At 45.0% G+C, this 52890-nt stretch overlaps 1 protein-coding gene across 1 annotated transcript; it reads right to left on the minus strand.

The window, feature by feature from the left end:
• Window positions 1-789: 789 nt before the first annotated feature.
• Window positions 790-40085, minus strand: FBLN7 (fibulin 7). The gene is made up of 8 exons (XM_006876457.1): window positions 40080-40085; window positions 35405-35564; window positions 30569-30739; window positions 10788-10913; window positions 7591-7731; window positions 5896-6033; window positions 3003-3141; window positions 790-1247 (listed from the first exon to the last, which is right to left on the minus strand). The coding sequence occupies exons 1-8, from the start codon at window positions 40083-40085 to the stop codon at window positions 875-877; spliced, it is 1254 nt and encodes a 417-aa protein (XP_006876519.1). The 3' UTR covers window positions 790-874.
• Between the last annotated feature and the right edge of the window lie 12805 nt (window positions 40086-52890).

The raw sequence follows: 52890 nt of genomic DNA on the forward strand, positions 1-52890 counted from the left end.
CCAAAGGAAATAGAAGCAAATACTGTTGAATGATGATGCATGGAGGGGACTGTAATCATTGCAATGAAATGAAATACAATAGGATGAGTGTAAAACTGATGTTCTCCCATGTAAACGATCACTCAGTTCACAATAAAAACTTAAAAACAAAAAACAAAGAGAAAGAAAGAAATAGGACTATGTGGCGCTCAAGGAGAGATCAGGTGGGCACAGGGAAGAAGAAACAAGTTTATTTCTCTCGTTATAACACCTGGCTATGTTTTGAGACATGATTTCCTAAAAGGGAAGTGAATCAGGCAGAATCTACACTTTAGTGTTGGTTCCTCAGTCTGGAAGAATCTGTGTGGGGCTCCAGGCCCTGACACGATTCTCTGAGGAGAAAGGAAATGCAAACAAGAACATGCTAGGTCCTGGGAGGAGATTCCACACACAGCACCACGTGTAAAGGGGAATCATGTGAACCTCAGCATACCCAGAACCTTTTTATAACAAAGCTTGATTATAACAATGCTTTGCAGAATGACTGACAATCATCTCAAAACCTACCATGAGTCCAAACCCAAAAAGCCATTCTCACAGCATTTTGAGAAGCTGTCCGTCCCCTGAGAAAAAGACTTGAGACAGTTGGAGCGTAATCTAAAGCAAGGGCTTTAAAGCAGAACAGTGTGATGGCAGCACTTGGGGGTTGTGGCCATCTCTCTGTGCCAGTCCTTGGGACAATGAGCAGCATGCCCCTGAGGACTGGGTATCAGGCAGGTAGGCAGGGGCAAGACTGAGAGAAGAGAGATGTCCACTGCAGTCAGTGCCCATGGCAGAGTCTTTGGGGAAGAGAAATGAACATGGATCTCTAGCTCCCTGTGCTTCCATGGCCCCCTTAGAAGTCATAGGGAGACACAAAGATGGTGACCTTGGACACATGGTTTGCCTGGAAGGAGCGGTCCAGGTATTCTGACATGTCGACGTCCACCTCCAGCGTCTGAGGCCCCCCCAGGGTCTGGATGAGGATCAGCTCGCCTGTCTGTCGGTCTGAGCGCTGCATCACAAAGTGGCCGCGGCTGTTTCCACCCACGATCCCAAACCGCAGGCTGTTGGGCCCAGGTCGGCCTGGTGCAGAGGCTGTGGCCATGCGGAAGAGCGTGATGGGCGTCTTGAGATTGGAGGGCAGAGACAGGTAATGGAAGGAGATGGTCTTGGGCATATGGCGGCAGGGTCTGCTGTCCATGGGGCAGGGGTTTCTCTCACACTGGCTGAAGCAGAGAAGCAAAATAGAAGGAGTAGGCCTTGGGGAAACCTGGCAGGTCTGTCCCACTTGTCCCCACAGAGCCACCAGATGGCCTTCCCCAGCCATAAGGGTCCCTCGCCGTAAGAGCTTCAGAGCTGGCAGCAAGTGAGGGGGTGGCATCAGACATGGCCAGGGAAGGGCTACTGCCTGTATTTCTCTTCCTGGGTACTGCTCCTCTCACCTGCATGGCCCCAATATTTTCAGGTACTTGAGGGAGATTTATGAAAATACAGGTATGTATGTGTGTGTGTCTATGTATGCATGTTTTTACTATAGTCTTTACAGAGTCCTGGTGTGATGCTATAAGGTAAACACTGGCTTGCTAACCACAAGGTTGGCATTTCAAACCCAACAGCTCCTTGGGTTGCTATGAGTCAGAACCGACTTGATGGTACTTAACAACAACAACATAGTCTTTATGGAAAAATCAAGTCTAGAGAGATTAGGTAACAGTGGTGATGCTGGCATTCAGGGCAGAGTCCCTGCCTATGTGTATTGAGACCTGGTTCAATAACTGTGGGAACCCAGCAGTGTCTGGTGACAGCCAGGAACACAATACTCCACATGGTAAACTTTGAAATAACCAGCTATCCTAAAACAGAAAATCCAGTCTTCCTTAACCCATTTGGAATTGAGGACCTTGTGAAAATGCTTTATTCAGGTGAGACAGCACATTTGACTGTTAGTCAGGGATGTACTCCAAGGTTTGATGGACATTATGCCCCTGAGCCACTTAGTGAGGGAGGTTCCGGTGTCTTCCCTTTCACTAGTAACTGCCACTCCTCGGGTACCGTGGACCATCTTGCTGCTGCTAAACTGCTAGAATCCAAAAACCAATTCAAATAACTACGCTTGTAAAGTCAATTCTCTGAATTCTAAGGACAGTGCTTAGGCTCCTGTGATCTCCTTTCCAGAAGAAAATGCATGTACTTTGTGGTAATTATAGTAATGCCTTTAGAGTCCCACCTCCTACTTACAATGGAAGTAGAGTTTTGATTTTTTTTTTTTTTTTTAAGTACTAAAGCTATGACAAGTTGAACCTTCTAGTATCACTGGAAAAGCAAAGTGTTATTAATGCAAGTGTACGGGATATGCAATCTGACTGGAGCTTCCTAGTTACTAATCATGTGTGCTTGAGGAAATGATCCTCTCTCAAATCGGTGTTAACCTGTTTCCAGGGCTGTTGGTACCTAGGGAATGTCCTCAACAGCTTTCTTCCCTTCAGTAGCCCTCTCTGAAAGTGTTGTACTTGGGTGGCTCCAATTCCATCATCATCTACATCAGCTGGGGACACTTCATGCAGTCCTGTGTTCTTATCACGTACTGTGTTAACATAATGTATTAAATAAGGAGCTCTGGTAGTGTTGTGGTTACGAATTGGGCTGTGAACCACAAGGTCAGCAGTTTCAAACTACCAGCTGTTCTGCGAGAGAAAGATAAGGCTTTCTGCTCCTGTAAATATTTACAGCTTCGGAAACCCCGTACAGGGTTGCTATGAGTCAGAACCGGCTCCACAACACATAACCACCACCAATGTATTACATGCAACCATGAGAGCGGAATGGAAGCTCAGAGAAGCCAGACTTCCAGCTCCCTGCCATTTATCTTTCCTAGGAAATAACGATCCCTTCTCCTAAGAACGTCCAGGAAGAATCTGGTCTGGCCCACAGGGAGGCCTGGGTCAGCGATGACCCACCATGCACAGCCCAGCAATACTCACAATGGGGATGTCTTCACATAGCTCACATTGCCACTGCCCTCGGGACATTCTGGGTTGACACACTCAAAGGCTCCACCGGTGTTGACGCACATAGTCCCCCCTGGGCACATACGTTGTGAAGTCGCACACTCATCGATGTCTGAAACATAGGACATGAAACATGTGTAACAGTCCTCCCAAGTTTCCCTGTATCACACACCAGAGGCTTCAACAGACACTGGTCTATCTCGTCCTTGCAGATCCCACATAGGTACTTCCCTCCTGGCATCCTGTCCTCCCTGGAGTATGAAGAGCAGAAGTTGTGGAGAGGACGAAATGGGTGCTACAAGTCTGAGTTTACAGCCTCGGAAACCCTATACAGTGGGGGTGGGGGGTGTCCGGCCCTGCCAAGGCAACCACCTGTTCTAGCCGTAACATTAGTGGTGGTGGGGGTATGCCGTGGAGTCAGTTCCGACCCATAGCGACCCTGCATAGGGTTTCTGAGACTGTAAATCCTTACAGGAGCAGAAAGCCTCATCTTTCTCCTGTGGAACAGTTGGTAGTTTCCAACTGCTGACCTTGAGTTTAGCAGCCCAACTCATAACCTCTATACTACCTGAGCCATCACATTAGGAGTGAGTTAATTAAATGTTTGACCAAATATAGCAGGCTAATTTTCAAGTTGATAATTGTGTATGGCCCGCAAATGATGTTATAAATTTTGGCAGCAAAAAAGGGTCCCACTGACTGTGAGGGTTGGAAATGTAGAGGTAGATGATTTTTGACAAAAAGAGGGGAGTGATTGATTTTGCAGCCCAGGAGTGGAGGTACCTGGGACCATAAAGTGAGAAGAGCGGAGAGCATGACTCTACCCAAAGAGGCAGTGATACCAGGCATGGAGATAGAGATGAGGACATGGACAGATGGAGTGGCTGGGGACATGGGACTCAAGGAGGAAGAGGGGCTGTGTGCTGACAGCCAGCGAGGTGGGCCTGTGGGGTGTATCCTTTGGTTGTTTGAAGATGCATAGAGGGGAATGTAATAATTGCAATGAAATGAAATACGATAGGATGAATGTAAAACTGATGTTCTCTCATGTAAACCTACATAATTCACAATAAAAACTTAAAAAAAAAAAGGCTCCCAGCCCTGCTATACAGGGTCACTATGAGCCTGTCACCACCACCAGCCTGAGAATGCTCTGAGGCCATGTCACGTTCAATTTCTCTTCCAGAACACCTTCCTACTTCACAAAGATGTGTTTCCCCGAAGACCAGCTGTAGCAGTGGGTTTCCAGGGCTTGTTTTGGGATCAGCAATAGGAGACTCCACTTGGTGGTCTTCAAGAAGAGATGTATTTTCTGACTCCGAACATTATGTGGAGGTTCAGAGTATTGGGGTAATGGAAGGCCTCCACAGGCCAATACACCAGAACTCAAACCCATTGTTGGCAAGTCAATTCCAACTCATAAGTTACCCATGGGCTAAAAGTCATCATGAAAGTACAAATCAAGGCACTGGTGGAAAAGGTCGCAAACGCCCCATGCTTTCCTGAGTGGGTGATTTTAATGGAGGCGGTTTTAGTCTTGCTAAGGTGATTAGACAGGGACTTATTAGCATGTCCAGTGGTGGGTCCATTGCAGAATGACCCTTTTCCATGGAGCAGACCGGGTTCTACTCCTGGTCGGTGCACATCAAGCATGGCCAACACCCATCTGTCACTGAAGGCTTGCATAGTGCAATGACACTGAACAGGTTCCACTGGAACTTACAGACTTGGATGGACTAGGAAAAAAAGACTTTTGTTTCCTTGTGCATGGGGCCAACAGTAGCTAACAACATTAACATGCCCACTGTCCCTGGGACTTGTCTGCTGAGGGTGACTGCTGGGAGTGTCCTGCGACGTCAGCCTCTCCTTTCTACCAAGTTGTAAACCTCCCCCAACCTTCTCTTGGCTCTGCTCTTTTTCTAGGGAGATGAAGTGTTCTGGACTCCCCAGCTCCCGGTCCTGCTCCTCTTGGCTTTCAACTGGGTTTGGCCAATGGAAGTTCTGAAGGGCTGGGATATTTCTTCCCTGCACCACCCTTGCCTGGATGTGGTTCTGAGGGTGTCTGCATCCTCCAAAGCCTGTCTTTCAGACAGCCCCCTCCCTTCCCTCACCCCTTAAACCCAGGGGTACTGATGACTTCCCATTCTCACATTCTCATGGTGCACGGGTGCTTGTCTTTCTTGTGTCAACTTTCCAACTTTCCAACAGGACCAGTGCTGGGGGGGCAGGCCATACCAAGCACAAAGGCCTGAAGATGCTATCTCTTTCCCAGGTACGAGTATCCTCTTGGGAGCATGGATAGACTTTCAGGTACCCTCACAGGGCTATGGGAAGATGTACTGTGCCAAAGGAGCTTTATGGCTGCCCCCAGATCCCACCACATGGGTCAGTGACTGCTCTGCCGTGGGGTCCAGCCCTAGTTGAAGGCTTTGCTGAGTGGCAGGATATGACCTGACAGTGCACACTGTTACACACTTAAGGTCAAAAGAGACTACTTACCAGGATGGTTAAGGAACGTATTTCCTATTTATGCAGACCACCTTGGAGTCCTGGTGTAGCACTGTAGGAAAAGCACTGGATTGCTAACCACAAGGCTGGCAGTTCAAATCCACCAGTCACTCTTTGGAAACCCTATACAGGGTTGCTGTGAGTCAGAATTAATTTGACAGCACACAACACCCACCTTAGAGCCTGATTTTTTAGAAATTTCTTTTATTGGTTTTAAAAAATACTATAATGCATATCTAGACCTTGGCCTATCCAACCCCATTCTGAGGTCCTGGCAGGTCAAGGCAGCAGCAGTGAGCACCTGGGTTCTGAGATGCTTCCCCCGCTCCCACTGCTACCCCTGCTGCGGTTCACTCACCCTCACAGCTCTTCCCATCGGCCATAATGCGGTATCCGCTGGGGCAGGCACAGCGGTAGGAGCCCGGAGTGTTCACACAGGCATGCATGCAGAGCCGGGGGCGTCCATCCTGCCTGTAGAGCTCACACTCGTTCACATCTGGGGACAGAAGTACCTGCTGTTAACTCCAGGAGCCACACAGCAGGTAGGTACACACCAACCTATGAGCAAGGACAGCCGCACTTCGATGTCTGGAGGCTACGACAATGTGCCCAAATGTCTGGGCCAGACGAGGCTGCTGAGCCCTTTCACCAGGAGAATGCAGGGGAGAACGCAAGGTGCTCCCCCTTTTCCCAAGTCATGATCCCAAAGAGTTGAAAGTAGAAGTAAGGGGGGAGGGGCAGATGTCACAGGACTGAAAGACCATAGCTGGGCTCCATTGTCTAAGGCTGAAGACTAATTGAGGAGACCACGCAGAGACTGGCAAACGGGCAGCCCAAAGAGCAGACTGAAGAGCCTCCTACCCCATCAGCAGCCCCATCTTAACCTCCTCTTCTTTGGCAGTGGTTGGCATGGAGTTAGTGGGTCTCATTTCTTCTGCTGTAATATGAGGCTATTACGACCCCTGTTGTACATAGGGTTTTGAAGGCACCTAATAAATAACAGGGAGTCCTGGTGTGGCGCTGTGGGTTAATGCGCCAGACTGCAAAGCTGTTTGAACTGCAAGGTCGGTAGTTCAAGCTCACCAGCTGCTCCTTGGAAACCCTATACAGAGTCGCTATGGGTTGAAATCGACTCGACGGCACTTGACAACAACAACAACAAAAAATAACGGAGCTCTGGTAGCGTAGTGGTTGCGACTCGGGCTAACCTGAAGGTCGGCAGTTCGAAACTACCAGGGAGAAAGATGAGGCTTTCTGCTCCCGTAAAGCTTTACAGCCTCAGAAACCCTGTACAGGGTCACTATGAGTCAGACCTGACAGTACTTAACAACAAAGTCCTGCTGTGGTGCTGTGGGTTAATGCGCCAGACTGTAAAGGCGTTTGAACTGCAAGGTCGGCAGTTCAAGCTCACCAGCTGCTTCTCCGAAACCCTATACAGGGTCCACAGGGTCGCTATGGGTCAGAACCGATACGATGGCACTTAACAGCAGTAACAATAAATAACAGTAGCACCAAATGACCGAAACCCAGATTTTGAAGGCTCTTCACTTGAGTTGTAAAAAAGAACTTTGGTCTGTGGAGCCAAACCGCAAGGGGACTAGGGAGTGAGCACAGCCCCAAGGCCTGGTCTACCTTTAATGTGATTTAAGCCCCTCCTGCCCTCCTGCCCTCCTGCCCCCCTGCAGACATGGGAGAGCCAGGAAGGATTGCTGAGAGCCATCAAGACTCTTCTGCCAGGAGAAGCTGAGGTGGCTGAGGCCAGAGCATATTCTGACATTCGGGAGAGCTTGGGACCCTGTGGCAATTTTATCTACAGTCTTACTTTACCATGGGCCCTAAAGTCTGAGCACTGTAACAACCACAGGTGACCACTTACCTCAAAAAAAATCACATCAAGTGGCCGGGGCTTTCAGAGACTGAGCTCTGGAAGCCACTCCATCCTCCCACTGCACCCTCTTCTCTGACCCGGAGCGTGCCCGGCAGGAGGGCGGTAGAGTGGGAATCCCAGACCCCGCCCCTCGCCCCTATCCCCGCCGCTGGCGCCTCCGCCTACCCTGGCAGACGCTGTCGGCGGAGGCGGAGCCGCTCAGGTGGAATCCGGCTTCGCAGCTGCAATGCTGCGCCCGCTCCACCTGCGCACAGCGCGGTGCTCGGCTGAAGGCAGAATCGCTGGCTATGGGGCCCTCGGGGTCGGCTGCGGGGAGAAGACACTCTCAGTGCCGGCCCTTGGGGAGGGGTCGGGAGGAGAGCTAAAATGGGAGCACAGCTCTTTCTCAAAGAGCTTAATCTGGAGTAAGGAAAGGACAGACAAGTTAACCATAAAGTGAGCAGAGCGGTCCAGGGCCCAACATGCGGGAGTAGACGGGGAGCGCACCCGAATACCAGCGGGGCTTCAAAATATTCGTGGAGGTATTTCAATATCTCTCAATTCTATTTTACCACGAACTTTTGAACAACCCCCCCAACCCCTTGTATAATGTCAAATGAAAAAGCCGGCCACACAACTACAGAGAAAAGGACTGCCCTAATGTAAGCCGTTTGAACTGCAAGGTTGGCAGTTCAAGCTCACCAGCTGCTCCTTGGAAACCCTGTATAGGGTCGCAATCGACTCGACAGCATTTAACAACAACAATGTTAAGGAGTCCTGGTGTGGCGCTGTTGGAAAATGCGTTATACTGCAAAATTGTTTCAACTGCAAGGTCGGTGGTTCAAGCTCACCAGTGGCTCCTTAGAAACTCTATACAGGGTCGCTATGGGTCGGAATCGACTCAGCAGCACTTAACTACAACAACAAAGTTAAGCTAAGCCCTGGAGTCTTGGTGTGGCGCTGTAAGATAACCACTGGACAGCAGTTCAAACTCACCAACCGCTCTTCCAAAGCCCTGTACAGGGTTGTTATGAGTCGGAAACGATTTGACAGCACTTAACAACATTAGGCCCACAATTTCAGTTAGACAGTTAAAAAGCATCAAAATACTAACTTGCCACTGGAATTCTGAACTATAGGGCCACTACCTTTTCCTGTTCTTTTTTTCCCTCACTACTTTTCCAATGTAAAGAAAACAAAATTCCTCACCACTGGACCAATAAACAACATTCTTTATCAATGGAGAAAAGATTGAGGTTGTCAAGGACTTCATTCTTCTTGGATCAACTATCACCACTCACTGAGAGACTACTGCCTTAGGCAAATCTGCTTCACGAGACCTTTTTAAAGTGTTGAAGAACAAAGATGTCAGCTTGAGGACTAAGGTGTGCCAGACCCAAGCCATGGTATTTTCAATAACCTCATATACATGTGAAAGCTGGACAGTGAATAAAGAAGACCGTAGACTAACTGATGCTTTTGAGTTATGGTGTTGGAGGAGAATACTAAAAGTGCCATGGACTGCCAAAAAAACCAATAGATCTGTTTTGGAAGAAGTGCAGCCAGTGTGCCCCCTTGGAGGCCAAGATGGCCAAATTTTGTCTCTCATACTTCAGACATATTGTCAGGAGGGACCAGTCTCTGGAGAAGAACATCATGTTTCGTAAGGTGGAGGGTCAGAGAAGGAGAGGAAGACCCCCCAAGGAGATGGATTGGGCAAGTGGCAGCATTGATGGACTCAAGCGCAGCAACAGTAGTGAGGTTGGTCCAGGATGGGGCAGTGTTTTGTTCTGGTGTGCAAAAGGTCGCTATAGGATGGTACCGACTTGATGGCACCTAACAACAACAACAACAACAACAACAAAAACTTTTCCAAAATGTTTACATTTGAGGTTTTTTTGCTAATTTGTTATATCGGGGGAAAAGTTAATTTTTTTTAAAGATTTCAAAGTATTTAAAGATCTCATGTGTTTGGGAGAGACTGAAGAATCTGTGGGAAATCTAGTTGGAGCATGATGGGAAGGAAGGTTTCAGGCTGAAAGTCCAGGGCCTAGGTGAGCCTAATGGTTGATGGACACGGTGAGGGCATGATCAGGCTTCAGATACACCTATTTATTCCTCCTTCCCTATGCTGGACAAGATTGCTGCCATGGGATCTTTTGTACATGCTCCCTGCTCCTGAGGAACAAATGCCTGATGCTCCTGGAATCTAACTAGTCAGTGTCCAGGACCAATACATTTGGGTTCAAAGGAGGCCCATGTCTTTTCCCCAGGGATATGAACCGGTTCATACAAGTTGGACCCTCTGCTGAGAAATTGCATTTCAACCCCAGATATAAATTAATGCAGTTTTTTAGCAGAGGGTCCAAATAGGGAGTAGAGGTAGTAGGGTTGCCAAGAGGGCCCTGCCTTGGTTATCTGTCTTCACAAAGAAAAGCCCTAGGACTCCTCTCAGGGACAGGAGCCTAAAAGGGGGGAAGGGGAGACTCTGGTCTCCACTGGAGGACAGCCTGCATCAGAGAAAGCTGCCCGAGGCCCAGCAAGAACCCTGAAGTTTACTCAGCTGAACTGAATCAAGACTCAGTACACAGCAAGCTTCTACAAGCAACATTTAAAACTGACCTTGGGCTGCGTTCTGTGCCTAGGTATCAGAAAGTGAAGCCAATCAAATCAAATCAATATTGATAGAGCTCCTACTCTCTGTATACATCTACAAGCACCCCCTCCTCCCATAGATATTCCCATAGGGAACTGAAGACAACCAAACAGGGCAGGAGTTTTATTTTGTACTTGACAAAAGAATAGGGCATCTTTGGATTTAACTTTTTTATATATAGAGAGAAAATTTTTTAGTTGCAACATAGTGTGCAAACCCATCTGTCCATAGATTCCCTATCACTGGGCACTCTTGCTGTATACAAAACCAGCCACTGTGTGGCTTCTTACACCTTCCTTCCAGCTAAGGTTATGTTGGGACTTGATATGTTTATAAAAGCAATCTAATGCCGTGTTATCCAGCTCTTGAAATACTCTGGCCTGCATCAATAACAACTAATTTTGCAGGAAGTGATGGAAACATCTGAGAAGAGAAGCTGTCCTGATGGAGGAAGAAAAAAAGACTGACCAAGCCACGGCAGTACCATTCTCAGGCCAAACTCCTAACCTGACGAGGTCTCATGCTGCGAGCCAGTCCTTCTACTCGTTTTTTCTTCTGTAAGGAGTATCAAAACTCTGGTTACACAAAAGAACTAAGTTCTGTTCCAAATACCACCTCAAGGAACCAGCGTGAGGAAGTGAACCTCCTACCTGTCTACATTATGGTGATCTAGGACTAGGTTCCCCCTCTCTCTGTGGTGTAATGTCTTCATCTAGCAGCTACGTACCAGTCTGGGCTTGCTGCTGACAGCGGCTCCCAGTCCTTCCTGGTGGGCAGATACATTTGTATTGGCTGACTCCTTCTACACATGTCCCTCCATTTTGACAAGGCTGGCTGGAGCATTCGCTGATATCTAAGAAAAGAAATACTTTTCAAATTCAAGTATATGAGCTCTAGTTCTACAAACATCAACAATAATTATGGGTTAACTTGGTTCCATAGAGTGACTCTTGGTTTGCACCTCTCCATACCGTCCTGTCTAGTTTCTCCATCAACAAAACCCTCAGCCTGCAGGGACTACCAACAGCCCAGCCCCATGTGTGGGAAGACCTGAAACACAACCCTCCCTCTACTAGCCTGCCAAGTATGCTGGCACAACTGCACCCACCTGGAGCTCTGCTGGCCTACCTCCCAGCCATGTTCACCTAGAGAGACCATTTTCTAATTTGCAAAGGTGCTTAAGCTGAGCAGAGACTGCTAGCCGTGATATCCACCCACTGGGCCTTTGATTTTGGGTCTCCTTCCTGCCAGCACCCATGTGGGGCACATTTTGAACAGGAACACAATCCAGGGAAGCTATAAGAAGGAAGTCTGGCCCACTGGAATGGCGAGGGGTGGGAAAAATTAAAGCTCCAGATTCCCATCCAGAAGCCGTCCTATTCCTTAAAGTTGTATGTGCAATCAGGTAATAGTTTCTCTTGACCCTTAGTGCTAGAAAAGGGACATGTTCAACTGCTAATAACCAACAGTCCTATGGAAAATCTATATATAGAGAGAGACATATTTTTTAAGCTTAATAAGGTTTTTCTCTGAATGGTGGGAGTCCAGGTGATTTTCCTTTGCTTATTTATGCTTTCTAAAACATTCTTCCAGTTGTCCACAGTGAAGTTATAGAAATATTTCAACTAGAAAGCAAGATGATGTTTTAGAACTCTGTAGCCATCCTTTTTTGTTCAGAAGTCCCTAGGCACAAGTTTAGTGTGCAAAGCATTTCTACTAAAGAGATTAGGTTTATCAGTCCACGGCATCTTGTGAAAGAAAATTGAAAACATCTTGTTGACATAAGAACATCTTTTCTTGCTGTCTCCCAACAGGAAGAAAAGGGTACTTTACTCCTAAGGAGAATGCCAGCCTTGTTTGGGGTGGGTTGGCAGGGACTTCAATTTCCCTTAAGGCTTCTCATGATTGGGATGTTCTATAGAATATTCTGTGGTTCCTATTAATCGTGAAAGGACCCAAACGATCCAACTGCTTCTTAGGCCTTGGAAAGGAGCCATGTTGGTTTCATGCAACCTCAGCCTCTTTTCAGTCTCCCCTAAAAAGTATGTTCTCAGATGACCAGTTTCCAGGAATGTGTCTGAAACAACACTGTACACAAATGTCACAGAGCTTGGAATTCCAGATTCTACCTAGAGTCCAGCCTCACATTTCTAAGCAGTATAGTATGAAAGTGGGCAAACCAGTAGGCCGTGAAGTTGTAGGCAGAAAGCCAAAGACAGTGAACACTAACATCTTTCAGCATGACCCCAATGGGCCCTCAACTCTCCCCTTGTGGGCCTCGAGGGAAAGGTCCTGAGCCTGGGCTGTGAGGGTAGGAGGTGGGGGAGTCATCAGCTCAACCGAGAAATGCACGGGGCCTGTGCTTTCTCTCTGTGTCTGGATCTTCTTGCCAAAGATGGTTATTTCTAGACAGGCTCTATAAAGGCTTTATTTCTCATCTGGATAAGCGGCCAGGCGGGACTCACTGGCTTGGTACCCTCTGTTGTTGTTGTTTAGTGCTGTCGAGTCAGGTCCGACACATAGTGACTCTGTATAGAGTTTTCAAGGAGCGGTTGGTGGACTTGAATCACCAACCTTGCAGTTCAAGCCGACTTTTCAGTTCAGCACATTAATCCACAGTGCCACACCAGAACTCCTGATACAAGTACAGGAGCGATTAGGATTCCAATACATCTTTTTGCTGGGGAGGTAGAATTTAATCCATACTGATACCCTCTATTATGGACTAAATTGTGTCTCCCACAGCAAAAGATGTATTGGAATCCTAATCCCTCTTATACCTGTGGATGCAATAGTGCTTGAGAATAGGGATTTCTTTGTTACATTCATTAGGTCAAGCCCAGGTAGGGTGGGTTCTAAATCTAATCACTTCTCTTAGTATAAACACAGACACACACAGGGGACAGACAGAAGCCATGTGAGGTTCATCCACAAGCCAAGGAACCAAGGAACACTCAGGGCTAAGGACAAGGAAAGGATCAGCATGTTCCAAACTTTCAACCTCCAGAATTGTAAGAAAATGCATTTGCATTTTTAGAAGTCACCCATTGTGATTACTTTTGTTAAAACAGTACTCAGAAACTAAGACACCTGGCCACCTGTCATTCTCTTTAGGACCACCCTGGCTCTGGCTTTTCTCAGTCAGCAGTGACAAAACGACTTCTGTATGCTGTGTTCCACCCCACCCCTGCCCAAAAGCCCACTCCTAGCTGTCCATCTGAGTCCCCACTGAAGTGCAGGTGTCATCCCATCACACCTGTGCCAGCTGGGTCATTTCATGAAGTGCAGAACAGCTACAGAGTTGTAGTGTAGGTACTGGCTGAGGTTTCAGGAGAGGCTGGCAAGTCAGAAGATGGGGGGCAATTACGTGTGCACCTGCCATTTACTGAGCACCTCCTATTTCTGGGAAACCTGGCTCAGTGTTTTACAAACAGGATCTGGTTTTGTTTATTTTTTTGTGTTTATTTCTAATTCTTTCCTGACAGGAGGGTTTGTCAGTTTGTTGTATTGTGGTGGCTTGTGTGTTGCTGTGATGCTAGAAGCTATGCTACCGATATGTTAAATACTATCACCCATGGTAGACAGGTTTCAGCAGAGCTTCCAGACTAAGACAGACTAGGAAGGAGAAGCAGACTATTTCTGAATGGTAAGCCCCTGAAAACCTTATGAATAGCAGCAAAATAATGTCAGATATACTGCCAGAAGATGAGCTCCTCAGGTTGGAAGGTACTCAACATATGACTGGGGAAGAGTTGACCTTGATGACACGAATGAACTAAAGGGTTGAGGACTTTCATTTGCTGATGGGGCACAACTCAAAATGAGAAACAGCTGCAAATATCCATTAATAATAAGAGTATGGTATGCATGAAGTATGAATCTAGGAAAATTGGACTTTGTCAAAATGAAATGGAACATATAAGACTGATATCCTAAGCATTAGTGAGCTGAAATGGACTGGTATTAACCACTTAAAATCTGATGATCATAAGGTTTATTATGCCAGGAACAACATGTTCAAGAGTATTGGCGTAGCATTTATCGTCAAAAAGAACATTTTAAGATCTGTTGGAGTACAACGCTGTCTATGACAGGATAATATCCATATGACTCTATTGAACTGCAAGGTCGGAAGCCCTATGCAACGGCACTTAACAACAACAATGATACAAGGAAGACCAGTTAATACCAATACTATTCAAATTTATGCACCAACCACTAAAGCTAGTGATGATGAAATTGAAGGATTCTACCAACTTCTTCAGTTTGAAATTGATCAAACATGTAATCAATACATATAGATAATTACTGGTCATTGGAATTCAAAGGCTGGAAACAAAGAGGAAAGATCAGTAGTTTGAAAATATGGCCTTAGTGATAGAAACCATGCTGGAGATCACATTATAGAATTTTGCAAGACCAATGACTTACTCATTGCAAATACCTTTTTAAACAACATAAAAAGTAACTGTACATATGGACTTCACCAGATAGAATACACACGATTCAATACACAGGAATCTGTGGAAGGGCTCAATATCATCAGCCAAACCAGAGCAGGGCCCACTGTAGAACAGATCATCAATTGCTCATATACAAGTTCAGGATGAAGCTGAAGAAAATGAAAACAAGTCTACATGAGTCAAACTATGACTATGAACATATCCCACCTGAATTCAGAGACAATCTCAAGAACAGATTTGATGCATTAGACTCTAATGACTGAAGACCCGAAAAGTTGTGGAATGGCATCGAGAACATCATCCAGGTACAAAACAAAAGGTCATTAAAAAGACAAGGAGGAAAGAAAAGACCAAAGTTGATGTCAAAAGAGACTCTGAAACTTTCTCTCTAGCATAGAAATGCAAAATCAAATGGAAGAAATAAGGAAGTAAAAGAGCTGAAGAGAACATTTTAAAGGGCAGCTTGAGAAGACAAAGCCAAGTATTACAATGAAATTTGCAAAACCTGGAGTCACAAAACCAAAAGGAAAGAACATGCTCGACATTTCTCAGGCAGAAAGAACTGAAGAAAAAATACAAGCCTCAACTTGCAATATTGAAGGATTCTATGGGCAAAAAAAGGAGCTCTGGTAGCGTATTGGTTACGAATTGGGCTGCTAATCTCACGATCAGCAGTTCGAAACTACCAGCTGTTCCGTGGGAGAAAGATGAGGCTTTCTGTTCCCGTAAAGATTTACAGCCTCAGAAACCCCGGACATGGTCACTAGGAGTCGGAACCGACTCCATGGCACATAACAACAACAACAATGGGCAAAATTGGAGTCCTAGTGTGGTGCTGTAGGACAAGCACTGGAATGTTAACCTCAAGGTCGGTGGTTCAAACCCACCAACTGATGGTACTTGATAATGACATAGACAAAACTGTCACAGTGGCACCAGCAATGGGCGCAGGCCTAACAATAATTGTGAACATGGCCCATAACCTCGCAGTGTTTCATTCTGTTGGGCATACGGTCGCTTTGAGTCAGAACCGAGTCATTGGCAACTAACAACAACAACGTGGGCAAAATATTGAATGATGCAGAAAGAATCAAAAGAAGATAGAAGCTATACACAGAGTAAATATATCAAAAAGGAATGGCTGATAAGACCACAGGTAGAATCCAGTACCCCATCCAGAATCGTCTGAGGTAGGAAATTTCCACTGGAAAGGACGAGTAGGTCAGCCTACTAGAGTGGCCAGAAGAGCAGAAGATACTAAGTGAAATAAAGACTAGCAGGAAAATTCCAAAACAATAATGGCAGTCTGGATTGATTACTACAACAACAAGTAAGCTGTTCACCCGGGAGCCATCAAGGCAATGGTCAGAACCCCTCAAGAGTGAGACTCCCTTCCAAGAGTGAGACTCAAGAGGAATACATGAACAGGTTGGTGGTCTGGCTGGTGACCACGTTGATCACTGATAAGGGAAAGAGGGGGAAAAACAGCAATGAAGTTGCGAGCTAAGTCTGACCACATTCAATAGATGCCTGTGAACCTGGATGGAGACCTGGATGGCCAGCAGTACGGCAAGACCCAGGGATTCCTGGGCCCAGAGGCAGTGACATGGCCACAGAACACTCGAGTGGAGAGTGAAGTGTCCAGCTGATATGAAGTGAAGGGAGATGTACAAGAACACCATACTTGCAGATAGTACCCACTTGACCTGGCTTTGATGGCTGGATGACAGAACTCGACTAGAAGAAAGAAGGGGGGTGGGGGAAGAGTAACCTGCTATAATTTGATGAACTTTACCTATACTTATGGATGTAATAGCTCAAAAAAGGGAGCAAATCTTTACAGTAAGGATCACTCCCACCCCTCAGTACACAGGGTTGACAGGGATGGGCAACTTAGACATTGGCTACCCAAAATGAGGGGGCCTATAAAGGCAAGAAGTGGCTAGCTTTTAAGCGGGAACCTAGTTCCAGATGGGGTGGGGGAAGGTAGAATCTCTACTGAATGATTTCCAATCTGTTGGGACCGGCCTGGCAAAAGGAAATGGGTATAAGACTCTTGTGGTACAATAGTGAATATTTACCATCAGGACTGACTATGAGGGTAGGAAATATAGAGGTAGATGTTTTTTGACAAAAGGATTGATTTTGCAGCCCAGAAGCGGAGGTTCCTGGCACCATCAAGTGAGAAGAGTGGAGAGCGTGACCCTACCCAGAGAGGCAGTGATGCCAGGGATGGAAACAGAGATGATGACATGGACAGATGGAGCGGCTGGGGACACGGGACTCAGGGAGGGACAGGGGCTGTGTGCTGATGGCTGGGGGGCAGGCCTGTGGGGTGTACCCTTTGGTTATTTGATGATGCATGGAGGGGGTTGTAATCATTGCAATGAAACGAAATATGATAGGATGAATGTAAAACTGATATTCTTCCATGTAAACCTCACAGTAAAAACTTATTTAAAAAATAAAAAGGTAGCATTTGATCAAGAACTGATGGTTCTGAAGGAAAAAGTCCAAGCTGCACTGAAGGCATGAGCCAAAAACTAGGCTCCAGGAATTGATGGAATACAAACTGAAATCTGCACTAGAAGCACTCACTCATCTAGTCTACATTTGGAAGACCTGGCCAACAGATTGGAAGAGATCCATATTTGTGCCCATTCCAAAGAGAGTTGACCCAATGGAATGAGAAAATCATTGATAATCACATGCAAGTAAATTTTTGCTGAAGATAATTTGAAAATGACTGCAACAGAACATCGACAGAAAACTACCAGAAATTCAAGCCAGATTCAGAAGAGGATGTGGAACAAGGGATATTGCTGATGTCAGATGGGTCTTGGCTGAAAGCAGACAATACCATAAAGATGTTTACTTGTGCTTTACTGACTATGAAAAGGCTGTTAACTGTGTGGATCATGACAAACTATGGATAACATTGCAAAGAATGAGTATTCCAGAACACTTCATTGTACTCATGAGGAACTTTTACGTAGATGGAGAGGCTACAGAACAAGGTCACACTGAATGGTTTAAAATCAAGAAAGGTGTGTACTAGGGGTGTATCCTTTCAGCATATATATGCTGAGCAAATAATTTGAGAATCTGGATTAGATGAAGAATGTTGCATCAGGATTGGAGGAAGACACATTAACAAACCAGTATGCAAAAGAACCACGTTGCTTGCTGAAAGCCAAGAGGACTTAAAATACTTACTGATGAAGAACAAAGACCACAGCCTTCAGTATGGATTGCACCTCAACGTAAAGAAAACAAAAATCCTTACAACTGGACCAATGAATAACATCATGATAAATGGAGAAAATATTTTATTTTGCTTGGATCCACAATCAACACTTATAGAAGCATCAGTCAAGAAATTAAACAATGTATTGCTTCAGCAAACCTGCTGCACAAGACCTCCTTAAAGTGTTCAAGAGCTAAGAGATCAATTTGAGGGCTAAGGTGTATCTGACCCAAGTCACAGTATTTTCAATAGCCTCTTATACATGTAAAAGTTGGACAGCGACTAAGACCATAAAAGAATTGATGCATTTGAGTTACAGTATTGGAAGAGAATATTGGAAGTCCCATGTACTGCCAGAAGAACTAATAAATCAGTGTTGTTAAAAGTACAATCTGAATACCCCTTAGAAGTCAAGCTGACAAGACTTTGTCTCTCATATTTCAGACATATTATCAGGAAGGACCAATCTCTGGAGAAGGACATCATGCTTAAAGTGGAGGGTCAGCAAAAAAAAAGGAAGACCCTTCTTTTGATGGATTGGCATAGTAACAGCAGCAATGGGCTCAAACTTAACAACAATTGTTAGGATGGCTCAGGACTGGGCAGTGCATAGGGTCACTATGCGTCGGAAATGACTGGTTGGCACCTAACAACAACAAATTCTTTCCTGTGCATTGTCATGTCATTTCAAACTTTCCATATCTCAAATCACCTAATTTCTGGGTTTTTCTAATTTCCATTTATGCTGTTCTTTCATAATCTTTGTCTTGTTTTATCTTTGGTTTTTGTTAAAATACAAAGGGACTTTCAAAAACTTAGTGGAAACATTCCATTATCCTTTTTTTTTAAGTTTTTATTGTAAATTGAGTAATAGTTTACATGGGAGAACATGGGTGTTACACTCATCATTTCTTTGGAATGATTACAATCCCCTCCATGCATCACCATCCAACAGTATTTACTTATATTCCTTGTTTCCACAAACTTTTTGAGGCCCCCTCATACTAGGTTACACTTGCCATCTGTTTTATCAGCATTTCTTCATTGCCATTTCTTTATTCTCATTTTTCTTATAAGGAGTTTTTACAATAGACAAGTTACTTATGTCTGTGTGAAATGTTCTTGTCTTTGTTGTTAGTGCTGTTGAGTTGGTTTCGACTCATAGCGACCCTGCTATGAACAGAATTCATTTCCAAAGAGTGGCTGGTGAGTTTGAACCACCAATCTTCAAATAAGTTTCCCTAAGTATTTAGGAAGGGAAAGTTGGTCAGGATAGCTTTTCTAACTGTGTGACTCTAAGTCTCCTATTTCTCTTGTGTTTTCAATGTGATTTTTAAAACAGAACCTCCTTAGTCACCCATCAAGGAGCTTTGGTAGTGTAGTTGGTTACTCATTGGGCTGCTAAGCATAAAGTCAGCAGTTCAAATCCACCAGGCACTCTGTGGGAGAACTATGAGGCCTTCTGCTCCCATAAAGATACACAGCCCCTGAAACCCTCTATGAGGTCATTATGAGAGGGAACTGACTTGACAACACACAACCACAACTACCACAAGTCACCCTTCCTGTCTGGAACTGAACTCACCCCCGTGGCTCAATTTTCACCCAAACAATAGCAGGTCTATCAGGGGAACAATAACACTAGTGAGATACCCATACCTTAAAAGAATCCACTATTTGAGATCTAAAGGACAAAGTTCAGAAGGGTTAGGGAAGAAGGAGGAACACAAACAGGAAACACAGGGAGGGAATGGGATATGTGATGTTACACTGAGGAGATTGCAATTAATTCGATGAAACAAAATGCATATGAATTGTTGAATGGAAAACTGATGATCTGCTCTGTAAACCTTCATGAAATTCACAATAAAAAGTAAAAAAAAACAAATGAGGGCCTCAGAGTCTCTGGGCTCAGCCTCTTTTGTTCCCTTCTGGCACTGTTCTCTGGCATTTCTCTCATTTGCACCTATTTGTCTTGGACTCAACTTGGATTCACCTGCCATCGGTGCCCCCTTTCCAATTTCAAGGCTTTGTCCTGGAAAGAAGTGAGAGCCTAAGCTAAGGCTGGTGTGGCACTGTAGGGTAAGCACTGGACTGCTAACCTGCAAGGACTGCTAACCCACCAGCTACTCCTTGGAAATCCCATACAGGTTTGTTATGAGTTGGAACCGACTTGATGGCACTTAACAACAACAAGAAGCTCAGGCTACACCAGCACCAGAAACTTCATGTTGAGAAGGTGTACCACACACCTAAGAACACAGATCCAGAAAGGTCTCATTGCTTCATCAACCCTAGGGACCAAAGAGATGGAAAGTACAGGAAGATACTTAGGAAGAGAAAAAGTACCAACAGTTTACATAGAAAACACAAAGTAACAGATGTAAAGTCCTAGGGAAAGAAAATGGGAGACAGTATTTAATATCCAGTCAAATGGGTGTCAGTGGTAAAGGCTGCAAACACAATTTGTGAGGTTGTCAATACTTGAGGAATTGCTGCCTTCTAATGGAATCCACTGGAACATCATGATGGTAGCAATACTACCCAAGGCCACATCCCACAAGAAAAGAGGTGACTAACAGGAAGGACTTTCTGTTAATACTGCTGTCTTGTCAAAACACTAACCTGAATCTGATCAAATCTCTGGAGGTAATTACCAGATTATAAGAAATAGGCCATGATGCAAACTGATGCCGAAGTTCATATTATTAGCAAACACCATTCTAGATTAACAATGAAATTAGTGAGTCACTCAACTTCTCTTGGGAAGAAAAGTTTATATGATATGAAATATATAAACTAAAATTCATTACCATCAAGTAAAGGAGAATTATGTGAGGCTCTGAAATATTAAGCTTCCCTGGGTAGTGCAAAGGATTAAGGCACTTGGCTGTTAACTGAAAGATTGGTAGTTCATATCTACCCAGAAGCAATTCAAAGGAAAGGCCTGGTCATCTACTTTTGAAAAATCAGCCATTAAAAACCCTAGGAGGACAATACTTCTCTGATTCACATGAGATTGCCATGCATTAAGGTCAACTAGACAGCAACTGGTGGTATGTAGTTGTTGTTGCTGTTGTTGTTAAGTGCTGTGAAGTCAGTTCTGACCCATAGTGACCTTGTATAGGGTTTCCAAGAAGCATCTGGTGAGTTTGAACAGCCAACCTTGTGATTCAAATTGACTTTGCAATCCAGCGCATTAACCGACAGCGGCACACCAAAGGAACTGAATGAGGAATCAGAAGATCTCAGTTCTACCCTGTAGTAGTTATGTGGTCTTGGATTTATCATTACTAGCCTAAGGCTCCATTTCCTCACTTACCAAAAGGAATAATAATTAAAAAAAAAAAAAAAGAAAGAAATAGGCCAACAAAATGGCGGATTGGGTGGAAGTGCAGTAAGGAGTTTCGTCAGCAACAATACAGAATACAGGACAAAGCAGGCTCAGGGGTTGGTCCCAGAACTCTGAACCATATATAAAGGAATACTCAGAAGGTTGGAAGGCTTACAGCTAGAAACAGAAGCATGAAATCCATTGCTTTCTAATTCAAGACGCTCAGCTGCTCCAGGAGCCGCCATCTTGGGTGAGAACAAGCAGGGGAAGGATCAGAGCAGCCACGGACACAGAACCGCGGAGATAAAGGTGTGGACATTCTTTTCTTTTGGTAGCTGTACACTGGTCCCTTGCTGTCTTGTGTACCTCCATTCTGGTGACTATAGGGGTGCCTGAGCTAGTGGACACCCCAGCCCCACCCTCAGAGGGTTCTACTACGCATGTGCACAGATGTCCTCAGAATTTAAAGAGACAGTTTCCACTTAATACCAAACGGCCACAGCCAGCCCTGAACTGTTTATAACTAGAAAAAAGGCCTGAACGGGAATTGCGGAGCGGGACAGGCAGGCAAAAACGGAAATAGGCCAAAAATTAAATCCTAAATTACGTCACAACAACCAACAGTGGCATCTTGAAATTTCTCAAGAAGAGTGAAAAGGGAAGCCCATTTCCTGATCACATCTACCTGGAGCAATCAGAAAGCATAAAAAATACCAAAATACACACCCATCTAAGTATTAAGGCCACAGATAACCCCTGAATATGCCCAAAAAACAGAAGCAGATGACCATATCTGCACATGTCCAGAAATAAGATAAAGTGACTGAGGCAAATGAGCTGGAAGTATACCTATACTCCATACTGGAAGATGGGCAGGCTTTGGAAATGCCTGAGAAGGAATTCAGAAACATGATTATAAAATGTATCAAAACACTATATAATGGAGTTGAGAAAAATAAGGAAGAAGTCAGGAAAGCACTACAGGAACAATCAAATAAGATAAATACAGCATTGGAAACAATTCAAAATACTGAGACACTGAAACAGGTTTGAATGGCCTAGTGGGACAGAGGTAAATAGTGATGCATATTCAGCCTTGGAACAACAGGGCTCTGGGATACAGGGATCTAGGTGTAGCTTGAAGAGGATAAATAATACTAAAATCCTTGACTGCCTTATGAATATTAGTTTCCCTTGCCTACTATTGTAAAATAGACACTTGGGTGGGATAGAAAGGAATGTTGGGAAACATGATTAGAGAAAACTTGTAAGCTCGTCTTCAGCCTATAATTGATTGGAATACCTAAAAGGGGTTCTACAACTTGTCCAGTGAAATAGGCCTCGTGCAAAGCCTTTACAGAATATAGGATGTTAGGTGGAATCCTGAGTCCCATCCAGAAACTCATGAGGTGGGACATTCCCCCTAGAAAGGACAAGCAGACCAGCCTAGAACAGCTACAGTGACAGAAGATACATCTTCAAAGAAAGATCATCAGGAAAAACCCAAAACAAAAATGTCAGTATGACTGGCTACTACAAGAATAAGCAAGCTGTTCGCCAGGAAGACATCAAGGCTAGCAATCAAGTGCCTTCAGGACAAACTCCCCTCTAAGGCTGAAACTCAAAGGGAATACACAAACAAGCATGTAAGCTTGCTGGCGACCACATTGGTCTACTGGAGAGTGGAAGAGGTGGAAAGGCATCAGTGAAGAAACGGGCTGAGTTCAACCCCACTCCATTGAATCCTGTTGATCTGCAGATGAGAGCAAGAAGAGGAAGGGCTGGTTGGTCCAGCCTGAGGACACTTGAGCCCATGGACAAGGATATAGCCACAGACGGCTAGAGCTGACAGTGAAGCATCCAGCTGATATGAAATGAGGGGAGATGCACAAGAACACCCAAACTTGCATACAGTACCCTTTTGACCGAGCCTCGATGGCTTGATAATCAGAACTCGACTAAAGGATGACAGAAAAAAAAATGTAAAAAAAAAAAATTTTTTTTTTTTTGATAAAGGAAACATGGGTAAATTGCTTCAATTTGATGAACCTGACCTATACTCAAAGCGGTAGTTACTCTAAATACCAACAGAGAGGGAAAGAGTCTTCACATCAAGTATCAATGCCCTCTGTACACAGGGCAGATAGGGATGGGCAACTTAGACATTGAGGGGGCAATAAAGGCACAAAGTGACTGGCTTACAAGGTTTCAAGAGGGAGTTTAGTTTATGAGTATGGGAGGGAAAGAAAGAGTCCCCACTGAATAGCTGTCATCTTGTCTAGATGGGTCTGGTGAAAAGAGATGGGGATAAGATTGGTAAGATTCAATAGTGAATAATTGTTATCATGACTAAGTACGACTGTCATAATTGTAAAGGTAGAACTTTTGTAACAAAAACAGGAGAGTGGTTAATCTTACAGTCTGGAAACGGAGGACCCTTAGACCATCAAGAGAGGAATGCACACGTAGAATGCAGGACCTTATCCAGAGAAGCAGCAGCACCAGAGATGGGAGAATGGAAAGGGGGAGTGGCTGAGGACTCTAGATTCATGAACTAAGAAGAGATGGGCTAAGAGCTGGTGGCCAGGAGGCAGACTTGCAGAATATGCCCTTTGGAGATGTAAATTAGTATATATACCTGAGTGGTTTTTGTTTGTTTGTTTGTTTTTTAAAAAGCTAAAGTGGATAGAGAGAAATACTGGTAACGGATGGTACATGGAGGGAATTATAATCATTGTAATGAAACAAGGTGTATGATTTGTTGAATGCAAAGCTGATGATATGCCCTGTAAACTTTCACTCAATCCACAATAAAACCTTAAAAAAAAAAAAAACACGAAATAGGCCAGAGGTCATGTTAAATGACTCCACAGGTATGAAGTTAGCAAAATCAAGATTGTGGGGAAAATATCCACAGGATGAACAACCGTTTTCTTCAAGTAAGCTGGAAAGGAAAGACAGAGTGAGAGAGAGATGGAAAAGACTTGTTAGATACCATCCAATGCATTTCAACTCATAGTGTCCCTATGTAACAGAGTAGGACTGTCCAATAGAGTTTTCTTGGCTGTAATCTTTATGGGAGCCGATTACCAGGTCTTTCTCCCACAGAGACACTGGATGAGTTCAAACCACCAACCTTTTCGTTAGCAGCCAAGCTTAATCATAGTGCCACCAGGTCCCCGCCCACCCCCACCCGGTAGTGGTTATGTGCCATGGAGAAGGATGTTATTGTTAAGCACCGTCAAGTTGGTTCCGACTTATAGCAACACTGTATAGGGTTTCCAAGGAAACACAGCAGCTTGTAGGTTTGCACTGCAGACCTCGTGGTGAATACTCCAATGCTTTTTCCTACAGGACTCATATACACCTATTGTAATGCGTGCCACTTGTTTTGTTTAAAAAAACAAAAATGAGGCAAATAAAGAAATATTTACCGAGTCGTTTGAATCGCAAGGTCGGCGGTTCAAGCTCAACAGTCACTCCTTGGAAACCCTAGATAGGGTCGCTATGGGTCGGAACTGACTCGATGGCACTTAACAACAATGAAAATATTTTATGATATTAAGGTATTTGCTGTTGATATTGACTGAATCTGGGTTGTGGGTACTTGGGTCATTGTACTCCCTACTGTCTCGACTTTAGTGTGTTTGAAATTTTCCATGTAATATTTATGGAAAATAGATATTTCCCAATAAGAAAAAAATGTTTTAAGATGCTTGTCTCAGAATATTCCGACCCATAGTGACCCTATAGAACACAGCAGAACTGCTCCACAAGGTTGACAAGGTTGGAAAGTTTTATGGAAGCAAATTGTCACATCTTTGTCCTGTGGAATGGCTGGTGGGTTCAAACAACCGGCTTTTCTGTGAAAAGTCTAATGCTTAACCTACTATGTCACCAGAGCTCCTTCTATAAAGGATTTACTGTTGTTAAGTGCCTTCGAGTTGGTTCCGACTCACAGTGACCCTGTGTAGGGTTTTGAAAAAGTGCCTTATTAATAAGTATGCACAGATATCCACCACTTGCCTGTCAATTTGTCATACTGTGGTGACTAGTGTCTTTCTGTGATGCTGGAAGTGATGCCACTGGGTCACCAGGTGGACAGGTTTCAATGGAGCTTCCAGACTAAGACAGACTAGGAAGAAGGAGAGGTAGACCGCTTCTAAAAGGTTAGCTATTGAAAGCCTTATGAGTAGCAGCACAGATGATAATTAATATAAACAATATTTCCATATACATACGTGTTTAGATAAAAGACTGGAAGGAAATCCATGCCGTTTTTTAAAAGTGTTATCTCTGATAGTAAAATTTTAGTGGGTGTCTTATTTTCTCCTCTATAGAAAACTGTGTTTTCCAAATGCTCCATCATGAGCATATGTTGTTGTTGTTGTTGTTAAGTGCCATCGAGTCGGTTCCAACCCATAGCAACCCTTCATAGGGTTTCTGAGGAGCAGCTGGTGGGTTTGAACTGCCGACCTTGTAGTTCAAACTGACCTCATAGTTCAGCGCATTATCCTCCAGTGCCACACACATATCAGTTTTTAATTCAGAGAAAAAATTTAGGATTGTGAGACATTCTCTTGTCCTGCCGACTTGCTTTTAACTCTGCACACCAATTCAGAATCACTGAAATAGGCTTTTAAAAAATAATACATATTCCCTCATTCATTTATCCATTCAATCACTTGGTAATCCGACAACCCGACAGCTCTTTCTCTTCATGCCCTTCCCTCTGATAGAAGGCCTGTGATTCAGAAGGTGAAATGATTTGCAGCTGGTGAGAACGCTGCTTGCTCCCTTTTCACTGCAAGACAACCTTCCTAATGCTTAGTGAAACCTCACTCACTGGGCTCTTCAGCAGCCTTGTTCACTTACATTTAAACTCTTCCTCTGTCTGTGCATCCCTCTACCCCCTCCAATCGCCCTTTTAATGCGAAGGCTCCTCGTGTTTCAGTCATGAGTCTCTTCTCTCTACCTGCTCATCTCATTACTGTGTATGGATAGAATGCTATCTCTATGCGAATAACTCCTGAATGTGTATCTCCACCCCTCCTTCCTTCTCTCTTGAGCTCCAGATTTTATACCCAGCTGTCTACCTGACACCGCCCTCCATAAGTTGAATTCATGGGTCTCCACTAGAAGGTGGCACATTTTAACTTAACATGTCCTAGGAGTCCTGGTGTGGTGCTGCGGATTAATGCACTGGACTGCAAAGTTGGTTTGAACCACAAGATTGACTGTTCAAGCTCACCAGCCGCTCTTTGGAAATGCTATACAGGGTCACTATGATTCAGAACCGACTTGACAACACTTAGCAACAAACAACTGGAATTCTGATCACTGGAACCTCTCTTCCTCCCCAAACCCCTCAACCTATGTTGTTGTTGTTGTTTAGTGCTGTTGAGTCGATTGCAACCCTGTATAAGGTTTCCAAGGAGCAGCTGGTGAGCTTGAACCACTGACACTGCAGTTCTGGACGTGTATATACACACACACAAACACACACACAAAAACACATCTGTTGCTCAGCCTTCATCCTATGTGGACATGACAGCACTCATTCACTCCTGTAAACCCAAGTCTAAGAATCTGCTTTGGCTATCCTTCCTTACAAGCCACACAGGCTGTGGCACTGAGAGCCATCCTCTCTGTCTCTACATAGACCTGGGACTGAAATATACCTGAGGGCATTGCCATTATACCTCCTCTGGACTTCTCCAACAGCCATGTAACTGCTTTCCCAGCTCCCATCCTCATCCCCTCCAATGTATTCGCTGCACAAATCTCATCACAGTCCTCCTCATCTTAAACTAGTGTACTGACCACAGAGCCACAGTCTCATGTCTGCACAGCTGGCCTGTCTGTCTCTGCCTTGTCCTGTGCATGCTCAGTTGACACAAAGCGCCAACTACAAGGTTCTGTAGTTTATTTTTTCAATTTCTCAAACATGCCAAATTCTCAGTTTCCTCAAGTCTGCATATGCAACTCCCACTTTATAGAAAGGTGTCTTCTCCATGGCCCTACAGCCACTCTGCATATGGCAGGCTCCTTCTCATCCTTTCTGTCTCAGTGCCAATGGCACCTCCTCAGAGAGGCCCTCAGGGTTACAGATTTTGTTGTTGTTGTTTACTCTCACAGTCTGTTGTTTGACTCTGCAGGGCAGTCAAATTTCTCCATTCTGTGATGTGTTGTATATCCTAGCCTCTATGCCTGTCATTATGGACCCATTTTGAAATGAGTTGCTAAGGCGTAAAGATTAAGGTGAGGCACTGCAGGTTAATGCGCTAGACTGCATGGTCGGTTTGAAACACAAGGTCAGCAGCTCAAACTTACAAGCTGCTTCTTGGAAACCCTTACACAGGGTCGCTATGAGTCAGAACTGACTTGATGGCACTTAACGACAACAACAAGGAATAAAGATTACAGTGGCTTTAAGTCCTGGTGTGGTGCCACAGGATAAGCACTCAATCTCGAGGTTGGTTTGAATAGCAATGTTGGTGGTTCAAACCCTATACAGGGTCGCTATGAGTTAGAGCCAACCCAACAGCACTTTAACAACACAACAACAAGTATTAAGAATGCCCCCACCTTAGTAGAGGGTGTGACTCGTCACCACCCTTAGTTTCCCTTGGGACATGGTCTGACTCCAGTTTATAAGATTGCTTTGGAAAACCTTGTTCTCTTGCCCTGCATCTTGCATCTGGCTCATTATGTCCGACCTCAAATTTATGGGACTTTTTACCAATCACCTGACCTGACTCACCAGCTCCCACAGCTTTCCCCATCAACAGGATTCTATGGAGGAGCCTGTAGTGTGACCTGGCAACTGGTGTTGCTCAGCTGCCGAGACTACAGAAGTGACAAGATTCCTCCAGACTGATCTCTGAACTACGGAACTGGGACTCACCAGCCTCCACAATTGTGTGAGCCATTGCTTTTGACAACTGTGATTTTTGTGAGACATTACATAGTGTTGCAGAATCCTGGGACTTGAGGGAAGGGAGGAGCAGTGATTGATATCAAGGACTATGGAGGGGCGTAACATGTCAGAAACGTGGAAGAGTTGGAATATCTTTAACCTCCATCTCCTAGGGGCCAGCCTTGTGTTGTTTTATACAAAAGAAATTATTCATGCAGACTCCCTCAAAATACGTACAACAAACATCTGTTCATTTACACTTGTGCTCAGTCACTTGTTTTGCTTTGCCTCCCACTAGGTTGGGCAGTGCCTCTTAGATTTCACATTGACTCCCCAACACTTGGCATGAAGGTACTTGATGAAAATTGAACGGATGAATGAACTACTTTGTTTTGTTTTAAAGAGGAAAATGGGGATGACCACCAAAGACGTAAGGGCCAGAGGTATTTCTCTCAAATTTTTTTCTTTAGTTACTCATCTTCTTAAAGGGACAAGACCTGTGGCCATGGCTTAGCTGATTCAAATGCTTCACAGCTTAAAAACATACCCTTCAGACAAAGAAGGAAACAAATCCAGGAAGCTAAATGGCTGCTTTCCATTCTGGAGGGCTGGAGCCTACCTCTGCCTGAGGACCCGTTTAATCAAGTCATTGTGAGTAATTTCCTACTGTGCCAAGTTGGGTTCATCACCTTTTTCCAGAGCCATTGACTGGGGATGGGGTGGAGGCCAGTTCCTGAAGTGCTACCCAGGTTTTCATTGACACTGACATTTTGAGTCTTGAAATGACTCCCCTGTAATTATCCCCCTGTCCCCACCATAGTCACTACACACCAGTGATGCCCAGGCTGCTGATACAGAAAATGAAATGGATGTCCTCACAGGATGCTGCTAAAATTCTAGGACCAGACTTGGAGGAGAGCGGGGGACACTGAGTTGTGGAAATTCCAGCCTATGCCCTTCCCACCTCACTAATCCTGTCATAATTGGCCAGCAAAGCCTGATTTCTCCCTCTTGGCAGATTTGGCTGGCACAACTTTGTGGCTCTTACTGAAGACAGACTCTTGCTGAGAGCAGAGGGCTAAGGTAGGCATAGTCTGCTATCGTGGTGAGAGGTCATATACAACAGTTGGTTGGGCATCTTGAATGTGACATTCTTGTTCAGTCACTACCACTGTGTGAACTTCATGCCCAATTTACACTTAAAGAAGTAAAAAACCATCCACCTAAAATTTCCTCGTGAACCGGCAGCCTCCTTGTTCCCTGCCCAGGTTTTAGATGTTAAATGTGGTACTACTGGCAGTTTTGAGTGAGCTGCTCCAAGCAGTCCTTTGGTGTTGTGGTATGGGAGTCTAATTATAGTGCCAATGCAGATTTGGATCAAAACAAGAAGGAAACCATGCCAATGTATCATTCAGGTGTCTAAATGGATTGAATTGGCTCCCCAAAGAGAGAATGAAGTCCCATGTGACCTTGTTTGGGAATAGTTCTTTAGAGATGTTATCATTAAACATGAGGCTCTATTGATGTTAACATGAGGTCAGTGAGTCCTAATCCCACCTGAGTGGTATCCTATAAAAGAGGGGAAATGGAAGGGCTGATGCTGTAGCTGCAAGCCAAGGAATGTCTAGGTCTACCAGATACCAGAAAAGATAAGCATCTTTCCCCTAAAACCTTTTGAGTTAACATGGCCCTGCCCACACTCAGATTCCAGAACTGTGAGACAATAATAAGTTTCTGTTCATATGTCTATCTATCTATCTATCTATCTATCTATCTATCTATCTATCTATCTATCTATCTATCTATGGAGTCCCAATGTGGTGCTGTGGGATAAAGCACTGGATCGAAAGGTTGGTTTGAACCACAAGGTCGGTGGTTCAAACTCACCAGCAGCTCCTTGGAAACCCTATACAGGATTGCTATGAGTCATAACTGACTCGACGACACTTAACGATGATAAGATACATATACAGTCTTGGTGTGGCACTGTAGAAATCTCAGGCTCAGACCGGACATCATTCCCAGTGGTCTCTCCTGAAGCCCATCTACTTCAAGGCTCACTGCAGACACAAGGGACACCAGAGCAATTTCCTCAACCCCAGAGGGCACTTACAGCCTCCCAGCCAAGCTGCAGCCCCAGTGCAGAGCAGCTAGGAGGAGCATTTCCCTGGAGCACCTCACTCAGATTCCTTTCCCCAACCCACAGAGTTTTATCAGACCCAGTCACAAGTGTGAGGTGCTGAAGATATAGACTCAAGGTCAGAGTGTCCTGGTGTGATTCCCAGCTCAGCTCCTCATAACTGTGTGGCCTCATACAAAAACCAAGACCAAATGGTTGTGAAGGCTTAGCCAGCTCATGCAGACAGTGCCCACGCAAGGCCTGGCACAGAGGTCACTGAGCAAATACATCAGCCACTGTTCTATGGTTGAAGAATATTTGAGAAATCAGGCAAAAAGTATCCCAAAGAATGACCCTTTCTGTCTACCGGACCCTGCTGGTATGCGATGAATCTGACCTATTTAGGATGAGAGGGAGGGATGGTACCTTTGCAGTGGGGCTGTTCCCCAGTCCAGGTGCCATTGGGCAAACACACGACACTGCTGGGTCCAACCAGTCGGAACCCAGGGTTGCAGGTAAAATGAACTTCGTGATCCACTAAGTGCTTGTTGCCAAACTTCCTGCCATCCAGAGGGGCGCTCAGAGAAGGGCAGGAAACTGTAAGGAGAAAAAGCAGAATGAGGCGTCTCTGCTCCTGGACAATTTAGATACTGCACTCAATCATAAGTTTCCCTCTGTTGAGTGCTTATCCCAGGCTGCACACTGTGCTGGACATTGGAAATGCTATATCTCACTGAATCTTCAAAGAACTTTTGGGGATCGCCACTGGATTCCCATCTAGTGAAAGCTGAGGAGATCCCGCAGGGCTCAGGGTCATTGCGTGCTGTGCACAGGGCCTTGGGGTGTGTGAGGATCCAAGCTGGGACCCCCAGTGTGGCTGACCCAGCCCAGCACAGAAGTTAGCAGCAGCACTCTAGCTGGGGCTTGAGTATAAAGTGTTGGTGTGAGAAAGGGAAGAAAACAGACCCCAGGGGCAGGATAAAGACAACTCAAACCAGGATGAACAGGGAGTAGAAAGAGAAGGTTCGAATTCTGCAGGTATTCTGAAGAAGCACAAACAGGATTTCCTGATTGACTGATATGGTTTGGAAAGAAGAGAATCTCGGTTATCCATTCTTCTTTTATCTGCAGCAGTATTGAACACATGGTCAGTGCACAGTTAACACTGTTTAAAGACTGAATGTCCAAAGTTGGGATAGGTTGAGTTTGGATTTAGTGTAGTTGGAAAGTCAGAGCTACTACTAAATCACATTATAGTTAACTTCCAAGTTTCATTTGTAGCTATTACATTAGGATTTTATACAGAGGAAACCACAGTGATTGCTTCAGCAGTGTAGGATGAAGTCAGCGATAGAGAATCACTCAGTTTCCACCAAGAAGAAAACATCTGGTAACATGTCTATCGGAGACGTCTAGACCTGAGGCCCCAAGAAAAGCACAACAGGCCTTCTGCTTAGACACAGCCCAGGGTCTTCAGGAAGCAGCCATGACAGCCTGGGGAGAAGGGGAAGAATCAGCCCCTCCAAGGCCTCTCAGTAGGCCTTTGTTGTTGTTGAATACCACGTAGCTGGTTCTGACTCATAGTGATCCTGCACAGGGTTTCCGAGGCTGTAAATCTTTATGGGAGCAGAATGCCTCATCTTTCTCCCGCGGAACTGCTGGTAGTTTTGAACTGCTGACCTTAAGGTTCGAAGCTTGGCTCGTAACCACTACGCTTCCAGAGTTCCTTCTCAGTAGCCCTTGGTCACTTGGAATTATTGACCATGCATGACAGCATCACTTTCATTTAGTAAAACTCAAACTTGGGACACAGTGGTAATGATTTAAAGTGCTTTGCAGGGAGAGGGGTAAGGCCTCTTTAGAAATAAGAAATCTTTAACCTCAAAACATAAAAAAGTACAGGGCTCCCGTTGGAGCAGCTCACAGATAAAATAGTACTTAGGAAGGTGCTCAATAAATGTTAGTCTGGATAGAAATTAATAAACAAATCAATTTGCAGTTACCTCCCAAATAGAAGTCAAAGGCATCTGTCCATCCTTGTGGATCTATGAGAGCCCCAGCAAAGCTTCCTGCACCTTCTAAAATGAGGTTAATGAGTAAGAAATGATATGAACTGTTAACTAAGCTTGGCAACTTGGGGATGTGACTAGGATGAAGCTTCCCTGGATAAGCCCTGAAGCCAATCGTTTGTGACTCTCCCAGGAAAGAAAGACAGGAAGGAGATACTGTGCATAGAAGCCAGAAAGAGGAATACCAACTAGTTCCCATGACTAGAAACTCTCCTTCCTGACTCATAGCATATGCCCTTCAAGAAAGAAAGAAAAAAGATCATTGTTCCACTGTTTGCAGTTTGCCCTGGGGTAAGTTTCCAGCCTCCCTCCCTGCAATGGAGATTGTGACAGCTGTAGGGGGGTCACAAGCAGTTCCCAGTGCGGTGCCCAACACTTGGAAGACACACAGTTGTTGCCAACTGCTGTTAAGGAGGACTCCCAACTCACGGCAGCCCCTTTCCCAGCCCAAGATCAATTGGGGATCAGACCGTTTTTGACCGGATGGTTTTAGGAAATAGATTGCCAGTCTTCTCTTCCTAGTCAGTCTTGTGTGGAAGCTCTGTTGAAACCTATTCAGTATCAACACAGACATAGCAACAGACAGACAGATGGCAGCTGCACATTAGATAGACTGGCCAGGAATCAAACCCAGGTCTCCTGTATGGAGAATTCCACCACTGAACCACCAAAGTCTTCACAGGAGAGCCATAACATATGGTGGAATTCGCAGATTTTTAAATCTAGCACTGTTCAGGAATGGAAAATCCTGAATCTGGATTTATGATTTAGCAAAAGCTAAAGCATCGGATGTCAGTGTGAGGACTAAGGTGCGCCTGACCCAAGCCATGGTATTTTCAATAACCTCATAGGCATATGAAAGTTGGACCATAAATAAAGAAGACCACAGAAGAATTGATGCATTTGAGTTATGGTGTTGGAGGAGAATATTAAAAGTACCATGGACTGCCAAAAGAACAAACAGATCTGGGTTGGAAGAAGTACAGCCAGAATGTTCCTTACAAGCCAGGATGGCCAGACTATGACTCTCATACTTCAGGCATATAATCAAGAGTGACCAGTCCCTGGAAAAGGACATCATGCTTGGCAAAGTGGAAGGTCGGAGAAAAAGAGGAAGGACCCCAACAAGATGGATTGGCACAGTGGTAGCAGCAATTGTGAGGTTGGCGCAGGATCGGGCATGGTTTCATTCTGTTGTTATAAGTCGGTACTGACTCGATGTCACCTAACAACAATAACACTGGACTGTGAACCACAAGGTTGGCGATTGACACCCACAAGCTGTTCCTCAGAAACTCTATACAGGATCGCTATGAGTCGGAATCAACTAGATGGCACTTAACAACAACAACCCTCCTATTGGAATCATGGTGTGGTGCTGTAGAATAAGCATTGTATTGCTAACCGCAAGACTGATTGTTCAAACCGACCAGCCACTCCTTGGAAAGCCTATGTTGTTATTGTTAAGTGCTGTCAAGTTGGTTCCAACTCATAGTGACCCTGTGTAGGGTTTCTGAGGAGCGGTTGGTGGGTTTGAACTGCCAACCTGGTGTTTCATCGTTCAGTGCTGATTGTAGGTTCCCTATGAGTCCGAATTGACTCAATGGCACTTAACAACAATCCTCCTATCATGGGGAGCTCTGTAAAATAAGCAATGTTCTGTGGATCACAGGTCACTGGTTCGAGCCCACCAGCTGCTCCTCAGGAGAATGATGAGGCTTTTTGCTCCTGCAAAGATCTACCGCCTTGGGAAACCTATATAGGGTCATTATGAGTCAAAACTGACTCAACGGCACTTACCAACAACAACACTAACATAAGTCTTGGTGGCACAGCTGTTAGGTACGTGATGCTAACCAAAAGGTCAGTGATTCAAATCCAGTAGCCATTCCATGGGAGAATGATGTGGTAGCCTTGGAGACCCTGAGAGACAGTTCTGCCCTGTCCCATAGGGTCACTCTGGGTTGGGATCGATGGCAGCAGGTTTGGTTTGTTTGGATCCTAACATAGGCAGATTTTCTGTGAAACCCCTAGGGTCTGTAGGCAGCACTGATTCGAGACAACAGGAAGGCTCTGTGTAATGACCTTCTAGCAGAAACATCACTAAGTCAGGGACCTCCTACTGTTAGATCATGTGTCTTAGCCTCAGTTTCCCCATGCTCAGCAGGAAGGAAGGATCCCCTGCCTAGCCTCATGGGATTGAGTGTGATGAGACCCCTGAGAGCTTGTGCCTCACAGCCCCTTGGAAGATACAGTGTTGTTATTAAGTGTTGTCGAGTTGGTTCTGACTCATAGTAACCCAGTATAGGGTTTCCGAAGCTTTTAAAAAAGATTTTTTAATCTTTGTGGGAGCAAAAAGTTTCATCCTTCTCCCATGGAGCAGAGAGTGGGCTTGAACTGCCAACCTTGTGGCTTGAAATCCAGTGTTTACCCTACAGAACCACCACACTCCAGTGGAGTTAAGGAAAACAGAAGTTGACCCCTGGCTGTTGAGACTGTGGACTTGGTACCATAATCTCTAAAGAGGTAGGAAATTCAATACCCACCGCTATCTCACACAAGGATGACAAAGGTGTCTGAAGGGAATGAATGGCCTCCACAGGCTCAGGACTACCACAGAATAACCATGACGGCCACCACGCCCCACCATTACTACCTGAGGAGAGACTGGCCCGTGGCAGAGGGAAGGCCAGCCATCAGTGAGAGGACCAGGAAATAGCACCCCAGTGTCTGCTGGCGCTCTACCCTCAGGGCAAGTCTGAGGAGCCCACTGTAACCTCACCAGACAAGTGGAACTTGTCCACGGCACCCTTCCCCTCCACCCCCACTGGTAATAATAGGGGACTTACTCTCATGTCTGTAAAACATGAACTAACTGGCGTGGACCTGAGTGGGACTGGGGAAGGGGAAAGCGGCTCATGCTCTGAAACTGGTGCCTTCTGACGATTTTATAAAGGTTATGTGGACATGATCATTGTTACAACCAGAATGCAAAGGTATGGAAGAAGATGGCACAACATTCAGACTGATGGAGAGGGGAGCAGTCAGGCTCGTTTTCAACGCACACCCCTCTCCCTCTCCCTAATCATGGTCCAAAGATGGGTCACAGCTCAGGGGCCTGCCAGGATTGGGTGGGATGTAGGGAAAACCTGAGTGTCCTGGGGCACCTGTGGCTGCTGATTTGGGGACCCACCTGGGGGAGCATCTGGGGCCGCTCTGTTCACTGAGTTCTGCAGCGCAGCCAGCCGGCTCTTCATGTTGCGGATGCCCTCAGCAAAGCGAGTCTCCTGGCCTTTCAGCAGCTGCTGTAGCTGGCGGATGGCTGTGAGGAGCTGCTGTTTATTGAGGCAGTTCTAGGGAGAAAAAGGATCGCCACAGGTTCATTCACCAACAAGGCCCAACCCACCTTAGCTGCTCACATTGGGGGGGGGGGGCTGGGTGATACAAACAGTTAAGCACTCAGCCACTAATTGAAAGGTCGGCAGTTCAAACGCACACAGAGGAGGCTCAGAAGAAAAAAAATAAACAGCCACTGAAATCCCTATGAAATGGTTCTATTCTGACACACATGGGTGGCCATGAGTCGGGGTCGACACAATGGCAACTGGATTGGACTCAAGTGCAATGTAGACAAGCCCTCACGAGGCATCCTTCCCTGCCCTGGGCTCTAGTAAGACAGGACATCTTCTGAGTCAGGTCACCAAATCATAGCTCCAGCTCATCTTCAAGAAAAACAAATCCCCATGTTCAGGGAGAAGGGCAGAACTGATTATTCTGCTTGACTGAGGCAATGGATAATTATTTAGAGCTCACATGCCTTTGGATCGAAACAATCAGTACATTACAAAACACTTTCTCTAATTCTTAAAAATCTATATCCTTAAACCAGGACCTTGGTGAGCTTTTTCTTTCTTTTTCTTGGGTGTTTTTTAAAGAATGATAACAAAACTGGCAAAACAGGAATATCTAATGAGTTCTATACTCCAAAAAAATGTAACAGGGGAATCAAAACTACCTCCATAGAGCTACTAATAAGTCATTCAATGAAATTCAACAACTAGCTCTGATTGTTTTTAAAAAGTCATTAAAAAATGAAAACTTAAATCAAAACGCAACATCACACTTCATGAAGAAAATCTTAAGGTTTCCAATTTCAACTGTTTGTTGGAGTCAAGGAATTAAAAAGGAGGAAATGGAGTCGTTTGGGGGTGCAAATGGTTAACATGCAGGACTGTTAACCTCAAGGTTGGACGTTCACGCCCATCCAGAGCACCTCAACAACAAGGAGATTTATTTCCAAATTTATTTCCAGGAACTGGAGATTTATTTCCAAAATATTTGCCACTGGATGTCCTATAAAGCAGAATTCTACTCTGGCACATGTAGGAGCAGATTCTACTGGTTTTTTAAAGGAGGAGATAGTGTAGTGGATTCCCAGTGGGGCTGCTAACTACAAGGGCAGCAGTTCGAGTCTACCAATTGCTCTGCAGGAGAAAGATAAGACTTTACAATTTCGAAAGTCCTATACCACAGGGTCGCTATGAGACAGAACTGTCTTGGTGGCACACCACCACCACCACCACCACTATCACCAGGAAAGGACTGAACCTTGGTGCTAGGAGAATGAAAACCATTTTCACTTCCTCTGAGCAAGTTTTTATTTTATGGGGTGGGGGGAGGGCGTATGTGTTACATAACAGCACCAAGTCTACCCAGACAAATATTACCTGCAAAAAGAGAGAAGATAACGGTGGTTAGTTACAGGGACAGGCTTGTAAATCATTTTTTATTTCATTTTTTACTTAATTTTTTCTACATTAACTTTATAATAAAAAATACAGTAAAACCTGTTAGAGAAGGAAAGTGCAAATGTTTTCCACTGAAATGAGCCACAGGTAAGGAGTCAGACGTCTGTATCCTGGCAAAGGTGGGAAACCCGGGAGATGCAGAGATTTGGTGACTCCCGATTTTCATAGGTTTCACTGTATTTCACTGTAAAAGCCAGAGGGGCAGCTGGGCAGGTAGGCTGCATGTGAGTGGCTTCCAGCCTTGTCAGTCGAGTTTGGCCACTATGCAAACAGAGCCCTTGCCATCCTCCCAGCCCTGCACCCTGGACTGGCACCCAGAAGATGACTGGTCTGATTCAATGGATGCTTTTGACAAAGGTGAATGCCCAAGTTGCCCCTTGTTGTTAACAACCCATAGCAACCCGGTATAGGTTGTAACTCATAGAGACCCTGTATAGGGTTTCCAAGGAGTGACTAGTGGGTTTGAACAACCAACCTTGTGGTTATCAATCAGTTCAGTGCTACAGAGCCACACCAAGTCCTCCATGGAACTCGTTGATTCATGGGGACTCCTTAGCCCCTACCCTAACCGGGCCTGACTGGGTCTGGCCCACACATTTGTTGAGAAGAACGTTTTGTTTGTTTTCTTTCCTCCTTCACCATGTGGCCCTTCCTATGCAAGCTCTAGATACCCAGGTAGGAACTTACCACAAGTTACCCTACAAAACACCTAGCAGCCATCCACCACGATTGATTTTCCACACCCAAATCCTCCTCCTTTAAAACAAACAACAAAAAAAGAAGCTACTTTATATGGGTTCCTGATTACCTGTAATTTATATTTGTGAAGCATTTAATAATTTACAAGCGTTTTCAGCCACTGCAATCCAGCAAAGAAGACAGGGCCCACACAACTAACAATTGTCTCCATCTCATAGATGGAGATACGGGGGCTGAAAGTCAAATGACTTGCCCCAAATTGTGTTGTTAGGAGTTGTAGAGTTGGACTGGAAACCCAGCTGGCTCCCGGCCCAGCCCTTATTCACCCTAGGTTGTTTTGTTGCCTAATGGGCTGTCATACGTCCTGTCTCTTGTCACAACCCTGTGTGGTTAATGATCTCACTAACTCACACTGTTGTTGCTGTTGAGTGCCACTGAGTCCGTTCCAATTCACAGTGACCCCAATCTTTACTGAAGCAGAAAGCCTCATCTTTCTTCCACAGACTGACTGGTGGGGCTTGAACTGCTGACATTGAGATTAGCAGCCCAACATACAATCCACTAAGGAGATGTGGTAGGGTAGTGGTTATGAGTCAGGCTGCTAACCTTGAGGTCAGCAGTTCAAAACTACCAGCTGTTCCTCAGGAGAAAGATGAGGCTTTCTGCTCCCATAAAGATTTACAGGCTCAGCAATCCTGTGCAGGGTCATGATGAGTCGGAACCAACTCCATGACACACCACCAACAACCAACAACATAACCCACTATGCCACATGGGCTCCTGTTGTTGTTAAATGTCATTGAGTTGGTTCTGACTCATAGTGACCCTGTATAGGGTTTCCAAGGAGCAAGTGGTGAGATTGAACACCCACTTTGCTGTTGGAACCGACTTTGCAATCTAGCTCATGAGCCCGCAGCGCCACACCAGGACTCGCACATGGGCTCCTAAGACCCAACTAAAGTATACCACAAGAGTGACTTTGTAATCCCTGTGCAAACTTCGGAAGTTTGAGCGTGGAGGTGGGCAGGGTGGTGGTGGTAGGAAGTGACCACATGGAGCCAAGCAGGCAGCTGCCTCCCTTTTCTACAAGCCAGTCAGGGCCATGACAGCTGCAAGAGTGATGGCTGGGCTGCAGCTGCCTTGTGGGACGCGGACTAAGTTTTGAAGTGGAGAGAAGAGGACATCAGTGCCAAGGGCTCTTCTGGGAAGGGGCGAGCACGCTGATGGGAACCTGGGCTGGTGGCACAGGGGTGCCAATAAATACAGAAGGAAGAGGAGGCTATGTGCAGGAAAAGGTGCCTGTTTTCCACGTTGCTACTGGCCAACCAAGTGTCTCTAACTCCGGCTCCTAGCACAGTGATCTTCCCAGAAGAGCCTTCGCAGCACCTGCTCTCCATGGACAACAGGCAGCAGCTGCTTCCTTCCTCATAAGAGTGAGACATGCTCATCTCACCAGTGGCAACTAGGAGAGATTCTTCAAGACCAAGAAAACTAAAACCCTGCAGTCCCAGCAAGGAGGCACGGAAGGGTTGTGGGCATGACTTGTTGAGGGAGGTCAGGAAGCTCTGGTCTGTACCTATGTACCTCTCTGGGGGTGGTGATAACAAGGCACCGTGTAGTTCAAGGAAGCCCCTTGGAGCTCTTAGCAAGTCAGCATGCCAATGTGAGGGCCAGACAGTCAGGGGCACCAGAGGAGTGACTTGCAGCAGCAGGTTTGATGGATCCATTCTGTAGCTACTGATTACAGACCCCACAGTGCCAAATCCTTGACCCCAGAGTGCCAGACACCAATCCCCAGATCCACGCTCAGAATCTGCCGCCTACAGTCGGATATCTGCACAGGAAGACCCCAATTTCCTTGACTAAGTTGAGCAATGAGGTCCTCACAGACCAAGTCAAGTACTTAAGAGGTCTGTAGTGTGGAGACAAACATGATCATGGAAGGGGGGGCTGAGAGACTAAGTGCTTCCCCTTTCAAACCGTGAATGCTTGATCATTTTGCTTAATCAAGAAAGTAAAGCAAATTCCCTGCAAGACAATTCAAAATGCAGAAAACACATAAAAACAAAGAACAATCTCATGACCAGAAAGGACCAGTTTTCATTGAGTTTTTCATTTTAGATTAAACCCCCACATGTGTGAACATAACCTTACAGACACTGGGCCATAGGATGCAAGAGCTACATCAGTACTTTGTTCTCAGTGCTACGCTGAGGCATCCTTCTCAGTCCCAAAGCTGAGCTCCACACCAAGAACCCTGGAACTTGATTTCCCTTCTGTTTTTCAATGTTCTCTTTAAAATCTGGGGAGGGACTCCTTGCCCCCCTCCATTTGTTGGTCCCCTGCCCCTCCTACACTAACCGCCATCTCCCTCTCCAAACCAATAAGAGCCATGGCATCAGAACAAAACATTTCCTTCTTTGCAAGCATAGCCCTTGGCGAGACTGCCAGAGCCTTGAGGTCGAGGGACAGGAAGCAGGCGGGACCCTTGGCATCACCCACCTACACCTCAGGCCCGGGCTTGCCACCAGAGAGGGCTGGCTCTGGGCAGTTTCTTCCATCTCGGGGCCCCCAAGTGCTCACTGTAATGAGCATTCCACAGGCTCCACACACTCCTTCCAGAGCTGACCTCCCATTCCTGCAGGAACATGCACCAAGGCAATGATGATAGGGTGAAGGTCAAATCCAGACAAGGACTGCTTTCCCTGGGAAGTGTGCCTCCCACAGGAAGCGACACTGGAGGCTGAGGAAGCTGGCACTGAGACCCCTCTCCAGGCCCTCAAGGAACCTTCCTGTTTAATAGTTCCTTAAAGAAATCCCCTCAAATGATAGACATTTCAGTTCTTTCAAAACTTGCTGCAATGCCTGGCTTATGCCGTTTACAAGAAACAGTGAAAAACAGTTTCTATGTCTTTGAGGTACTGTTGTTGTTACGTGCCATTGAGTCAGTTTCAACTGACAGTGACCCTGTATAGGGTTTCCAACGAGCAACTGATGGGTTTGAACTGCCAACCTTGGGGTTAATGGTTCAGTGCTTATCCTACAGAGCCACAACAGGACTCCATTGGGTTAATAGCTAATGTGAAATAAAACCAAGAAAAGACATGGAGTGAAATTGTTCCATCTGGGAAGAAAGGATCAACATTCACTGTTTCTGTTATCTTACTCTCTTAAAATGGTTGGCAGGGTACTCCATCTAAAAGGACACTACCGGTCGTATTTGTGGAGAAAAAGATGTGACTCAACTAAAGAATAATAATGAACTTCTCAAGTTGAGGTGGAGGATGCACAGATGGTTCTGGAACACACCAGCCATCTCCAAGGACTTCAGGTGGCCATAGGTAACCCTACATACAGCCTTTGGAGGGCCCTGTCTCTTGTGCTGGTCTCTTCTAAGCCAGAGCTTCACATCAGCATTTTGTTAATGGGAAACCAGATGTGCTGATGCCTTTAAGTCTGTTATCGTTCCAGGCACATGTGCCAGATGTATGCCTCCTAGCCAAAGCTTGAAGCCCTCAGTGTCTGAGTCACGTTAAGTTCGTGCATGTGCTTTCTGCAGAAGTTATTTTTATTTTAGGACAAGTCAGAGGCGGGCTATAATTCCCTTGGCTTCTCTTCGCCCCAGTAACCTCTACCCTATACCCACCTTATAGAGGAGAGAAACTGGATGCTTCTGGAAGAAGTAAGAGACTTTCACTTGGGTAGTTACTGGAGGCTTCCTTTGAAGCTCTGAGCCCTGGGAGTTCAGGAGCAGGGGAAGTGGACAACACCCTCACTGCCTGCGCCCGCCACGTTAGAAGCCTGTATTTGGACACCCAGGTGGACACCCAGTCTGACACACGTGGCTCCATGTCCTGCTGCAATCCCCTGCGGGGGCTTACCTGCTACACAAAGCTTCCCCCAACACCTCCCAACTTCTCGAGATTTCCTTGCTGCATAAATGGGAGGTGTGTTTTGCTTAGTTACATTTGGGTTCTATCCAAGTCTCAGAGAAAGTTTAGAAAATAAAGAGGGAAAAATGAAGGCTAAAATTTAATATATATGTTATATCTTTCATTCATTATTCTACAAGTATTGCCAAACTGTTTTCTATGTGCCAGGTGCACACATAGAAAACAACACAATCTAAACCTAATTCAGTCCTCCTCACCCCGAAAAGAAGTCTTGTCTTGGTGTTTAGCTATAGGACTGCTAACTTCAAGGTCACTGGATCAAACCCACCAGTTGCTCCTCAGAAACCCTATACAGGGTCACTATGAGTTGGAGCTGACTGGATGGCACTTAACAGCACCAACCCCTATAAGCAGGAGCCTTGGTGGCACAATGGTTAAGCATTGGACTGCTAACTGAAAGGTCAGCAGTCTCTTCATTAGAGAAAGACTGTGCTCCCTAAAAGATTACAACCTAGAAAACCCCATGGGGCAGTTCTCCTGTGTCATTATGAGTTGAAATCAACATGACAGCACCTAACAACAGTCCTATTAGGTAGACCTTACCGTCCCCATTTTACAGCTAGAGACACGAGGCTGATAGACGTGGGTCCATCTTACTCATCACAGGCTTCTAGTCCATCCAGACTCAAATCATTGTTGTACCTTCTATCTTTGGCCCAAGGGCAGCAGGATAAGGAGCTTACAGAAGGCCCTCAGGCTCCAGTGGCCTACACACCACACAAACATAGACCATGCACACTAAGTGGTCTTAGTGTGTGGTACACAGTCTATGCACATTCATGTATGGCTCAAGATTTATGAGACTTATAAAAATGGACATCTGGATTTGACCAGAAAGCCTGGTCTTCTGCGGTTGACTCTAAGAGAGAGCCTCAGTCTGGCAGATGGCAGGGATGAAGTCTGAACAGGGATCAAATGACGTCTGTGTGCTTGGCCAGGGCATGAGCACAAGGAACTTCAGAATGCTTATTCTCAGAGCAACTAACCGAGACGGTTGTGAAAGCTAAACAAATTGTGTGATGTCTTCTCAGACTTTTCTGCATTCTTAAATGAAAAAAATGCCAAGTGTTTCTGGGTGGGAAGGCAATGGTGTGAGTGAAATTACTCTCTCTGGACCATGATACTCACTTCCCACCCATTTCCCCGGCCTCCTCACTCATCCCCCTGCAATCTCTGTTTCACTGAGACACAAGGGCAGAATGCATCACTGACCAACTCCACCCAAGAGAATAAAGGCAACCTGCCTCACCATGGAGTTTACAGAGTGGATTAGTTTTCTATTATTGAAATAACAGATCAACATAAATTTGGCATCATCAAAATAAACAAATCATTTTTACAGTTTATCTAACTGTGCTGTAGGTCAGAACTCTGACACATGCCGCAGTGGACTAAAATCTAGCACTCAGCAGGGCTGTGTCTGGAAGCTATAAGGGAGAACCCTTTTTCTTGCCTTTCCCAGCTTCCATAGGCCACCAGCAGTCCGTGCCTTGTGTTTCCTTCTTCCATCTTCAAAGTCAATTCAAAGTCAGCAATGGCCAGTAGAGTCCTCACATTGCATTACTCTGTCCCTCTTCCACTTTTAAAGGCTCTTGTGATTACGTTAGGCCCACCTGGATTGTTGTTGTTAGGTGCCATCGAGTCGGTACCGTCCCATTGTGACCTTATGCATAGCAGAATGAAACACTGCCTGATCCTGGGCCAACCTCACTATTGTTGCCATACTTGAGACCACTGATGCTGCCACTTGGCCAATCCATTTCATTGGGGGTCCTCCTCTTTTCTCTGACCCTCCACCTCACCAAAAATGATATCCTTCTCAAGTGACTGGTGCCCCTGACAATATGTCCGAAGTATGAGAGACAAAGCTTGGCCATCCTGGCCTCCAAGAAACACTCTGGCTGCACTTCTTCCAACACATATCTGTTGGTTCTTTTGTCAGCCCATGGCACTTTCAATATTCTCCTCCAACACATAACTCAAAAGCGTCAATTCTTCTATGGCCTTCCTTATTCACTGTTCAGCTTTCATATGCATATGAGGTTACTGAAAATACCATAGCTTGTGTCAGGTGCACCTTACTCCTCAAGCTGACATCTTTGCTCTTCAACACTTTAAAAAGGTCTTGTGCAGCAGATTTGCCTAATGCAATACGTCATTTGATCTCTTGACTGCTGCTTCCATGAGTGTTGATAGTTGATCCAAGAAAAATGAAGTCCTTGACAACTGCAATCTTTTCTCCGTTGATAAGAATGATGTTTATTGGTCCAGTGGTGAGGAATTTTGTTTTATTTACATTGAGACGTAATCCATACCGAAGGCTGTGCTCTTTGATCTTCATCAGTAAATGTTTTTAATCCACCTGGATAGTCAGGATAATCTAACTGTCTTAAAGTCATTGAACTAGCAACTTAACTCCCTCTGCAACCTTAAGTCCCCTTTGCCATGTAACTTAACAGATTCACAGGTTCCTGGGATTTGGACACAGACATCTTTGAGGGCCTGACAGAACCACTTGTGATCTGGCTTGTGCTCGGGGTCTTTGCATTGGCTGTTTTCTCTGCCCCCCAAAAGTCCAGCTTCTTGTCTTTTTACATTCATTAAAAGGCCTCTTGCTCACCCTCTAGCCCAGGACCCATTCCAGTTTTCTGCCCTCTGATACTGTTTTGGTTTGCTTATTTTTGTCTTTCTGCTCACGGCTCGGTGAGTAACTTTACAGCCAGGATAGTGTCTGCTTCGTCTTTTTTTCTCCTGGCATATCCTGTAACGATGGACCTGTTGTTTGAATAAGGAAACTGGATGACTCCATGGTTAAAGTACTAGACTGATAACAGAAAGGTCAGCGGTCCGAACTCACCAGCTGCTCCACAGGAGAAAGATGTGGCAGTCTGCTTCTATTAAGACTTGTAGCCTTGAGAAACCACACGGAGAAGTTCTACTCTGTTCTATAAATAAGGTATGAGTCAGAATTGACTTGATGGTATTCTTTCTCCTTTTTGTTCTCGGAATGCCATTCATGTTCTCCCTCACTACAACTGCAAGAGAATGTACACATATATTATCCCCATTGCTCAGAGAAGGAAACTGACTTACAAGGGGCACTCAGCCAGAAGGGTCAGACCAAGGCTTGGCTGTGAGTCTTAACCATTTGCCATTCTGCCTCATGCACCACGGCCTCCTCGGGCCCAGAGCAGCGCTTGGTCTAGCCACGTGACAAGCTCTCAGGACATACTTGTTGAATGAGTACATCATCTTACCAGTCAGAGTCCTTCTACAAGGGAAAGAGCTTTTATTACACAGAAACAAGACCTAAAACACAGGAGTCCCAAGAGGAGATACTGGCAGATGTTCACACTACAGCATAAATGATCAGGGCAGATGCATCTCCACAAACAGGTTTTTGTTTTTCCCACATCTATTCTTACACATGGAGTCCTGGTGTGGTGCTGTGGGTTAATGTGCCAGACTGCAAAGCCATCTGAACTGCAAGGTCAGAGGTTCAAGCTCACCAGCTGCTCCTCGGAAACCCTATACAGGGTCACTATGGGTTGGAATCGACTCTACGGCACTTAACAACAACAACATTCTTACAGACACCCTTGCTTTGGAGCTCTAAGTGAGCCTTTACTTTGTTCAAATCAGCCTGTGAACCATGTCACTTTCTCAGCTCCCTGTAGACAAGTACTGTGCAATGAATTTCTTCATATGACCCTTCTACCCACATGTGTGTGGTGCTGTGGGTTAATGTGCTGGACTTAAAGGTCGGTTTGAATCGCAATGTTGGCAGTTCAAGTTCACCAGCCACTCCTCGGAAACCCTATATAGGGTCACTATGGGTTGGAGCTGACTCAATGGCACTTAACAACAACAACCCATACATGGGAATCCTGGTGTGGTGCTGTAGGATAAGTACTAGACATCAAGATCTATTTGAACCCCAAGGGTGACAGTTCAAACTCACCAGCCACTCCTCAGAAACCCTATACAGGGTCACTCTGAGTCGGAACTGACTTAATGGCACTTAACAACAACCCATACATGGGAAGTCCTAGTGTGGTGCTGTAAGATAAGCACTGGACTACTAACTGCAAGTTTGGCAGTTTGAACCCACCAGCTGCACCTTGAAAACCCTATACAGGGTCACTATGAGTCAGAACTGACTCAACAGCACTTTAAAAACAATGTATACATGGAATCCTGGCATGGAGCTGTAGGATAAATACTGGACTGCTAACCCAAGGTCGGTGGTTCAAACCCACTAGCTACTCCTTGGAAATCCTATACAGGGTCACAATGGGTCAGAACCAACTTGACGGCACTTACAACAATGACTTAAAAATGAGTCGTGGTATGGCACTGTAGGATAAGCACTCTACCTCAAGGTTGGTTTGAACTGCAAGGTGGGCAGTTCAAACTCACGAAGCACTTCTCAGAAACCCTATACAAAGTCACTGTGAATTAGAACCAACTTGGTGGCACTTAGAAACAACAAAGACTTAAAACTGAGAGTCAATCCCAGAGCAAGGGGAAGATCTCACTCCCACCAATAAGAAGAGATGGGAATAGAGTGTGTCCTGTGGATCCAGGGTCCCAGAAGTCAGAGAGAGAGCTGTAATAACAGAGATAACACAAGACAATGAGAAACGGCAGCAGAGAAACTAGAACAGAACCAGGGAGACAGTGCAGTGGGCTTCCTGGCAAGGTGATTTCAGTGGGTGTGCTGATCCAAGGAGGAAAGGAGCTGAATATCTTTGGATAGAGGCTTACTGGCAGAGTGGAGTGCCCCTAGGCATTTATTAGCAGAGCTAAAACCTCTTGTAACACTTGCCTGGAGTCCTGGTGTGGCACTGTAGGGTAAGCCCTGCAATGCTAATCAAAAGGTCAGTGGTTCAAACTCACCAACCGTTCTTTGGAAACCCTATACAGAGTTACTATCAGTCAGAACCGACTCGACAGCACTTAACAACAACAAATACTTGCCTCAACAGGGAAGAGGTCAGCCCAAGGGACTGAAAGGCGGAAGGCCTTGATCAAAGAACTGTATCTTGAGTCATTCCCAATCCTGAATCAACAACAACCTGCTTGTTGTTATTGTTAGGTGTCATCAAGTTGGTTCCAATTCATAGCGACCCTATGCACAACAGAACAAAACATTTTTTGGTCCTGTGCCATTTTCACAATTATTGTTACATTTAAGTCTAATGTTGCTGCCAATCTATCTCATTGGGGATCGTCTTCTTTTTCACTGAACCTCCATTCTCATGTCTTTCTCCACAGAATGGTCCTTTCTAATAACATATCCAAAGTATGAGAGACCAAGAAATTGGTAGAATTCTTCAATTTAATCATCACTGGATTTTGTGGTTGATTCTTAAATTTGACTAATAGTGATATTAACTGCCTGCCTTATAAGAGTATGGATATTATCCTATCACAGACAGCGTTGTACTTCAAGATAGATTGAGATGTTCTTTTTGACGGTGAATGTGACATCATTCCTTTTCAATTTGATGTTCCTGGCATAGTAAACCATATGAATGTCAGATTCAAAATGGCCAGTATCAGTCCACTTCAGCTCACTAATGCCTAGGATATATTGAAATTTATGCATTCCATTTCATTTTTTATGACCGCCAGTTTTCCTAGATTCCTACTTTGTACATTCCACGTTCCAATTATTAATGGATATTTGCAGCTGTTTCTCAGTTTGAGTTATGCCACATCAGCAAAGGAATGTCCTGAAAGCTTTGTCCCATTCATATCATTACTGTACCTATAGCTTTGACATACTGAAATGGGTAGGTTTAGGCTCTGCCACACTATGGCTGCTTCTTTTTCTTTAAAATAGCCCTTGTGGCACAGTGGTTATGAGCTGAAATGCTAAACCAAAATGTCAGCAGTTCATATCCACCAGTGGCTCTGTGGCAGAAGGATGCGGCAGTCTGCTACCATAGATTGTTGCTATTGTTGTTGCCTTGGTAACCCTATGGGCAGTTCTACTCTGTCCTATAGGGTCATGATAAATCAGAATCAACTAGCCAGCAGGGTTTTTGTGTTACACTTTTCTTTAATGGATACAGTGTCCTTATTTTAATGTATATTGTTGTTGTTGTTGTTATGTGCCGTGGTTCCCCCAGAGCTCCTATTTGACTCCAGACTTCCGGGAAGACTAAGGTTGGGCAGAGCCGGGATATCTGTGAAGCTGTTCTCCTGGCCATTTGGGCACCAGCTGCCCTCTGCATGTCCACTCAGGCTGGCTTCCTTGTGGACTCAGGGGGAATGCACATTTTTCATGCACAACTGTTGGCAGAAGCCGGATCCATAGGGTCGTTGGTAAGGCTACTGGTTTCTACCAACCTTCGTGAGCTGTGTGCACTCTCGGCCATGGGAACACTTGAGAAAATTCCCTGAGTGGGGAGAACTTTCTATATCCTTTCAGACTCCCCTCCAGGACATTCGATGCTTCATGGCTGCCTGGGACTTAAAATAAGGACAGTGCATACACTTTAATGTGTTTAACAATCTTCTCAGGTGTCCCCAGGGCCCCAAGAGCGCACAAGCCTCAGGTATGTTGGTAGAAACCAGTAGCCTTACCAACGACCCTATGGATCAGGCCTCTGCCAACAGCTGCGCATGAAAAATGTGCATTCCCCCTGAGTCTACAAGGATGCTGGCCTGAGTGGACATGTAGAAGGCAGCTGGTGCCCAAATGGCCAGGAGAACAGCTTCACAGACATCCTGCTCTGTCCAACCTGACTTTGTCTGCCTGGAAGTCTGGTGTGAAATAGAAACTCTGCGGGAAGCAGATCTGGGAGGGCATCAGTTCTTCACTGAAAAACCAGGCTGACCAGAGAAATCACTAGGTTGGCCAGCCACATCTCTTTCCCCAGATGACCTGTCTCAGTCCACACCCTCACCACTCATTTTGCATCCGAAATGGTACCAACAGAACAAAGAGGTCTCCATTATTCTTTCAAATCAAGGATGAACTAGACATACCTGAATGTCGAGGCTGCTGGAGAAAGCAGATGATATACCAGGAAGGCCTCCCTGTCACCTGGCTAACCACAATCACTTAGGGTTTGGGGATGGGAAGGATAAAGCTCAGAGTTACTAGGATGGTGGGTTTGCAAAAACAACCACAATCCCCCTTCTCTCCCATATCCACATCATTTGCAAGGAGACTTTGCTGCTCTTCCCACCAAGTCGAAAGACTGCTTTCCCCTCTCTTGAATCTGAGTTGGCTTTGTTACTTGCCCAAAGGAAGCAACAGTGCAGTGGTTCCCCAGCTGGATCTCAAAAAGCCTTGTACATTTCTGTTCACCTTGGCTCTGTATCATTGTCATCATGTATACAAGGGAGCTTCAAAAATTTCTTGAAAAATTGCCAGAATCTTTTAATTCCATCTTTCCATGAACTGTTTGAAGCCCCCTTATACAAGGCCAGTCTAGCCTTCTAAAGGATGAAAGGTCATGTGGAACAGAGCCAAGACACACTAGAAGGTCCAACTTACACCCACCAGCCCTGGCTAACCCGACAGCTGATTACAGATGAATGAGTGACCCAAGTCCAGATGAGCGGAGTCTGAACATGATTAGCAAAACAGCCCAGCAGAGCCCTGCTCAAATTGCTACCCTATCTTCCGACTCCAGATCCTGAACTGCAAGGTCAAAACCAACACCAAAATCCTTGTCTGCTTGATTCCCAGTGCCTAGACTATTGTGAGGATTGGGGTGGCAGTGGTGATGTGCTGTGGAGTCGGTAGGCACTAAATATTCGTTTTGTGAAATACCTCATTTTAGATCTGGATCATTCACAAGCCCTAGGAGTCCTGGTGTGGCACTATAGGATAAGCATTTAATCAAAAGATCGGTTTGAACTGTAAGGTCGGTGGTTCAAACTCACCAGCCACTCCTTGTAAACCCTATACAGGGTCACTATGAGTCGGAACTGACTTGATCCCACTCAACAACAGCAAAAGCAGTGGTTACTGTAGGATAAGTAGCAGTGGACTGCTGACCACCAGGTCAGCAGATCAAACCCACCCACCACTCCTCAAGAGAAAGATGAGTCTTTCTGCTCTTGTAGAGGTTTAGTGCTGGAAACTCTATAAAGGGTTACTGTGAGTTGGAATCAGCTAGGTGGCAATGGGTGAGGGGTTATCTCATTAAGAAGCCCTGGTGGCACAGTTGTTAAGTGCTTGGCTGCTAACCAAAAGGTCACTTGTTTGAACCTACCAGCTGCCCCACAGGATAATGATATAGACTTCAAAAAATGTGAGACTTTTGCTCTGTGAAAGTCACTGTTATGGATTGAATTGCATCCCCATAAAAAAATGTGCCAACTTGACTGGCCCATGATTTTCAGGAGGTTGTTGGTGGTGGTTATGTGCCGTGGAGTCAGTTCCAAATCACAGCAACCCTGTACAGGGTTTCCAAAGCTGTAAGTCTTTATGGGAGCAGAAAGTCTCATCCTTCTCCCGCGGAACAGCTGGTAGTTTCCAACTGCTGACTTTGAGGTTCGCAGCCCGATTCGTAACCACTATGCTTGTTGTTGTTGTTGTTAAGTGCCGTGGAGTCAGTTCCGACTCATAGCGACCCTGTACAGGGTTTCCAAGGCTGTAAATCTTTACGGGAGCAGAACGCCTCATCTTTCTCCTGTGGAACTGCTGGTGGTTTCGAACGGCTGACCTTGCGGTTCACAGCCCGATTCGTAACCACTACGCTAACAGAGTAAAATGATGTCATTGACAATTATGTAATGATTTAATCATCTGGTAGCGTAGTGGTTACGAATCGGGCTGCGAACCTTAAGGTCAGCGGTTCGAAACTACCAGCCGCTCCGCGGGAGAAAGATGAGGCTTTCTACTCCCGTAAAGATTTACACCCTCGGAAACCCTGTACAGGGTCGCTATGGGTCGGACCCGACTCGATGGCACTTAACAACAACAACAACAATGATGTGATTGAATATGATCATGCAATCAATTGTAAGACGATTACACCCTTACTCAGGTCACAGCCCTGATCACATGTAAAGAGGAGTGTCACTGGGGTGTGGCAAGCATCCCCTTTTATCTTATAAGAGAAAAAAGGAAAGAAATGTGATCAGAGAAGGAAAAACCCAGTTATCACCTCAAAAGAAGAGCTGGGAGCAGAGTGAGTCTTTTGGATCCAGGGTCCTTTCACTGATAATCTCTCAGTCCCAGGGGAAGATTCCTAACAAGCAAAATGAAGATTACCTAGGTTGTTGTTGGTAGGTGCCATTACATTGGTTCTGGCTCAAAGCGATCCTATAAACAACAGAAAGAAGCAATTACCTGGTCCTGCTCCATCCTCACAATTGTTGTTACATTTCAGCCCATTATTGATGTCACTGTGTCCATCCATCTTGTTGGGGTCTTCCTCTTTTTCTGTTGACCCTCCACTTAACCAAATAAGATGTTCTTCTCTAGAGACTGGTCCTTCTTGACATGTCCAAAGTACTAGAGACAAAGTCTCACCATCCTGGCTTCTAAGGAGCATTCTGGTTGAACTTCCAAGACAAATTTGTTCTTATGGCCATCCATGGGACTTTCAGTATTCTTAGTCAACACCATATTCCAATGTATAAATTCTTTTAAGGTCTTCCTTATGCATTGTTCAATTTCTACATGCAAATAAAGTGAATGAAAATATCATGGCTTAGGTCAGGCACACCACAGTCCTCACAGTAACATCTTTGTTTTTTAATACTACAAAGAGATCTTTGTAGCAAATTTGTCTAATGCAATACATTGGCTGATTTCTTGACTGTTGCTTCGATGACTGTTGATTGTGGATGCTAGCAAAATGAAGTCTTTGGCAATTTCAATCTTTTTTCTGTTTATCTACCATGTTATTTTTTGGTCCATTTGTGAGGATTTTCACTTTCCTTACATTGAAGTACAATCCATACTGAAGGCTGCAGTCTTTGGTCTTCATCAAGTACTTCAAGTCCTCTTCTTGGCTTCCAGCAAGCAAGGTTGCATAGTAGGTTAATAACAATCCTGATGGCACATTCTTCTTCACATAATCCAAATTCTCAGATTATTTGCTTAGCATACAGATTGATTAAGTATGGTGATTTTAAAGCACATAGTATCCGCTTGTTATATATGAATGACTGAAACTTGTTCTATATTCAGGGTCCTCACGAGCACTTAAGTGTTCTGGAATTCCCATTCTTTGCAATCGTATCCATAGTTCATTATGACTCACACAGTTGAATGCCTTTATACAGTCAATAAAGCACAAGTAAACATCTTTCTGGTATTTTCTGCTTTCAGTCAAGATCCCTTGTTTCATTTCCTATTCTGAATCTGACTTCAATTTCTGGCAATTCTTTCTTTTTGTACTGCTGCAACCATTTTTAAATTATCTTCAGCAAAATTTTACTTGCATGTGATATTAATGATATTATTAGATGGTTTCCGCATTCTGTTGATCACCTTTCTTTGGAATGGAAACAAATATGGATCCCTTCCCATTGGTTGGCCAGGTAGTTAGTTGTCTTTTAAATTTCTTAGCATAGATGACTGAGAGTCCCCAGCATTGCAGCATCTTGTTGAAACATTTTAATTGGTTTTAACTGGTACAATACCGCCAATTTCTGTTTTCACTACTGCCTTCAGTGCAGCTTAGATGGTTTCCCTCAGTACCGTTGGTTCTTGATCATATGCTACCTTTTAAAATTTTGAACATTGACCAATTCTTTTTGGTACAGTGACTGTGTATTCCTTCCATCTTCTTCTTCTTCTTTTTTTTTTTTATAGACATCAAATTTATTGGTGGTTACCAGGAGTGAGAGGGAGGAGGAAAGGGAGGTTAACTCTGATGGAATAATTGCATTAATTAAGGGTATATTTGCATAAGTGGTTATTATAATCGCTGTCAATAAGTTGGATATCTATAAAAAGTTGAATTAACAAAAGCTGTGTGATATGTTTACGATAATGACAAAAAATAAAATGAAGAGTAGATGCTGAGGCTACTTATTTATGTACAACCAAAAACCTCACAGGGTTTGATTCCTTGGTTTGGAGGTTGAGGGAAATACATTGTTTCTTTTGGTTTTGTTGGGTTTTTTTTAATGTTTTATTATGAATTATATGCTAGTTTACATGAGATAACTTTAGTTTTACATTCATTCCATCGTATATCATTTCATTGCCATGGTTCCAATCCCCTCCATGCATCATC

This window comes from Chrysochloris asiatica, unplaced genomic scaffold, assembly GCF_000296735.1.
Source record: "Chrysochloris asiatica unplaced genomic scaffold, ChrAsi1.0 scaffold00380, whole genome shotgun sequence".
NCBI classification, from domain to species: Eukaryota; Metazoa; Chordata; class Mammalia; order Afrosoricida; family Chrysochloridae; genus Chrysochloris; species Chrysochloris asiatica.

Coding starts and splice junctions, on each gene's coding strand:
- FBLN7 (XM_006876457.1), bottom strand. Junction 7,732..10,787: donor TCAGCAGCAAGCCCAGACTG/GTACGTAGCTGC, acceptor TTCTCCCCGCAG/CCGACCCCGAGGGCCCCATA. Junction 1,248..3,002: donor TATGTGAAGACATCCCCATT/GTGAGTATTGCT, acceptor TCTCTGCTTCAG/CCAGTGTGAGAGAAACCCCT.